Raw genomic sequence first — 72,089 nt, forward strand, 5'->3', positions numbered from 1 at the left:
GCCCTCTGCTGGGCACCGGATAGTACTACTGTCTGATTACACAGCACAGCGGTGCCCTCTGCTGGTCACCGGATAGTACTACTGTCTGATTACAGAGCACAGCGGCGCCCTCTGCAGGTCACCGGATAGTACTACTGTCTGATTACACAGCACAGCGACGCCCTCTGCTGGTCACCGGATAGTACTACTGTCTGATTACACAGCACAGCGGTGCCCTCTGTTGATCACAGGATAGTACTACTGTCTGATTACACAGCACAGCGGTGCCCTCTGCTGGTCACCGGATAGTACTACTGTCTGATTACACAGCACAGCGGCGCCCTCTGCTGATCACCGGATAGTACTACTGTCTGATTACACAGCACAGCGGCGCCCTCTGCTGGTCACCGGATAGTACTACTGTCTGATTACACAGCACAGCGGTGCCCTCTGCTGGTCACCGGATAGTACTACTGTCTGATTACACAGCACAGCGGCACCCTCTGCTGGTCACCGGATAGTACTACTGTCTGATTACACAGCACAGCGGCGCCCTCTGCTGGTCACCAGATAGTACTACTGTCTGATTACACAGCACAGCGGTGCCCTCTGCTGGTCACCGGATAGTACTACTGTCTGATTACAGAGCACAGCGACGCCCTCTGCTGGTCACCGGATAGTACTACTGTCTGATCACAGAGCACAGCGGTGCCCTCTGTTGATCACAGGATAGTACTACTGTCTGATTACACAGCACAGCGACGCCCTCTGCTGGTCACCGGATAGTACTACTGTCTGATTACACAGCACTGCGGCGCCCTCTGCTGGTCACCGGATAGTACTACTGTCTGATTACACAGCACTGCGGCGCCCTCTGCTGGTCACCGGATAGTACTACTGTCTGATTACACAGCACAGCGGCGCCCTCTGCAGGTCACCGGATAGTACTACTGTCTGATTACACAGCACAGCGGTGCCCTCTGCTGGTCACCGGATAGTACTACTGTCTGATTACACAGCACAGCGGTGCCCTCTGTTGATCACAGGATAGTACTACTGTCTGACTACACAGCACTGCTGGTCACCGGATAGTACTACTGTCTGATTACAGAGCACAGCGACGCCCTCTGCTGGTCACCGGATAGTACTACTGTCTTGATTACACAGCACAGCGGTGCCCTCTGCTGGTCACCGGATAGTACTACTGTCTGATTACACAGCACAGCGACGCCCTCTGCTGGTCACCGGATAGTACTACTGTCTGATTACACAGCACAGCGGGCCCTCTGCTGGTCACTGGATAGTACTACTGTCTGATTACACAGCACAGCGACATCCTCTGCTGGTCACCGGATAGTACTACTGTCTGATTACACAGCACAGCGGTGCCCTCTGCTGGTCACCGGATAGTACTACTGTCTGATTACACAGCACAGCGGTGCCCTCTGTTGATCACAGGATAGTACTACTGTCTGATTACACAGCACTGCTGCGCCCTCTGCTGGTCACCGGATAGTACTACTGTCTGACTACACAGCACAGCGGTGCCCTCTGCTGGTCACAGGATAGTACTACTGTGACTACACAGCACTGCTGGTCACCGGATAGTACTACTGTCTGATTACAGAGCACAGCGACGCCCTCTGCTGGTCACCGGATAGTACTACTGTCTTGATTACACAGCACTGCGGCGCCCTCTGCTGGTCACCGGATAGTACTACTGTCTGATTACACAGCACAGCGACGCCCTCTGCTGGTCACCGGATAGTACTACTGTCTGATTACACAGCACAGCGGGCCCTCTGCTGGTCACTGGATAGTACTACTGTCTGATTACACAGCACAGCGACATCCTCTGCTGGTCACCGGATAGTACTACTGTCTGATTACACAGCAGAGCGGTGCCCTCTGCTGGTCACCGGATAGTACTACTGTCTGATTACACAGCACTGCGGCGCCCTCTGCTGGTCACGGATAGTACTACTGTCTGATTACACAGCACAGCGGGCCCTCTGCTGGTCACCGGATAGTACTACTGTCTGATTACACAGCACAGCGGTGCCCTCTGCTGGTCACGGATAGTACTACTGTCTGATTACACAGCACAGCGACGCCCTCTGCTGGTCACCGGATAGTACTACTGTCTGATTACACAGCACAGCGGTGCCCTCTGGTGGCACATGAAGATGTTCGAGTCTGGAGGCAGAAAATAAAAGTTTTTATTCTATAAATCCTTATTACAGACATCCAGGCTCTGAGGGGGAAGGGGTAGGGGGGACGATGGGTATAATCCGCCCCCCAGGATAAGCCACTCAACCTCCCACACTGGGGCCCTGGTATCCCAGCCACTCTCCTTAAAGGGGCGGTCCATTCTAAACCTGAGGCGGTGATGCACAGGTGAGAAGGCAGCGCGGCGTACAGATACCAGTCACATCAGCTGGCCAATACTGCCACAGAGCATGCTCTGTCTGTAAAAACAGATATGTTTAATGAACGCAGCTCTGGGAGTGACTGGAGTATGACATATACTGTAGTAAAACAGGAAAATAAAGAATGCAGCTCTGGGTGAAACTAGAGTGTAAGACATGCTAATACAGAAACGTACTGAATACAGCTCTGTTTGTAACTGGAGAAGAAGACATGATGTAACGGAATACAGAAGCAGCTTTGGGTGTAACTAGAGTATTAGACATGATGTAACTGAATAAGGAAGACAGTTCTGGGTATGACTGGAGAAGAAGACATGATGTAACTGAATACAGAAGCAGCTTTGGGTGTAACTAGAGTATTAGACATGATGAAACTGAATACAGAAGCAGCTTTGGTTGTGACTGGAGTATAAGACAGGAGGTAGTGCAGGAGCAGTGTTTCCGGGCTCCTTGTAAGAATCTATCCTCCATCCGGTCCAGATGGCACATTATAAATGTGGGAGGAGCTGCGCAGGAGATAACCCCCATCCTCCCTGCAGTGTGACAGCACCGCATGCTCCTCTGTCAGCTATTACCCGCTTCCTCCTCGGCGGTCCATCCCTGCTGCGTCACTCCCCCCCAGGCCCCGCCTCCTCTTCTGATCCCGCCCCTTCCCGGGCGGCGGAGGGCTTCACAGGCTGATGACAGAGCGGGCAGGCGTCCTGCACATACAGCCACTTCCTCAGACAGTCCGGGTGGAAGAAATGGCTGCAGGCGGTGACCACGGCCACGGACATCTCCTGTGAGGAGGAGAGAAGGAGACAGGTCAGTGTCGGCCCCCAGGGGCCCGTCAATATCACAGCTGGAAGCTGAACTACCCCCGAGGACAGAGCCTGGGCCGGTGCCAGGCAGGAGGAGGCAGCCTCACACAAATATGTCATGAGGCTCGCTGACTGCAGCTCTGGCAGTGACTAGAGGAGAGTATCAGACGGACCTGGAAGCAGATGGAGCAGAGGTCGTTGTGGGCGTTCAGCTGCTCCTGGGACGCCCTCAGTAAGACGCTGATCTTGTTGGCCGCTTCTCTCCTCAGCAGAAAGCTGCTCCAGCCGGACTGCGCCCTCAGCCAGACGTTAACGTACGAGTGGACGGTGATGACTGAGACGCCGATCCAACTCCACTCGCCGAACATGGACTCCCAGACGCCGTACGCCACCACACACAGCGCCACCAGGAACTCCAGCACCCGGCTCACTGCCTTCACACCGTAAATGATCTCATCCATCCGCTCCACCCCGCCGTCCTGGAGGAGCTCCACCATGAAGAGGGCGTACAGGAAGAGCGTGCCCAGCACCTGGGAGAAAGGGCACTCCTGAAACCCTCTGTGCTGCTGGACACCAGGAGCGCAGTGAGCACTGACCTGCAGGGAGGTCAGGAGGCAGCTGGACACCAGGAGCGCAGTGAGCACTTACCTGCAGGGAGGTCAGGAGGCAGCTGGACACCAGGAGCGCAGTGAGCACTTACCTGCAGGGAGGTCAGGAGGCAGCTGGACACCAGGAGCGCAGTGAGCACTGACCTGCAGGGAGGTCAGGAGGCAGCTGGACACCAGGAGCGCAGTGAGCACTGACCTGCAGGGAGGTCAGGAGGCAGCTGGACACCAGGAGCACAGTGAGCACTGACCTGCAGGGAGGTCAGGAGGCAGCTGGACACCAGGAGTGCAGTGAGCACTTACCTGCAGGGAGGTCAGGAGGCAGCTGGACACCAGGAGCGCAGTGAGCACTTACCTGCAGGGAGGTCAGGAGGCAGCTGGACACCAGGAGTGCAGTGAGCACTGACCTGCAGGGAGGTCAGGAGGCAGTTGGACACCATGATCAGCAGTGAGCACTTACCTGCAGGGAGGTCAGGAGGCAGCTGGACACCAGGAGCGCAGTGAGCACTGACCTGCAGGGAGGTCAGGAGGCAGCTGGACACCAGGAGCGCAGTGAGCACTGACCTGCAGGGAGGTCAGGAGGCAGCTGGACACCAGGACTGCAGTGAGCACTTACCTGCAGGGAGGTCAGGAGGCAGCTGGACACCAGGAGCGCAGTGAGCACTTACCTGCAGGGAGGTCAGGAGGCAGCTGGACACCAGGAGCGCAGTGAGCACTTACCTGCAGGGAGGTCAGGAGGCAGCTGGACACTAGGACTGCAGTGAGCACTTACCTGCAGGGAGGTCAGGAGGCAGCTGGACACCAGGAGCGCAGTGAGCACTTACCTGCAGGGAGGTCAGGAGGCAGCTGGACACCAGGAGCGCAGTGAGCACTTACCTGCAGGGAGGTCAGGAGGCAGCTGGACACTAGGACTGCAGTGAGCACTTACCTGCAGGGAGGTCAGGAGGCAGCTGGACACCAGGAGCGCAGTGAGCACTTACCTGCAGGGAGGTCAGGAGGCAGCTGGACACCAGGAGCACAGTGAGCACTTACCTGCAGGGAGGTCAGGAGTCAGCTGGACACCAGGAGCGCAGTGAGCACTTACCTGCAGGGAGGTCAGGAGGCAGCTGGACACCAGGACAGCAGTGAGCACTTACCTGCAGGGAGGTCAGGAGGCAGCTGGACACCAGGAGCGCAGTGAGCACTTACCTGCAGGGAGGTCAGGAGGCAGCTGGACACCAGGAGCGCAGTGAGCACTTACCTGCAGGGAGGTCAGGAGGCAGCTGGACACCATGATCAGCAGTGAGCACTTACCTGCAGGGAGGTCAGGAGGCAGCTGGACACCAGGAGCGCAGTGAGCACTTACCTGCAGGGAGGTCAGGAGGCAGCTGGATACCATGATCAGCAGTGAGCACTTACCTGCAGGGAGGTCAGGAGGCAGCTGGACACCATGATCAGCAGTGAGCACTTACCTGCAGGGAGGTCAGGAGGCAGCTGGACACCATGATCAGCAGTGAGCACTTACCTGCAGGGAGGTCAGGAGGCAGCTGGACACCATGATCAGCAGTGAGCACTTACCTGCAGGGAGGTCAGGAGGCAGCTGGACACCAGGACAGCAGTGAGCACTTACCTGCAGGGAGGTCAGGAGGCAGCTGGACACCAGGAGCACAGTGAGCACTTACCTGCAGGGAGGTCAGGAGGCAGCTGGACACCAGGAGTGCAGTGAGCACTTACCTGCAGGGAGGTCAGGAGGCAGCTGGACACCAGGACAGCAGTGAGCACTTACCTGCAGGGAGGTCAGGAGGCAGCTGGACACCAGGAGCACAGTGAGCACTTACCTGCAGGGAGGTCAGGAGGCAGCTGGACACCATGATCAGCAGCCAGAAGTCCATATCGAAGAAGTGTGAGAGTTTATAGGCCATGAAGGAGGGGAAGACGAGGAGGAGGAGGCACATGCTGACCCCGCGGAGGTGCTTCCACAGACTCCTGAGAGTGGAGAGGACATCAATGCATCAGCCCCAGCCAGACACTCAGATCCACTAATACTTCATAGTACCCCTCCTCTGGTCTTCTTACTTATTACCAGTGGCGGCCAGCGCCAGGACTATGGGGTCGGAGATCTCCACCATAGACTGGAGAGTGGAGGTGACCACGATGAAGAGGATGATACTCAGGAGGAACGTCCGCTGCAGGACATGGAGGTCCAGGAGGCCGGTCTGTAGAGCCAGGAGCATCAGTGTTACTCCCTCTGTTACTCCCCTGTCCAGACACACAGCAGGTTAATGCCCCATTACTGGCCTATGTATACACACAGTATATTAATATTAATACCCCCTGTTACTGCCCTATGTATACACACAGTATATTAATACCCCCTGTTACTGCCCGATGTATACACACAGTATATTAATACCCCCTGTTACTGCCCGATGTATACACACAGTATATTAATACCCCCTGTTATTGTCCTATGTATACACACAGTATATTAATACCCCCTGTTATTGCCCTATGTAGATATACAGTATATTACTACTCCCTGTTACTGCGCTATGTATACACACAGTATATTAATACTCCCTATTACTGCCCTATGCCGATAAACAGTATATTACTACTCCTTTTTACTGCCATATGTAGACAAAGTATATTTATACTCCCTATTACTGCCCTAGGTAGATATACAGTATATGACTACTTCCTGTTACGGCCATATGTATACACACAGTAAATTAATACTCCCCATTACTGCCCTATGTAGATATACAGCATATTAATACTCCCAGTTACTTCTCTATGAAGACACAATTTAAATTCCCCAAATCTTCATTAAAGGGCTTGTCTGTTTTCCGAGCTGAACCCGGACATCCCTCCATTTTCCCCCCGGCAGCCCCCCTGAGGTTAGCATTGAAGTAGTTCATGCTCTGATGCTCTCCTTCGCCCTGCGCTAAATCGCGCTTGGCAAAGGCATTTTTTGCATGTCCGGTTATGTACTGGGTTCCACTTAGGGCTGCCAGGTGGAGGCTTCCGCCCAGCAGCGACCCCGGTGACATCACCGGCACTGAAGGGTGGACTTTGGTGCTGCCCGAGCCTGTAAAACTGCTAGGGCAGCGATAAAGCCCGCCCATCAGAGCCGGTGATGTCACCGAACACACTGCCGGGTGGCAGCCTCCACCTGGCAGTGTGTTATTGTAAGTAAAAGAGCCCGTGCCCTGCGCGATCTAGCGCAGGGTAAAGGAGAGCATGAACTGCTCCGATGCTCAAGTCAGGGGGGCTGCTGGGGTGATATTATAGGTATCTCTGGGTTCAGCTCTGAACCCCGACAACCCTTTTAAGAGTCAAACAAAGTTTTCCATACAAGTTCACATCCAACTCATTATTACTTTTGTTCCTTTTTAACCCCTCCCACTGCGGTGCATCTCTATGAAAGAGGAGGAGTCAAGGCAAGGAGATGTAACGTTTCCAAGCACCCCCATCCCGATCCATTGTCCCTCTGTATTTCTTTGTTTATAAAGAACCTTTTCGTATCTTTTAATCTCATTAACCAAACTAAGCCGTGGGATCACATCTGGAACATCCCGTGGAATCCAAAGTCTCGCCAAAAACATTACCTTTATCAAAAGAATCTTTTTATATTTTTTGACAGTTTACCCTGTAGAGATCGCCCAATATCCAGCATTCCACCCGAAAAGGAATCACTACCTTAAATTTTTGGGTAATAAAGTAATCAATCGCAACCCAATATTCTTTTAGTTCTGAGCAAAACCAGAACACACGTGTGGAGCCAGCACCCGGCGAGTCACCCCGAGGACGATTCGATGTGTTCCTCACCCCACATTTATTAAACTCTGGGTAAAGCAAGACCTAGAACTACAACGTGATTAAAGTTGTGGGATTAGACAATATGTTCTCCCAGTCATCTACTTGTATGGACGAGCAGTCAAAGGATCGTGCAACCCACAGACGGCTGTATTCCCCGCCAGGACTTACTAACCAGTTTCCCAGCCTCTCGATACTGGTCTGGATCCCAGTCAGGTATCATAGGAAGATCTGCTCACCAGGGTCCTGCACAATGGGCTCTTCTTCCATTCACAAAATAACCATAACTGAGTGGATATAAAGTAACCCCTAGAACATGGAAGGTTCAGCACTCCCTTTTCTATCGGTTTATAAAAAGGTTCCATTTTAAGTCTTACACGCTTTCTTCCCAAATGAGATCATGAATACATTTTCTCAGTTTAAAGAATTTATCCGCGATCATCCATATAGGGGAGTTCCTCAGAATGTACAGGGGCCGGGGTAGAGGCAGCATCTTAATTAGGGATATCCTATCGGCTGTGGATAGCGGAGGTCGGAGCCACGTGACAATTTTGGCTCTCGTTTTAGTTATCAGAGGGATCAGATTAAGGTGCAAATCATCTTAGGAGATATCAACATACCCAAGGACTCAAAGGAGTCCGAAATCTTCAAGATTTTCTGGGGCCCCTCAATAAAAAGCTGAAAACTGTCAAGGGGCATAAGAGTGGTTTGTGACCAATTAATATCAAGACCTGGAACTTCACCAAAGGAATTAACTATTTGAATAATTCGTGGGAGTGTGATCTTAGTATTCTGTGAGGAATCTCCACTCCACCTTATCAAAGGCCTTGGAGGCATCAAGAGACAGGATGGAGAGAGACCCTACCCCCCGAACACTGTATGTTTGCGAATACTCGATGTAAACTATAATGCGTATCCTTACTGGCAATAAAGCCGTTCTGATCCGAATGTGTAATTGATGTAATAACCTTAGGGAGCCTTGTAGCAAGAACCCTTGAAAGAAGCTTCACATCGGTATTCAATAAAAAAAAATCGGCCGATCTGCCTCCATATCCAAGGGGTCCTTGCCTTTTTTAAATATTGATGTTATTACAGCTTCTGTCATTGATTCCAGAAGGGTACCATCCTCCAGTGATTCCGTAAATACCCTAAAAAAAAAACGGGAGAATGACCTCCCTGTATTCACGGTAGAATTTATATGGGAATCCATTGGAACCAGGGGAGTAGTTTCCCGAGCAGGCCTTTATTGTAGCCTCCATGACCGAGACATTGTCTTTCAGTGTCCGTTAGGACTGGTAGGGAGATGGACTCCAGATATACATCCATCATTTCATCTGGGATATTCTAATCCAAATTAAAGAAAGCCACAAAATACTTAACAAATTCCTTTTATAGATTCTTGATCTTCTATAATTAATCCTTTAAGAGAACAGATTTTTTTTTTAATTTTTATCCCGATTTGAAACCACCCTGGCCAACAATTTTCCTGGGCGCCCCGATTCGGCAAAATATTTTTGTCCCTTAAAGAAAAGCTTCAGGTGTGCCTTATCCAGAAGAACATCTGAATACGCCTGGCTGGCGTTCTCCGTAACTTCCCTATTTTTTTCTGTTTTATTCCTGGAAAATTCCTTCCCTCTCTTTCCTACCGTACCCCTTTCTCAAATTGGAGATATTACTAACAAATAAGCCCCTCATGAAGGCCTTAAAGGCGTCCCATACCAATTAGGGTTTGCCGAATTATAATTAATACCCCAAAAACTGACAATCTCCTGTTCCATCGTTTTATGGTCATCCATTATGGAGATCCAATGGGGATTGAGTCTAAATGGGGTCTTACCCAACATTATCCTTCATGGATACTTCCAGAGTAAATGGTACGTGGTCCGATAAAGCCCTGGCCTCAGATTTCATCCGCTTTATACATCTAAGGTAGTTTTTATTTATCAAAGCCAGATCTATCCTGGACATGGAGTTTCCGGATTTACATACACAAGAATAGGCTCTGTTCCCCTTCCCTAAATACCCCCATACATCTATAAAGCCCGATTCCAAACAAAATCCTGCCGGTGGGGACCCTTGTGCCTGGGTATAGGTGTCTCCCCCCCATTGGGTTCCTATCAGTTCCTGGATTAATGATACATTAAAGTCCCCATTAACTATTGAAGGACATTTAGGCCATTGGTCCATGAAGGTTAACAAACAATTAAGTACATGGAAAGAAAAGGGTGGGGGAATATAAATAAAGGCCAAAATACAGAGTGCCGGCGAGTTTTCCATAGAGAAATACAAGTCTACCTTCCTTATCGATAGAGGACGCCCGACAGACCAGATCCAGCCGCTTATGGACACTGTGCTGGCCACGCCCCCTTCACTGCCGTCTACTCTCTCTCTCTCTCTCTCCCCTAAGATTCTTAACCCCTTCAGCCCCCCTAGCTTAAACCCCCTTCATGACCAGAGCACTTTTTACACTTCGGCACTACACTACTTTCACCGTTTATTGCTCGGTCATGCAACTTACCACCCAAATGAATTTTACCTCCTTTTCTTCTCACTAATAGAGCTTTCATTTGGTGGTATTTCATTGCTGCTGACATTTTAACTTTTTTGTTATTAATCGAAATTTTTGCTAAAAAAAAAAAATGAAATTTTTCACTTTGTTGTAAATAAAAAAAAATAAAAAAAATACATTTCTATATACATTTTTCTCTAAATGTATTGTTCTACATGTCTTTGATAAAAAAAATGCAATAAGTGTATATTTATTGATTTGTGCAAAAGTTATAGCGTTTACAAATTATGGTACAAAAATGTGAATTTCCACTTTTTGAAGCAGCTCTGACTTTCTGAGCACCTGTCATGTCTCCTGAGGTTCTACAATGCCCAGACAGTAGAAACACCCCACAAATGACCCCATTTCGGAAAGTAGACACCCTAAGGTATTCGCTGATGGGCATAGTGAGTTCATGGAAGTTTTTATTTTTTGTCACAAGTTAGCGGAAAATGATTTTTTTTTTCTTTTTTCTTACAAAGTCTCATATTCCACTAACTTGTGACAAAAACTAAAATTTTACATGAACTAACCGTACCCCTCACGGAATACCTTGGGGTGTCTTCTTTCCAAAATGGGGTCACATGTGGGGTATTTATACTACCCTGGCATTTTAGGGGCCCTAAAGCGTGAGAAGTAGTTTAGAATCCAAATGCGTAAAAAATGCCCGGTGAAATCCTAAAGGTGCTCTTTGGAATTTGGGCCCCTTTGCCCACCTAGGCTGCAAAAAAGTGTCACACATGTGGTATCGCCGTACTCAGGAGAAGGGCAATGTGTTTTGGGGTGTATTTTTACATATACCCATGCCCAGTTAGCGGAAATAGATTTTTATTTTTTTCTTCTCACAAAGTCTCCCTTTCCGTGGATCCACAAAAAACACATACGGACGTCTAAATGGAGCCTTACAGGGGGTGATCAATGACAGGGGGGTGATCAGGGGGGTTGTAGTGTAGTGTAGTGGTGTTTGGTGCTACTTACTGAGCTGCCTGTGTCCTCTGGTGGTCGATCCAAGCAAAAGGGACACCAGAGGACCAGGTAGCAGGTATATTAGACGCTGTTATCAAAACAGCGTCTAATATACCTTTTTGGCGTAAAAAAAAATATAATAAAAAAAAAAATAAAAAAAATCGCCGCTGGCAGGCTGTAGATGCACTAGTTTACCTCCGGTTCCTGCGAACGCGCGCTCCTGTGTGCGCACGTTCACAGGAAATTTCGCATCTCACGAGAGGACGCACCGGCGCGTCCAGGAGGAATAACAGGGCCGCCGCCAGGACGCAATCCTGCGTTCGGCGGTCCTGGGTTGGTTAACCCCTTCAGCTGCACATACTGGCTAGCCTCAGCAGTGACAATTCTGGGCACAGGATCTGACAGACTAGAGAGAGCATTGCACAAGAAGGTAGGGGGAAGATCCTGTGTGTATTAGCAGTGTCATTATACAGCTGGGACTTGTAGTCCTACACATACAACATGCTGCAGAGTCTCCCAGCAGGCACACATGTCACTCAGGGCAGCTCTTGTATCCACTCCCTTAGCAGTGTCATTATACAGCTGGGACTTGTAGTCCTACACATACAACATGCTGCAGAGTCTCCCAGCAGGCAGACATGTCACTCAGGGCAGCTCTTGTATTCACTCCCTTAGCAGAGCGGGGGGAGGGGCAGAGTGTTTTTATTGCATGTAAACAAAGGGCCAGAAAAGAACCAGGGAAATGAGGAAATAGATATATTTCTTTTGTATAAAACTTGCTTAGCTTAGTTATATATTGCTGCCCATCAGATTTTCAGTGCTATATTTTTTTTCATAACTCGGACAACCCCTTTAATGTCCCCGTCTTGCAGCCGTTTTTTCACCACAGTAAAATTTTGTCTCTTTTCTCGGATCTCTTTAGAAAAGTTGGGAAAAAAAGGACACTTTGCTTCCATTGTATAAAACAGGAGGGCATTCCCTAGCCCTTCTCAAAATCATGTCCCTGTCTCATGATAAGAATTGGACAATCGTTTAGATGGTGACTGTATTCCAGAATTAAACTGTAGAACAGGTAACGTCAAGGAAATAAATGATCAAGGGAGAGTGGCGAGAGAAGGGAGAGTGGCGAGAGAAGGGAGAGTGGCGAGAGAAGGGAGAGTGGCGAGAGAAGGGAGAGTGGCGAGAGAAGGGAGAGTGGCGAGAGAAGGGAGAGTGGCGAGAGAAGGGAGAGTGGCGAGAAGGGAGAGTGGCGAGAGAAGGGAGAGTGGCGAGAGAAGGGAGAGTGGCGAGAAGGGGGGGGGGGGGAGTAAGTGAACCAGTCCGTATGAAGGATTTAGACCTGAGAGCCAAAGGGAGGCAGACCATATATTAGAGTGTAGGGGGTGATAGTCTGGCAGAAAAAAACAAACGTTTGCCTATGAAATCAGCCGTGTTGCAGAAGCTTTGATATAAAAGTGGCTCTCAACACACTGAAAGTGTTGAGGTGTAAAGTAAAGTAGCCTTGCAATCAGGGAGTAGAGGAGTTCAATTCTCTAAGCTGGTGGGGAGTAATGATCTCTTAACTGTCCATGGAAGCCATATTTTAATATATTTATGATGGGAGCGGAGTTCCCAATGTGATAGTTCCTCCAATCTAGCTAGAGCTTCTACTTTACTTCTCCATTGAGAGATTGATGGGGGAAGTAATGATTTCCAATTAGTGGCAATCAGTATTCTCGCTGCCGCCAATAATACTTTCAGGAGAGATGTTTTTGAAGCTGATATAGGGCCAGGTATTAAAGACAACAAAGCTATTTCTGGACAGCAAGGAAGCACATCGTCTTTCAAATCAAGACTGTCCCTCACCAGCTTAAAGATTAGGTCCCAAAAGGATTTTATTTTGGGGCATAACCACCATATATGTAGGAAAGAACCTTTTTCGGACAAACATCTCCAACATCTGTTAGATGTGTCTCCGTACATCAGACTTAACCTTACAGGGGTTAAGTACCATCTTGTGAGGACTTTGTATGCATTCTCTTGTATGATAACACACCTTGAAATGTTTTTCGGAGTGCTTAAAATAATCTGCGTCTCTCTATCTGAGAATTTATGGTCTAAATCATTCTCCCAACCCCTAATGAAGTATAGAGGGAAAGGGGGGGGACATCTAAAGGCAATAAATTCCTCTTAACCAAAGAGATGACCTTTGATGGGTATTGAGTTTGTGAGGCTAGATTCTCAAACCAATTTAATGATGGGTAAACCCGATTCTTTTTAGGAATAGAGCTGGTTATAGTTTTTAGACATAAAATTTGCATCTGGTTGAGGTTAGGTAGTTTAAATTAACTTATTAAGGAGGTGGGGTCAAGGAAGGTGCCTTCATCATCCAGTAGCTCGTGGATGGGCAAGTTAGAATTTTTTTCTTTGGAGGGAAATATATTAGAACTATATCTGTAAAGAATAAATCAAGGCAACTGAACGTACTGTAGATTTCTTGAAAACGTTTCACTCGTTCTTCCAACGAGCTTTCTCAATTCTGAGTGACTGTACAAAAAATTCTGGGAATAAATATGTAACTGAATCCACAACTGGTAATTAGACCCAGCATTGGGTCAAAGGTGTTGATTCCATTATCCTAATTGGAGTCAGTAGGTGATAAAGACTTCCCAGAAAAAGGTGTCAAGACAGCATTGTATGTGGCAGACAACAGATGTCTAACCCCCCCACACCTCTATTCAAGCTTGGCTTCTCCATTTTTACGTAGATGGCCTCCTTCACGCCTCGTTTGTAGCAATCGGCCTCCTTATCCAAAACACGTACTTGACTGTCTTCAAAGGTGTGACCTGTTCCTTTTAGATGTAAGTACACGCCTGAATCTTGACCAGAGGTTTTGGCTCTTCTATGCTGGGCCATACGCTGATGTAGGTGTTGTTTTGTTTCACCGATATACAGTTCTGAGCATTCCTCATTGCACTGGACTGCGTACACAATGTTGTCCATCTTGTGGACTATCCTTATAAAGGCTGATGCAGTCCCCGATATTTATAAGTGCCGATGGGTATGTAAGGCAGGTGCCTCTTACATCCAGGTTCTTCCACAGAGACCGTGTTACAGACGCCAATGGGTCTCCTGTGATAGGGCGAGGGGGCTTTCCAAAATCTGATAGTAATAAGGGTCTGATAGGATAGCCCACCAGTTTTTCTTCCACTGGGATCCATAGTTTGTGATGAGGTCTCCTGATCAGATCAATGATTCTATTGAGATGCACGGCTCCGTGATATCTTTTAATGGACGGCAACCCAATTCCACCTTTTATGAAAGGAAGGAGCAGGATCTTACTGGAAATTCTAGGTTTTATGTTTCCCCAGATATAAGAGGAACTCAATCTCCTGAAAGATTCAAAGAAGTAGGTGGGTAAATTTAGGGACTATTAGAGAATTAAATATATTACGCCTGCCTATCCACGAGATAAAGGAGGGTGACCATGAGTTTAATATTGCCGGAATGGATTTTAATAGGGGAGGGAAGTTAGCTTCGTATAGTCTAAGTCTGGTGTGATATTTATTCCCAGGAATTTTATATATGAGCGAGTCCATTCGAATGGGGAGTTTTCTTTAAGTGTCTGAAGGAGTTTAGGTGGGAGATTTATATTCATCGCTTCTGATTTAGCCAAATTTATTTTAAAATTTGAGATGAAGCCGAAGGTATTAAAAATCTCGATTATAGCAGGGAAAGCTTGGGTTGGGTTGGAAATCATTAAGAGTAGATCATCGGGGTATGCTGCTTGCTTAATCTCCAATGGACCACAAGTCAAGCCTTTTATCTCTTTAGACTGTCTAATGCATTGTAAGAGAGGGTCAACCGTGAGGATGAAGAGTATAGACGACAGGGGGCAGCCTTGTCTGGTCCTATTATTTATCAAAACAGGCTGAGAAAGAATATCGTTGACTTTAATATTGGCGCTGGGAGATCTGTACATAGAGAAAATAGCCTCTATAAAGGGGGTAGGGAATCCTACAGTATATTAATACTCCCTATTACTGCCCTATATATAGACAGTATATTAATACTTCATTACTGCCCTATGTAGACATACCGTATATTAATAACCCCTGTTACTGCCCTATGTAGACATATATTATATTAATACTCCACATTACTGCCCTATGTAGACACACAGTATATTAATACTCCGTTACTGTCCTATTTAGACATATAGTAAAAGGTATACCCCCCTATGTAGATTAACAGTATATTAATACTCCCCATTTCTGCCATATGTAGAAATACAGTATGTTAATACCCACTATTAATGCTCTATGTAGATATACAGTATATTAATACTTCTTGTTACTGCCCTATGTAGACATACCGTATATTAATACCCCCCTATTACTGCCCCGTGTAGGCACACAGTATATACCCTATTACTGGGATGACATAGGGATGTGGTGCGTCGCGCCCTTCCCCCGCCACGCTGCATTTTGTCCTCCCCGCATGACGGAGCTGCTCCTGAGCGCCGGGAGCGCAACATACCGGCTGAACATATTGATGGTCGGTGAAAGTGCTGTGCCTTGAGAGCTGGATGTCTAGTCTGTGTCTCATGGGCATGCGGTGTGCCGGGCTTCCATTGGTTCCCTCTGGCTTCTCCCGATTTTGCCGCCTACCGTTCTCCGCTCCCTGGTGACTCCCGATTTTGCCGCCTACCGTTCTCCGCTCCCTGGTGACTCCCGATTTTGCCGCCTACCGTTCTCCGCTCCCTGGTGACTCCCGATTTTGCCGCCTACCGTTCTCCGCTCCCTGGTGACTCCCGATTTTGCCGCCTACCGTTCTCCGCTCCCTGGTGACTCCTGATTTTGCCGCCTTCCGTTCTCCGCTCCCTGGTGGTTCTTGAATGAAGGTTTGAAGTGGTTTCTACGTGTGTCTCCTCGGCTCCCACCTGCTTTTACAGTTAACCCACCCCATCTTCAACTTTTCCTTTTACTCCATGATCTCCACTCCGAGGTATCGGCATGTTCTTATATTGCTCTCCTTGATCCTGTCACTGGACTTATGTTATGGATGAACTGTGGTGGCCTGTCTGCATAGCATAAGAAGTCCGGGGAGATTTGGCCATATTGGGTTTCTATCTTTGAGGGAAAAAAACGCTGTTGAAATAATACAGACTAATTCTGGAGAAGCTTGGAAGTGAACATTTTTCCTCAGTATTTTTGGTGGAGAGGGCACATCAGATCCGGGGGGGCACACCAATTCCTGGAATACAGCCACGACCACTTCTGGCGAAGATACTTGCCTCACGAGATAGATATAGGATTCTGAGAAGGGCGAGGGATTGTGCCCCTATTTTATACAAGGGGAGCAAATTGTCTTGTCTCCCTCCCCCCCGATTTCTCTAAAGAGATTCATAAAAAAACAACAACGCAGACTTGGCATTCTACCTTCACTAGTTATTCCAGAGGGGTCACAGTTCTAATACATAATGGTCTGTGAGGCATCCTCTATTAGACAAGCAGGGGAGATACGTTTTCCTCTATGGGAAGCTTCTTGGAAGGATAGCCATTTTGGCTTTTATTTATCAACACCCCCCCCCCCCCCATTCCTCTTTATGTTCCTAACTGTTTATTGACCTTTATGGATCAGTGGCCTGAAGGTCCCGTGTTAGCCGTTGGGAACTTCAACTGTGTTACTAACCCAGGGGCGGACAGGATTTCCAGGGGCAGGGACACTTGTACTCTTCCCCAAGAGCCCCCCCTCGGCACGTTTTTTGTCAGGAGGCGGGCTTTGTCCATATCTGGAGATATTTGGGTTAGAGAGCCTACTCCTGTATAAGTAGATCCGGAAGTTCCATGTCTAGGATAGATCTGGCCCTGATAAACATATTTAGGATATATTACACGGATGAGATATGAGCCCAGGTCTTTATCGGACCATGTACCTTACTCTCCGTAGTTAACCATGGGTTTCAATGTATGTAGGTTAATCCTAAGGTTGAGCGAACTCGAACTACAAAGTTTTGGTTTTTACCGAACTCGGACTTTTTCACTGAAGTTTGGGTGATTTTATTATTTTCCATTATATACGGAAAATAATAGCATTCTTAATACAGAATGCAAAATAAAATAGCCATTGAGGGGTTAAAAATAATAAAAATAAAAAAAGAAGGTGGCGTCACCGCAGGTCCTGCTGAATGAAGATAGAAGAAGATATCGGCTGCGCAAACTGGTCTGCAATTGCGGACAAAAATAGGACGTGTTCTATTTCTTTACGGAGCCGCGGACGAAATGCGGAATGCACATTGTGTGCTGTCCACATCCATTCCTGCCCCACAGAGAATGAATGGGTCTGCAAATTGCGGAACCGATGCGGGCCCATTCTACGGACGTGTGAATGGACCCTTATGCCGAATTTCTCCTGGACAAGGCCCAGCAGAGACTTCTTTTTTAAGGGACAAAAATATTTTTCTGAAGCGGGTCGACCGGGGTAATTGCTGGCCAGGACCAAAGGAAGGAGATAATTAGTATTCGTTCACCTGAGGGTACAATTATGGAAAAGATGGTGTAAAGGAAACCTTTCTGAAGTATTTTTTGGAACTATGTAAATGAGATGAAGTGATGGATTCATATTTGGATCTCTCTCACTTCCAGTTCTGACGGACACTCAGGGAATCTCTTGACCTGGATCCTTCTCTTTTGGAGCTAGAGGACGCTCTAAAGGCCTGTTCAAGAACATTTGTCTCCTGGGTCAGATGGATTCCTATATGAATTTTATCGCAAATATAGTGAGGTTATTTTCCCGTGGCTTCTGAGGGCGTTTACTGAATCATTTCAAAATGGGAGCTTTCCAGAATCAATGACATAAGCTGTTATAATACTACTATAGAAATAGGGGAACGACCCTCCCTTAGATATGGGGTCACACAGGCCGATTTCTTTACTGAAAACGGATCTGAAGCTTCTGTCGAGGATTCTGACTACAAGGCCCTCTACGGTTATATCATCAGTTATACACCCTGATCAGGGTGTATATCCCCAATAAGGACACTCATCAAAAGGTACATCATCTGTTTGTGAACATACAGTCTCTCGGAGGAGATCCCCGCTCCATCCCGTCTTTAGATGCCTCTAAGGCGTTTGACAGGGTCGAGTGGGGATTCCTCTGCAAAGTCTTGAAGAAAATGGGATTTGGTTCCAGGTTTAGAAATATGACTCTGTACAAGTCCCCTAAGGCAAGACTGAATATTAATGGGGGCCTGACAAGGAGCTCCTAGAGGAACCCGTCAGGGCTGTCCACTCTCCCCATTACTATCTATACGGAGCCACTTGCTGCTAGGGTCAGACAAGACGCTGGGATTGAGGGACCTAGGACACTAGGAGGAGAGGACCGTATTGATTTATATGCGGATGATGCACTATTTTTGTAAACCACACCAATACCTCACTTCCAGGAATTATTTGTATAGTTAATCCCTTTGGTGCGGTCTCGGGCTTTGATATTACCGTATTTTTTGCCCCATAAGATGCACCTTTTTCTCCCCCAAAGTGGGGGGAAATGCCCCTGCGTCTTATGGGGCGAATACTAATGAAGCACTTCCATTATGGAAGCGCTTCATTAGTACTGGAGGACTGGGAAGCGGTGAAGGCTCTGTACTCACCGCTTCCTGGTCGGCTCAGCTATCGGCTGTGCAGGGCTGTGCACAGCGCGAGGGCGCTCTGTGACCTCACACTGTGCGCCGCGATAAACAGCCGACAGCAGGATGAAGAGGATCGCGATGGTGAGGAGCGGAGGTCTTTGAATATCTTCAAGATTGCGGATACATTTGAATATTTGGGTATGATGATATCTCCCAAGAGTGAAGATTATGTACAGCTTCGTTTGATTCCACTGTTGAGCAAATTGAGGTAAAAGATCCCGGTGTGGCTCCGACTTCCTTATATCCCGAGTGAGGATGGTGATGTTACCCCAAGTCCTCTATAGCATTAGAAACGCCCCAGTATGGATTGAGGAGAAGAAGTTTTTTAAATTAATTGAGAGAATTAATTACTTATTTTGGGGAAGAAAGCAGGTAAGATTTAAAATGGAATATCTCTGCAAGCCGATGGAAGGCGGAGGGTTAAACCTTCCCTACTTCACAATTCGCTATCAGCGGATGGGTGGCAATAAGGGGGTCACTGTGCTGCACAATTATTATCTAGCAAGTAAAATTAGAGGTACTTGGGATGTCCCGAACCACCATTTCGGGCAGCCAGTACCTCACTTACTTCTATCAGGGAAGTTGGTCGATCCCAGATGAAAGCACTCTATGGTCACTTCCAGGTAGGACGGCACCCTGAGACGAGGGTGTCCATCTAAAGGTAGGAACACCTACAGATATCTAGTGTTCTACTCCATGTGGCATCTTTAGCAGCGGTGCACCACGACGCAAGTTATTTTTGAATGCGTGGAAAAGTCCCCCCCCCCTCGGGCGTGTACCGACATCATCGCGCACCGACGTAGCATCGTGACGTCAGCGCGTCCTTATGCTAGGAATATCACGAGAGCAAAGAGAAGAAGGGGCGAGGATAAGACTGGCTTATTATCATCTACAGGAACTAGATGAATTAGTGAGGGATCAATACTGGCAAACATACAATATCCTTTATCCTGCACAGGTGTAAGAAGGGAGAATATACACAGTTTATCTTGGTTTGGATACTTTCAGATATGTTCGGCACTTTCTAGTGTAAAGGCAGAGTGGTTGTTTGATCTAGACACATCTACACCTCTGACGGGGGCAGAAGGTTAGGACTGCTCAGCTTTATAAATGATTAGTTAAAGCACTATTTAATAACACATGCTCCCCGGGCGAAGGGCTTGGGGTGCGGAGTGTTTAATGACTCAAATGGAGGATTGGGAAAATATATTTGCACATTTAAGATTAGTGTCACATAACCTAATCACGTTGTGGTGCAATTTAGTATCTTACACAGAATATATGTGACGCCAGTATGGCTTAAGAAGTACTTCTAATTACCCACGGCGTGATTCTCCGGGCGCTGATTCTCCAGGTCCTGTACAGAATTAAAAAGATATTGGGGGGCAATCGATGACTTTATTACTCAAGAACTGAGAGTAGTGATCCCATGTACGGTAGAATGCCACATACTGGGCGATCTCTCCAAGGTAAAGTGCGACGAGTATGAAAGGATTCTCTTTAATAATGTTTGTGGCGAGACTCCTGACTGCACGAGCTTGGTTACTACCCGATACTCCAAGTGTGGATTCATGGTTAAACTTGGTTAGAAAGATCAAAGGAAATCGTCTATAGGCAGAGAAAGGCAGAGGATGAGGGGGATCGGGAAGACATACGTTTCCTGGCTCTTAACCCTTTATTTATCCCCTTGCTCCTGATTCTGGGACGGAAGGGATTGGAGACGCATCGCTAGGGGAGGGGGAAATGGAAAAATATTAATGTTTATGATGAATTTTTTTAGTATGTCTAAAATAATGCTTTAACCCCTTAAGGACATAGGACGTACCGGTACGCCCTATTTCCCGAGTCCGTACGGAACAAGTATGTACCGGTACGTCCTAACTTTAAAATCCGCATTCCGGCGCCCCAGGGGTTAATTTGAACAGGATGCCGGCTGAAATAATTCAGCCGGCATCCTGTCAAAACGCCGGGGGGGGGTCATGTGAACCCCCCCGTGTCGGCGATAGCAGCAAACCACAGGTCAATTCAGACCTGCGGTTTGCTGCGCTTTTTGCAGTTTCTGATCCCCGCGGTCCCTGACCGCGGGGATCAGAAACTTCAGAGTGCCTAAAATCAATATTGTGCACCCCCCTGCACCCCTGCACGATTTGATGGCGGCGGGTGTCGCAGGCGGTGGGGGCGTTGCGGGAGGCGGCCCGCCTCCCCTTGAATAATCGTTGGTTTTTAGTGGGTATACCAGGGTGCCAGCACATTGCTGGCACCCTGGTATAAATGGCTGACATCGTTGATGCAATGTCAGCCGTTTAACCCTTTCCATACAGCGGTCCGTAGGGACCGCTGTATGGAAAAGGTTAACAGTAAGAGGGAGCTCCCTCTCCGATCGGGGGGCTGCTGTGCCTTTGCAGCCCCCCGATGGGAGAGGGAGAGAGCCCCCAGACAGCCCCCCGAAGCCCCGTCCTCACCCTTCCCCGTCTGCGAAGTTGTGGCAGACGGGGAAGGTTCCCATGGCAACAGGACGCCTGCTCAGGCGTCCTGCTGTCCATGGTGCTGAACAGATCTGTGCTGAAAGCATAGATCTGTTCAGTGTAAGTAAAATACAGTACAGAAACCTATATAGAGTACAGTACAGTATTATACAGACATCAGACCTACTGGATCTTCAAGAACCAAGTGGGTCTGGGTCAAATATTTTTATAAAAAAAAGTGAAAAAAGTTAAGATAAAAAAAAAAACATTTATCACTGAATAAAAATTAAAAAAATAAAATACACTACACATATTAGATATCGCCGCGTCCGTAACGACCAGATCTATAAAACGGTCTTGTTACTTTCCCCGCATAGTGAACGCCATAAAAATAAAAAAATAAAAACTATGAGAAAATTGAAATTTTGCCCACCTTACTTCACAAAAAAGGTAATAAAAGTGATCAAAAAAGTCGCATGTACGCCAAAATAGTACCAATCAAACCGTCATCTCATCTCGCAAAAAATAAGACCCTACTCAAGATAATCGCCCAAAAACTGAAAAAACTCTGGCTCTTAGACTATGGAAACACTAAAACATGATTTTTTTTGTTTCAAAAATAAAATCATTGTGTAAAACATACATAAATAAAAATACAGTATACATATTAGGTATCGCCGCGTCCGTATGGACCGGCTCTATAAAAATATCACATGACCTAGCCCCTCAGGTGACCACGGTAAAAAAAAAAAAAAAAAAGTAAAAAAAGGAATTTTTTGCTTACGTCACAAAAAGTGTAATAGCAAGCGATCAAAAAGTCATGTGCACCCCAAAATAGTGCCAATCAAACTGTCATCTCATCCCGCAAAAAATTAGACCCTACTCAAGATAATCGCCCAAAAACGTAAAAAACTATGGCTCTTAGACTATGGAGACACTGAACAATTTTTTGGTTTTAAAAATGAAGTTATTGTATAAAACTTACATAAATAAAAACAATTGTATACATATTAGGTATCGCCGCGTCCGTGACAACCTGCTCTATAAAATTACCACGTGATCTAACCTGTCAGATGAATGTTGTAAATAACAAAAAAAAAAACGTGCCAAAAAAGCTATTTCTTGTTACCTTGCCGCACAAAAAGTGTAATATAGAGCAACCAAAAATCATATGTACCCTAAACTAGTACCAACAATACTGCCACCCTATTCCGTACTTTCTAAAATGGGGTCACTTTTTTGGAGTTTCTACTCTAGGGGTGCATCAGGGGGGCTTCAAATGGGACATGGTGTCAAAAAACCAGTCCAGCAAAATCTGCCTTCCAAAAACCATGTGGCATTCCTTTCCTTCTGCGCCCTGCCGTGTGCCCGTACAGCAGTTTACGACCACATATGGGGTGTTTCTGTAAACTACAGAATCAGGGCCATAAATAATGAGTTTTGTTTGGCTGTTAACCCTTGCTTTGTAACTGGAAAAAAAATATTAAAATGGAAAATCTGCCAAAAAAGTGAAATTTTGAAATTGTATCTCTATTTTCCATTAAATCTTGTGCAACACCTGAAGGGTTAACAAAGTTAGTAAAATCAGTTTTGAATAACTTGAGGGGTGTAGTTTCCTAGATGGGGTCACTTTTATGGAGTTTCTACTCTAGGGGTGCATCAGGGGGGCTTCAAATGGGACATGGTGTAAATAAACCAGTCCAGCAAAATCTGGCTTCCAAAAACCATACGGCGCACCTTTCACTCTACGCCCCGCTGTGTGGCCGTACAGTAGTTTACGGACACATATTGGGTGTTTCTGTAAACAGCAGAGTCAGGGCAATAAAGATACAGTCTTGTTTGGCTGTTAACCCTTGCTTTGTTGGTGGAAAAAATGGGTTAAAATTGAAAATTAGGCAAAAAAATGAAATTCGCAAATGTCATCCCCATTTGCCAATAACTCTTGTGCAACACCTAAAGGGTTAATGAAGTTTGTAAAATCAGTTTTGAATACCTTGAGGGGTGTAGTTTATAGAATGGGGTCATTTTTGGGCGGTTTCTATTATGTAAGCCTCGCAAAGTGACTTCAGAGCTGTAGTGGTCCCTAAAAATTGGGTTTTTGTAAATTTCTGAAAAATTTCAAGATTTGCTTCTAAACTTCTAAGCCTTGTAACATCCCCAAAAAATAAAATATCATTCCCAAAATAATTCAAACATGAAGTAGACATATGGGGAATGTAAAGTCATCACAATTTTTTGGGGGGTATTACTATGTATTACAGAAGTAGAGAAACTGAAACTTTGAAATTTGCTAATTTTTCCAAATTTTTGGTAAATTAGGTATTTTATTATGCAAATTTTTTTTTTACTTAATTTTACCAGTGTCATGAAGTACAATATGTGACGAAAAAACAATCTCAGAACGGCCTGGATAAGTCAAAGTGTTTTAAAGTTATCAGCACTTAAAGTGACACTGGTCAGATTTGCAAAAAATGGCCTGGTCCTAAGGTGTAAAAAGGCTGTGTCCTTAAGGTGAAAATGAGCCCGGTCCTTAAGGTGAAATAGGGCTGTGTCCTTAAGGGGTTAATAAAAAAATAAAAATAAATTTTATATATATATATATATTAATAATAATAATAATAATAATAATAATAATAATAATAATAATAATAATCATATACCCTATTACTGCCCTATGTAGACATACAGTATAATACCCACTACTACCCTATGTAGTCACAGTACATTAATACCCACTACTACTGCCCTATGTAGACAGTATTATTAATACCCATATCACTGCCCTATGTAGACATACAGTATATTAATACCCACTATTACTGTCCTATGTAGACATACAGTATATTAATACCCACTGTTACTGCCCTATGTAGACATACAGTATAATACTCACTATTACTGCCCTATGTAGTCATACAGTATAATACTCACTATTACTGCCCTATGTAGTCACAGTATAATACCCACTATTACTGCCCTATGTAGACATACAGTATATTAATACCCACTATTACTGTCCTATGTAGACATACAGTATATTAATACCCACTATTACTGTCCTATGTAGACATACAGTATTTTAATACCCACTATTACTGCCCTATGACGACATACAGTATATTAATACCCACTATTACTGCCCTATGTAGACATACAGTATATTAATACCCACTATTACTGTCCTATGTAGACATACAGTATATTAATACCCACTATTACTGTCCTATGTAGACACAGTATATTAATACCCACTATTACTGCCCTATGACGACATACAGTATATTAATACCCACTATTACTGTCCTATGTAGACATACAGTATATTAATACCCACTATTACTGTCCTATGTAGACACAGTATATTAATACCCACTATTACTGCCCTATGACGACATACAGTATATTAATACCCACTATTACTGTCCTATGTAGACATACAGTATTTTAATACCCACTATTACTGCCCTATGACGACATACAGTATATTAATACCCACTATTACTGCCCTATGTAGACATACAGTATATTAATACCCACTATTACTGTCCTATGTAGACATACAGTATATTAATACCCACTATTACTGTCCTATGTAGACACAGTATATTAATACCCACTATTACTGCCCTATGACGACATACAGTATATTAATACCCACTATTACTGTCCTATGTAGACATACAGTATATTAATACCCACTATTACTGTCCTATGTAGACACAGTATATTAATACCCACTATTACTGCCCTATGACGACATACAGTATATTAATACCCACTATTACTGTCCTATGTAGACATACAGTATATTAATACCCACTATTACTGCCCTATGTAGATATAGCAGATTTATACCCTTTGTTACTCCCCCACATAATACTTCCAGCATATAAATACCTGTGCATGACGTTCCCGTTCTGGAAGGCGCTATACCCCAGCAGGTAGAACTTGCAGAGGTTCAGCGCTCCCAGCGCCAGGTAGGAGACGGTGAAGGTAAGTCCGAGCAGACAGTACGGGGTCCCGCAGCATTCTGCCACACTGGAGGGGACACACAGAGGGGTACAAATACAGGGAACCCCAACATATAATCTACACACATAGAAGAGATTTACCTATTGAGGAAGATGAATAGGGGCCCCTGCTGCTCCAGGGCCCCAGGCTTAGAGGACAACGTGCTGAATACATGAAGAACAAACATGACCAGCCAGAAGACCAGGAAGATGAGCGGGACGGCGAGCTGGGACCAGAGCGACACCCCGACTGCCAGCAGCCTGGAGAGTTCAGTCACCTGCCATAACCAGGAGGGAGGCGTTACCCCGGCACAGAACACCCATGTACGGAGGACACACCCAGATATCGCCCTACCTGATACAGCTCCTCGTAGGCCGCCCTGATGAGGCTCTGGAGTCCTCCCAGGCTGGTCAGTGCAGTGTACGTCATCACCAGCAGGGACGGGGCTATAGACAGCGCGCTGAGGACAGGGAGAACCTGCAGGGGGAGCCCCGCCAGCCGAGCCAGCAGGGGCAGGATAGGACCCGAGAAGAGCCACACTTGGCGTGTCCTCATCAGCATGGAGCAGAGCACCGCCACCATCACCAGCCCTGCAGAGAAACCACAGCACAAACACAGTCACCTCCGAGAGCCAGCCGCCCCGCACAGGACACCCCCCATCAGTGGCAGAGCCGTACACACCGGTCACCTCCGGGAGCACGCCGCCCCGCACAGGACACCCCCCCATCAGTGGCAGAGCCGTACATACCGGTCACCTCCGGGAGCACGCCGCCCCGCACAGGACACCCCCTATCAGTGGCAGAGCCGTACATACCGGTCACCTCTGGGAGCACGCCGCCCCGCACAGGACACCCCCCATCAGTGGCAGAGCCGTACACACCGGTCACCTCCGAGCCAGCTGCTCTGCACAGGACACCCCCATCAGTGGCAGAGCCGTACATACCGGTCACCTCTGGGAGCACGCCGCCCCGCACAGGACACCACCTATCAGTGGCAGAGCCATACATACCGGTCACCCCCGGGAGCACGCTGCCCCGCACAGGACACCCCCCCCATGAGTGGCAAAGCCGGACATACCAGTCACCTCCGAGCCAGCTGCTCTGCACAAGACACCCCCCCATCAGTGGCAGAGACGTACATACCGGTCACCTCTGGGAGCACGCCGCCCCGCACAGGACACCCCCCATCAGTGGCAGAGACGTACATACCGGTCACCTCTGGGAGCACGCCGCCCCGCACAGGACACCCCCCATCAGTGGCAAAGCCGTACATACCGGTCACCTCTGGGAGCACGCCGCCCCGCACAGGACACCCCCCATCAGTGACAGAGCCGTACATACCGGTCACCTCTGGGAGCACGCCGCCCCGCACAGGACACCCCCCATCAGTGGCAGAGCCGTACATACCGGTCACCTCTGGGAGCACGCCGCTCCGCACAGGACACCCCCCCATCAGTGGCAGAGCCGTACATACCGGTCACCTCTGGGAACACGCTGCCCCGCACAGGACACCCCCTATCAGTGGCAGAGCCGTACATACCGGTCACCTCCGAGAGCCAGCCGCCCCGCACAGGACACCCCCTATCAGTGGCAGAGCCGTACATACCGGTCACCTCCGGGAGCACGCTGCCCCGCACAGGACACCCCCCATCAGTGGCAAAGCCGTACATACCGGTCACCTCTGGGAGCACGCCGCTTCACACAGGACACCCCCCATCAGTGGCAAAGCCGTACATACCGGTCACCTCTGGGAGCACGCCGCTCCGCACAGGACACCCCCCATCAGTGGCAAAGCCGTACATACCGGTCACCTCTGGGAGCACGCCGCTCCGCACAGGACACCCCTCATCAGTGGCAGAGCCGTACATACCGGTCACCTCTGAGAGCCAGCTGCCCCGCACAGGACACCCCCCATCAGTGGCAGAGACGTACATACCGGTCACCTCTGGGAGCACGCCGCTCCGCACAGGACACCCCCCATCAGTGGCAAAGCCGTACATACCGGTCACCTCTGGGAGCACGCCGCTCCGCACAGGACACCCCTCATCAGTGGCAGAGCCGTACACACCGGTCACCTCTGGGAGCATGCTGCTCCGCACAGGACACCCCCCATCAGTGGCAGAGACGTACATACCGGTCACCTCTGGGAGCACGCTGCCCCGCACAGGACACCCCCCATCAGTGGCAGAGACGTACATACCGGTCACCTCTGGGAGCATGCCGCTCCACACAGGACAACCCCCCCATCAGTGGCAGAGCCGTACATACCGGTCACCTCTGGGAACACGCTGCTCCGCACAGGACACCCCTCATCAGTGGCAGAGCCGTACACACCGGTCACCTTCGAGCCAGCTGCTCTGCACAGGACACCCCCCATCAGTGGCAGAGCCGTACATACCATTCACCTCTTGGAGCACGCCGCTCCACACAGGACACCCCCCCCATCAGTGGCAGAGCCGGACATACCGGTCACCTCTGGGAGCATGCCGCTCCACACAGGACACCCCCCCCCCATCAGTGGCAGAGCCGGACATACCGGTCACCTCTGGGAGCATGCCGCTCCACAAAAGACACTCCCCCCATCAGTGGCAGAGTCGGATGTACCGGTCACCTCTGGGAGCAAGCTGTCCCGCACAGGCCACCCCCCCCCCCAATCAGTGGCAGAGCTGGACATACCGGTCACATCCAGGAGCACGCTGCCCTGCACAAGAGCCCCCTCCCCATCAGTGGCAGAGCTGTACATACCGGTCACCTCTTGTAGCACACCGCTCCACACAGGACACCCCCCCCATCAGTGGCAGAGTCGGATGTACCGGTCACCTCCAGGAGCATGCTGCTCCGCACAGGCCACCCCCCCCCAATTAGTGGCAGAGACGTACATACCGGTCACCTCTAGGAGCACGCTGCTCCGCACAAGAGCCCCCTCCCCATCAGTGGCAGAGCTGTACATACCGGTCACCTCCAGGAGCATGCTGCTCCGCACAAGAGCCCCCTCCCCATCAGTGGCAGAGACGTACATACCGGTCACCTCTGGGAGCATGCTGCTCCACACAGGACAACCCCCCCATCAGTGGCAGAGCCGTACACACCGGTCACCTCTTGTAGCACACCGCTCCGCACAGGACACTCCCCCCATCAGTGGCAGAGTCGGACATATTGATCACCTCCGGGAGCACGCCACCCCGCACAGGAAACCGCTCCCATACCGGTCACCTCCGGGAGCTGCTCCACACAGGACACCCCCCACCCCATCAGTGGCAGAGCCGGACATACCAGTCACCTCTGTGAACCGGCACGGCCCGTACATAACATCACAACATGCAATGTGCTGCGGCGATGTCCTCACCTGACAGCGTGCTGATGTTGCGTGTCAATGAGGCGTGATCCCCGTAGACAGTCCCTGACCGCCCCGCCGCCATCTCCTGATGGACGTAGTCCCTGAGGATACAGAGAGGAACAGCAATCAACCCCACAGATGGAGGATGTGGATTTCTAACAGGATGGGGGTCACCTACCTGCTGGTCTGGTGGGCCACATAGAGCAGCAGTGCGGTCAGGAGGTAGAGGTAGAGGTGGAGCAGACAGCGCAGGGGCAGGAGCAGCAGCACCGCGCACATCACCTGACCTGCCGGGAGGAATAAGAGAGGGTCACTAAATGTTAGCATTACCAGAAAGTAACAGACAACATGGCGGAGCCGTCCTCACCCAGGTAGTAGATGTCCTGCATGGACAGGGCCCCGAGGACGGAGGGGTCATAGGTCAGGAGGGTGAAGTCCTGGGGGTCCCAGCGGTACAGCAGGTCCAGAGCCACAATGCAGGGAATGCGGAGGACAACATTGGCAGCTCCCTCCAGCTGGGACATGTTCAGCACCGCGCACACTACACACCACTATCCTGCGTCCTGCGGCACCGCGCACACTACACCCTGCTGCGCTACTCCATGCTGCTCCGCTCATCACCACCGCACCAGAAGAACCGCCAACCAGAGAGTATGGAAGCCGGTGAGATGTGAGAAGAAGGAACCAGAGGACCTGAAAGAGACCAGAGAATGAGACGGTACCTGATCATACAACGGTCCGATAATCCAGAAACCACAGGTCCGGAATATACCGCCACATACATACCTCACACTATAGACCCCCCCTTATACCTCATATCACACTATAGACCCCCCCCATCATACCTCATATCACACTATAGACCCCCCCTTATACCTCATATCACACTATAGACCCCCCCCATCATACCTCATATCACACTATAGACCCCCCCCCCTCATACCTCACATCACACTATAGACCCCCCCCCTCATACCTCACATCACACTATAGACCCCCCCCCTCATACCTCACATCACACTATAGACCCCCCCCCTTATACCTCACATCACACTATAGACCCCCCCCCTCATACCTCACATCACACTATAGACCCCCCCCCTCATACCTCACATCACACTATAGACCCCCCCCCCTCATACCTCACATCACACTATAGACCCCCCCCCTCATACCTCACATCACACTATAGACCCCCCCCCTCATACCTCACATCACACTATAGACCCCCCCCCTCATACCTCACATCACACTATAGACCCCCCCCCTCATACCTCACATCACACTATAGACCCCCCCCCCTCATACCTCACATCACACTATAGACCCCCCCCCCTCATACCTCACATCACACTATAGACCCCCCCCCCTCATACCTCACATCACACTATAGACCCCCCCCCTCATACCTCACATCACACTATAGACCCCCCCCCCTCATACCTCACATCACACTATAGACCCCCCCCCCTCATACCTCACATCACACTATAGACCCCCCCCCCCTCATACCTCACATCACACTATAGACCCCCCCCCCTCATACCTCACATCACACTATAGACCCCCCCCCCTCATACCTCACATCACACTATAGACCCCCCCCCCTCATACCTCACATCACACTATAGACCCCCCCCCTCATACCTCACATCACACTATAGAACCCCCCTCATACCTCACATCACACTATAGACCCCCCCCCTCATACCTCACATCACACTATAGACCCCCCCCCTCATACCTCACATCACACTATAGACCCCCCCCCTCATACCTCACATCACACTATAGACCCCCCCCCCTCATACCTCACATCACACTATAGACCCCCCCCCCCTCATACCTCACATCACACTATAGACCCCCCCCCCCTCATACCTCACATCACACTATAGACCCCCCCTCATACCTCACATCACACTATAGACCCCCCCCCCTCATACCTCACATCACACTATAGACCCCCCCCTCATACCTCACATCACACTATAGACCCCCCCTCATACCTCACATCACACTATAGACCCCCCCCTCATACCTCACACTATAGACCCCCCCCTCATACCTCACACTATAGACCCCCCTCCTACCTCACACTATAGACCCCCCCCCCTCATACCTCACATCACACTATAGACCCCCCCCTCATACCTCACACTATAGACCCCCCCCTCATACCTCACACTATAGACCCCCCTCCTACCTCACACTATAGACCCCCCCCCTCATACCTCACATCACACTATAGACCCCCCCTCATACCTCACATCACACTATAGACCCCCCCTCATACCTCACATCACACTATAGACCCCCCCCTCATACCTCACATCACACTATAGACCCCCCCTCATACCTCACATCACACTATAGACCCCCCCTCATACCTCACATCACACTATAGACCCCCCCTCATACCTCACATCACACTATAGACCCCCCTCATACCTCACATCACACTATAGACCCCCCCTCATACCTCACATCACACTATAGACCCCCCCTCATACCTCACATCACACTATAGACCCCCCCCTCATACCTCACATCACACTATAGACCCCCCCCTCATACCTCACATCACACTATAGACCCCCCCTCATACCTCACATCACACTATAGACCCCCCCTCATACCTCACATCACACTATAGACCCCCCCCCTCATACCTCACATCACACTATAGACCCCCCCCCTCATACCTCACATCACACTATAGACCCCCCTCATACCTCACATCACACTATAGACCCCCCTCATACCTCACATCACACTATAGACCCCCCCTCATACCTCACATCACACTATAGACCCCCCCTCATACCTCACATCACACTATAGACCCCCCCTCATACCTCACATCACACTATAGACCCCCCTCATACCTCACTGCTATGTCTCCGGCGCTGAGCTCTCCTCTCACTTCAGGTCCCAGACAGATGACGCTGCCGTCATGACGCTGAATCCGCCATGTTGTGTGAGGGCACATGTTCGGCAGCTGCGCACTCACCACGAGTCTTTCATATCCGCCATGTTTTCTGCTGGCAGCGGATCGTACCTGCGCATGCGTGTATTCCGATATGCTGCGCCCCTGGCGGTACACTGGGGTAATGTCCTGCTCCCGCGTTATCATCTCCTCACAGTGGGCTTCAGATACGGCAGCCATGATGATCTCAGTCCCTCAGGCAGCCGAGGGTCTGTGCTCAGCTCTCTCTGTCATATAGCGGCCATGATTCTGATTATTATCTCCTATTAATTCAGTAAAATTCTGATGTCCTCTTCTACGGTGGCGGCCATGTTTGCTGAGCCTTGGGGTTCTGTATCGCCTGTGCTGGGGATGGAAGGAGCAGTCGCAGGGTCTTCCGTATTATAATGGGATTTGTTTGGATCCCGTGAACACGGACGTAAACCGCAACGTTCGCCCTGATGTGTGGGCTGTTTTATTTCGGGGTGAGGTGGACACCCAGGTCCTTTCCAGTTTTCTGTCATCGGAGCGGTGTGCGTTCGCCGTATTTGTGTATTACGGTGTACGGTGCCTCTGACGTGGGCGTACTGTACTAAGATGGCAGACTTGGGGGCCCTGCACCAGAAACCGCCTCTCATGTTGTCAGCGGGGGCCGCACCGCCGTTCAAGCTGCCACAGAGCTATTTTGTCGCTTTTCCAGACCACATCAAGAAGGGACATATCTTGGAACGGTTTCTGTGCAGACACCAGTGGACATTAGAGGGATGTTCATTCAGAGTAGCCGCATTGGGCCTAAAGCCATCGGTGGACCTGCTTCTTTACAAGTGCAAAACCACTGCCTTCCAAGGAGTGGAGAGGAAGGCCGAAGTTAGATACTGCGGTCATTGAAAGTGGAGTCTGGAGGGGACAGAGGTGTCTAGAGATGGACAGAGGAGTGTGAGGGAGGAAAAAGGCGTGTGGAGGAGGGCAGAGGAGTCTGGAGGAGAATAGAGGTGTCTGATGGAGGACAGTAGAGTAAGACAGAGGAGTGTGGAGGAGACTAGATGTGTCTGACGGAGGACAGTAGAGTAAGACAGAGGAGTGTGGAGGAGACTAGATGTGTCTGACGGAGGACAGTAGAGTAAGACAGAGGAGTCTGGAGGAGAATAGAGGTGTCTGACGGAGGACAGTAGAGTAAGACAGAGGAGTCTGGAGGAGAATATAGGTGTCTGACGGAGGACAGTAGAGTAAGACAGAGGAGTCTGGAGGAGAATAGAGGTGTCTGACGGAGGACAGTAGAGTAAGACAGAGGAGTCTGGAGGAGAATAGAGGTGTCTGACGGAGGACAGTAGAGTAAGACAGAGGAGTCTGGGGAGAATAGAGGTGTTTGACGGAGGACAGTAGAGTAAGACAGAGGAGTCTGGAGGAGAATATAGGTGTCTGACGGAGGACAGTAGAGTAAGACAGAGGAGTCTGGAGGAGAATAGAGGTGTCTGACGGAGGACAGTAGAGTAAGACAGAGGAGTCTGGAGGAGAATAGAGGTGTCTGACGGAGGACAGTAGAGTAAGACAGAGGAGTCTGGACAAGGACAGAGCAGTCTGACAGAGAACAGTGGAGGACAGAGGAGTGTGGAGGAGGATAGAGGAGTCTGACGGAGGACAGTAGAGTAAGACAGAGGAGTCTGGAGGAGAATAGAGGTGTCTGATGGAGGACATTAGAGTAAGACAGAGGAGTGTGGAGGAGAATAGAGGTGTATGACGGAGGACAGTAGAGTAAGACAGAGGAGTCTGGAGGAGAATAGAGGTGTCTGACGGAGGACAGTAGAGTAAGACAGAGGAGTCTGGACAAGGACAGAGCAGTCTGACAGAGAACAGTGGAGGACAGAGGAGTGTGGAGGAGGATAGAGGAGTCTGACGGAGGACAGTAGAGTAAGACAGAGGAGTCTGGAGGAGAATAGAGGAGTCTGATGGAGGACATTAGAGTAAGACAGAGGAGTGTGGAGGAGAATAGAGGTGTATGACGGAGGACAGTAGAGTAAGACAGAGGAGTCTGGACAAGGACAGAGCAGTCTGACAGAACAGTGGAGGAGTGTGGTAAGACAGAGGAGTCTAGTCGATGATTGAGGTGTCTGGAGGGGACAGGGGAGTGTGGAGGAGGAAAGAGGAGTCTGACAGAGAATAGTGGAGGAGGACAGAGGAGTGTGGTAAGACAGAGGAGTCTGGTTGAGGATTGAGGTGTCTGGAGAAGACAGGCGTCCGACATAGGACAGTGGAGTAGGACAGAGGAGTCTGGTGGAGGAAAGAAGTGGCTGGAGGATGACAGATGAGTCTGTAGGGGTCAGAGGAGTCAGGAGGAGACATAGATGTCTGGGCGTGGACAGAGGAGTCTGGAGGAGGATAGTGAATAGTGGTAAGACAAAGGAGTCTGGAGAAAGACATAGGAGTCAGGCTCAGGACAAAGATGTCTGATGGAGGACAGAGGAGGGGGACAGAGGAGTCTGGTGGAGGACAGAGGAGTCTGGTGGGGGACATAGAAGTGTTGAGGAGGACAGAGAAGTCTGGAGGAGACAGTGAAGTGTTGGGAAGGGTGAAGGTGTCTGGAGGAGACAAAAGAATTTGGTGGAGGATAGAGGTGTCTGGAGGAGGACAGAGGTGCCTGGGGGAGCAGAAGAGTGTGGAAGAGGACAGAGGAGTTTGGTGGAATAGAAGTGTCTAGAGAAGGGCAGAGGTTTCTGGAGGAGACAGAGAAGTGTGGTGGGGACCGAGGAGTCTGGAGTGGTCAGGGGAGTCTGGTGGAAGAGGACAGAGGAGTTCGGAGGAGACAGAGAAGTGTGGTGGGGACAGAGGAGTCTGGAGTGGTCAGGGGAGTCTGGTAGAGGAGTCAGGAGGAGGATAGAGGAGTCTGGAGTGGACAGGGGAGTCTGGTGGAGGAGGACAGAGGAGTCAGGAGGAGGACAGAGGAGTCTGCATCCACTGCCGGCCTAAATCTATGCCAGATCCCTTGCTGGTGTAGATTTAGATAATTTTCTACGCCTAAAACAGGAGTACAAAATGATAACTGAGACAGACCGTATGGGCTATCCTCGCCCGTGCCACGCCCCCCTTTTTTTAGACCTGGCATCATCAGGGAAAAGTTGCAGATTCAGCTGCGAATCCCCTTTGATGCCACAGATATACGCCAAAAATTGGCGTATATCTAATAATAAATAACCCCGACAGTGAATATCAGAATATTTTCTCTTCTGCTTTCTGTGGTTGGGGAGTATGGCTGCCACAGAAGCCGGCTGTGTTTGTTGCTGCCGTCACGTGCGGCTGATCCTGCCTCCTTGCTTGCAGATTTTGGTTCTTCCTTGCCCGCCTTACATTCCTGTAAGTTACTTCTATTCTGGCCTTGACCTTGGCTCCGTTCCTAGTTCCGTCTCACTTCTTGTATTGTTGTCTACTCCTTGTTCTACTCCTGGTGTTGACTCGTGGCCCCATCATTTAAGTTCGGTCCTGTCTCGCACCCTTGTGGCTCTCCTGGTGAAATCCCCTGGCTGTGTTCCAGCAATATTTGACTTCTCTCAGGACCACAACCTGGGAATCCAAATTAACATCTTCTTGCCAGGGTTAAAGGTGAAGAATCGGAAGGCTCTTTAAGAGTCTTTAGACTCTACACCCCAGGCAAGCCAGAGCCAAACCAATTGCAGCTTAGAAAGTCCACTTCTGTGGTGGTGAGGAATGGAACGAGATCCCAGAGATAACTTCTTGTAGATGACTCATGCTTAAAGGTTTATTTTGTGGGCTCATTGGCAGTCCCAGTGACACACACCAGAGCTGATGATGTAGGCCGTCTACTACTACTACACCACTCCAGTGTTTTATTTACTGGTTGCCTGTGCTGGGCCTTCTCGACAGAAAAATTTGAGCATCAGTACTTGTCTGTCTCTAACTCCCAGTAAAACGTATTACTCAGGTGTATGGTTGTGATGTGGCCAGAAGGTGGCAGCAGTGGTACCCTGAGCCGTGTACAGCAGACCCTGGACTGGTATAATGAGCGCATAGCTATAGATTATAAATTAACCCCTTCTTGGTATGTGATGTACATGTAGCAGAGGAGTGTAGGGAGCGCCTTACACTGTGTTATACAGCGGACACTCGGTGCCTTAGATGTCGCGGTCAGTAGTGAAACTGCATATAGAGGAGGCTTCGCATCGTGACTTGCAAACATTAACCCATTCAGGACACAGCCTATTTTCATTGACTGTTCAATTCGAATCTGGTCTGGATAATTTCGACCTGACTAACAAGTAGCCTCTCTACTTTTCCCTCGCTCACTCTCTCTCATCACAGCCTTAGGGCTTGTTCACACGACCGTGCTGTGTTTTGCAGTCCGCAAATTGTGGATCCACAAAACAGGGAAGCCGCCCGTGTTCCTTCCGCAGTATGTGGAACAAAACGGACGGCCCTTTATAGAAATGCCTATTCTTGTCCGCAAAACAGACAAGAATAGGACATGACTTATACTTTTTGCGGGGCCACGGAACGGAACAACGGATGCGGACAGCAGAAGGAGTGCTGTCCTCATCTTTTGCGGCCCCATCAAAGTGAATGGGTCAGCACCAGAGCCGCAAAAAATGCGTCTGGGATGCGGAACCAAACCACGGTTGTGTGAATGGGCCCTAATTCAGAGGGTCGGTGCAATTACAGCGATACCAAACTTATATCGTTTCTTTTATGTTTCACTACTATAAAATAAAAACCTAAGGATTAAGAGAAAAACATTTTTTTTCTTTCCATCGCCGTAGTCTGACATCCATACGTTTTTATATTTCCACCTACAGATCTGTGAGAGTTTATTTTTTTTTTAGATAAGCTTTCGCCATGTATGATAAATATTGTAATTTTTCACTCTGTAACATGCACCTGATCATAGGACGTGGTTTATTTTTCATCCTCAGATCAGACCCCTGACCTGAATCCCCTGTGAATATAAGATTGACAGTCTGTACTTGAGAAAGCTTAATGACCACCAATATTGCCTTTACCAGCTGTACCCAACTTTCCGAGACTTTCATCAGACCTTAGATCAGACCCCACAACCTTCATCAGACCTCAGATCAGATCCCCCCAACCTTTATTATACCTCAGATCAGACCCCTCAACCTTCATCAGACCTCAGATCACACCTCACAACCTTTATCAGACCTCAGATCGAACCCACAACCTTTATCAGACCTCAGATCAGATCCCCCTAACCTTTATCAGACCTCAGATCAGACCCCTCAACCTTTATCAGACCTCAGATCAGATCCCCCTAACCTTTATCAGACCTCAGATCAGACCCCTCAACCTTTATCAGACCTCAGATCAGATCCCCCTAACCTTTATCAGACCTCAGATCAGACCACACAACCTTCATCAAACCTCAGATCAGACCCCACAATCTTCAGCACACCTCAGATCGAACCCACAACCTTCATCAGACCTCAGATCACACCTCACAACCTTTATCAGACCTCAGATCGAACCCACAACCTTCATCAGACCTCAGATCACAACTCGCAACCTTCATCAGACATCAGATCCCCCCCAACCTTTATCAGACCTCAGATCAGACCCCCCCACCTTCATCAGATCACAACTCACAACCTTCATCAGACCTCAGATCACAACTTACAACCTTAATCAGACTGCCCTTCCTGCAGCTTTGCACTATGACCTGACATGCACTACGTTCTGGCACTGTACACAGTCAGGGATGGCCAGAAGACCAGAGAGTGTGAGTAAGGCCAGCACTAGCAACCCTACACTCACCTCTCCCCCACCTCCTGCATATTGACTGCTTCCATAGTGAAAATGTTTATAGTATTCGCTTTGTAAGACTCACTTTGGAAAAAATAATGCGTCTTATAAAGTAAAAAATACAATATATTCACATTCAATAGTTTGGACTTTTTTGGACACTACAATACTAATTATGTTTATTTTTTATATTTCAGTTTTATATGTAATATTAGGAAAGGGTGTGATTAAATTTTTTTATATTTTTGGGAGTTTTTACAAACATTTTTAAAATTTCATTTTTAGTCCCCTTTGGGGACTTGATCCTCTAATAGCTTGTACTATAGGCTGCAATACAATACTATGACGGGCTTTATGCTAAGCCCTGCCACAGGTACGGCTTAACAGGTAGTTTGTTATGGCAGACCTGGGAGCCTTTACTGGAGAACAGTGCAAGCCCCCTCCCTCTGTCCAACCTCTGGCTATGAGTCCTCTCTGATCCCGGTCATTAAAGCTAGGTGCTCTATTGCACAACCAGCAGCGGCTGCATGTGGAGCAAGCTCAGCTTGTCAGCCTGCTCCATTCATTACTCACCTGTGATGTACATTTACGTCATGATGCCTTTAAAGTTGAAAGCTACGTAAAACAAACTAGAAGTGCTCTCCGCATCCTCATTTCCGGAGCGTGGCCCCGAACTTCCGGGCCGTGGCTCCGCAATAAAATAGAACATGTCCTATTCTTGAAGTGGACCATGCAGGCGGCTCATATGTGATCTCCCCGTCCTGCTCATTACAATAACAAACATCTGCACTTTAAATGAGAGAAACGTGGGAGTCTGAGCGAGATGAGGAAAGCAGCTGCAGTGACGATGTTTTCTGCTTAGCGCAGCAGCAGCTTTAACCCCTCTCCGCCTGTCGTAAATTTACATCAGCGGTTGGGCATTTGAACATGGCGCTCAATCGTGAGCGGGCATCATAGCTGCCGGGTTTTAAACAGCAGACACCCGAGGTTAATGTAGGCGATCGATGATATTGTCAGTCGCACACATGGTCAAATACGACAACGGCATCTGTGAGGTTAAAAACTAGTGCGCGTGCTCCCGGCTGTGCAATGCCCCCCCCCAGCCAGGAACCGGGCAGCCAGATGGTCTGTGCAGCAGCTTCAGTTTGCCATTTTTTTGGGTTGCTTCACCTCCCACAAAAAATTGAATACAAAGTGATTCAAAAAGTCCTACACACCCCAAAATGGTATCAATATAAACAACATCTCTCCTGGCAAAAACAAGGCCTCACACAGCTGCACAGATGGAAATATTAAAAAGTTATTAAAACTTTGTAATCGCACAGTGTCAAACAGGGAGCTCTGTAAAAACAAAACTCTTGAAGCTCATCTTCAGGGCAATTCTTTTTTATGATTCTATTTTACTCATTTTGGGCTTAAAATCTTTTATTAATTGCTCTTTATTAAAAAATATTCAGCCATTCTGTCACAAAGGGTTAACTGTTTTCTAGCTGTGTGATTAGTACTTTAAACTTCCACTTTTTTGCCAGTCATCTAATAACCCTTATCTGTAAATTACTAAAAGGTCATAAACACTCATTTAAGCCACATTCTCATCAGTCCTGCCACTAGAGAAACTCAGCCCTGTGCAGAGAAAAGGGCTCTGAATTTTTCATAAAGAGCAATTGAAAAAAGGATTTTAAGTTCAAAATGAATGCAATAAAAAATGGCCCCCAAAGGTGTCCATAGCCTTTAAAGCAATAGCTGTTTTTTTTTTCCTCACTCCACCCATTGCTAATTTTATTCCAGCTAAAATAGTTATGGCTCTTGGAAGGCATGGAGGAAAAAAATAAAACCTGTTTATGAAGTGAAGTGTTTACCCGGCAGTTTTTGCAGAGAGCCGGTGCCCACCTGATAACTGAATACATTTGACTCTTAGGCCTCTTTCACTCGAACGTGTACGCTCTGTGGCCGTATTGCGGACCGTCCTGTACTTCTGTTCCGCAAAAAGATAGAACATGTCCTATCTTTTTGCGGAACGGGCGGATCGCGGACCCATTAAAGTTAATGGGTCCGCGATCTGCTGCGGCTGCCCCACAGTTGGTGTTCGTGCGCGAGGCGCACACGTTCATGTGCAAGATGCCTTAGATTGGGGATGCACAATGACTTCTGCCGCGACGCCTGCAGTGTAACTAATGAGACTGAATGGGTCCCGTTGCCGGTTCAGATTTCTTGGCCTCTGGTTCCTCCGTTCCATATTCAGGACTAACCCGCCTTCCGAGAGACACGTGTGACGCCGTATTACAGTTACAACCCTTATGGCTCCATGTACTTGTCTCTACATCCGCATGCGCGGGTTCATTGCCCAGGACGAGCATGTGCAGTCACAGGTACAGCACCGAGCAGCGCTGCACTGCGCATGCGCCACCTGCTAAGAACTACTGAGGACGTAACAGAGCAACACGGCAGTAACAAACCTTACATGGGGACCTGGGCGTGATTATTGCATTTAGGTGATTTGCTCTAAGAATCGATATGTAATCTGACAATATGTGTATAATGAGGCGAGATTACAAGGTGTCGCGCAGTAGAACACAGCTCCGCAAGGCACCCTATAAAACGTATATCACCCAGCTTTCCTGGGCCACTACACACACTGGTTTATTCAATAATCCCACCTGATGGGGGTTGTAGTAACGGCCATATTGTTTGTCGATGAATATATTGGCACTCTAGGGGTTAAATGCTATATAAATATCCCCCCCCTCTCCCGTTATCCAGGACGAGTTGCTATAATCTCATTAACAAGTTGTCTCTGGATCATTGGCGGCCACAATATAATAAGTATGAGACGATTAATAATTCCAGCTCTCCCGCCTCAGATCTTAATTATGTTAACCCTTGCCGTGTATTATAGTATTAGTCCTCACACAGAGCATGATCCATGTCCGTCACTGGAGGGCGGATGATGGGTGTAATCTCACTCTACCTTTCTTGGATGATTTCTCATTCCCTGTTTGTATTCCCTTTAGTCGAGGGATACACAGCGACAAAGCTCAGAAATGGACAGAAAATCTCCCTGCCTGTGACTTGCTGCTGCAGCGGGCACAGTCTGCAGCCTCTCATGGGCCTTTCTCAACCTTGGTCCTACATCTCCAGCATCCTGCTGTGTGTCTATTCTATTCATTCTTATACCGAAATCTGTGTGGCCCTCAGTATGGCCACCATTGCTAGACTCTCTGACCAGTCATAGGACAGGAACTTGCCACATCAGCAGTTAGACATTAGTGATGGACGAACATCGGCCGGGACGGTTCGCGAACATGAACTCATGGTTCGCGGCGGGCCCTATTGACTTTAATGGCAGGTGAACTTAAAAAACCTTCAGCTCATATTTGCAGCCACCAAATACTTACTAGAAGTGCACAAATAGTCCCACAACATGGACAGTGACATATCAGAACATATGAACAAGACAGCACTACTCACTGAATCCTTCCAGCTTTTCTGTTTTGTGGCGGTGCCCAGAGTATTGAGTCCTGGCCTCCGGAACTCCTTAATGGCTAATTATTATTAATATTATTGCATATCAGAGGGGGGTCATTGGCAAAAATTCTTAACCACTTCAGCCCCCCTAGCTTAAACCCCCTTAATGACCAGAGCACTTTTTACACTTCTGCACTACACTACTTTCACCGTTTATCGCTCGGTCATGCAACTTACCACCCAAATTAATTTTACCTCCTTTTGTTCTCACTAATAGAGCTTTCATTTGGTGGTATTTCATTCTGCTGACATTTTTTCTTTTTTTGTTATTAATCGAAATTTAACAAAATGTTTGCAAAAAAATGACATTTTTCACTTTCAGTTGTAAATTTTTTTTAAAAAAACGACATCTATATATAAGTTTTTCTCAAAATGTATTGTTCTACATGTCTTTGATAAAAAAAAATGTTTGCGTAAAAAAAAATGGTTTGGGTAAAAGTTATAGCGTTTACAAACTATGGTACAAAAAAGTGAATTTCCGCTTTTTGAAGCAGCTCTGACTTTCTGAGCACCTGTCATGTTTCCTGAGGTTCTACAATGCCCAGACAGTAGAAAAACCCCACAAATAACCCCATTTCGGAAAGTAGACACCCTAAGGTATTCGCTGATGGGCATAGTGAGTTCATAGAACTTTTAATTTTTTTTCACAAGTTAGCGGAAAATGATGAATTATTTTTATTTATTTTTTTTCCTTACAAAGTCTCATATTCCACAAACTTGTGACAAAAAATAAAAACTTCCATGAACTACCTTGGGGTGTCTTCTTTCCAAAATGGGGTCACTTGTGGGGTAGTTATACTGCCCTGGCATTTTAGGGGCCCCAATGTGTGGGAAGTAGTTTGAAATCAAAATGTGTAAACAATGACCGGTGAAATCCTAAAGGTGCTCTTTGGAATGTGTGCCCCTTTACCCACCTAGGCTGCAAAATAGTGTGACACATCTGGTATCGCCGTACTCAGGAGAAGTTGGGCAATGTGTTTTGGGGTGTCATTTTACGTATACCCATGCTGGTTGAGAGAAATATCTCAGCAAATGACAACTTTTCCCATTTTTTTATACAAAGTTGGCATTTGACCAAGATATTTATCTCACCCAGCATGGGTATATGTAAAATGACACCCCAAAACACATTGCCCAACTTCTCCTGAGTACGGCGATACCAGATGTGTGACACTTTTTTGCAGCCTAGATGCGCAAAGGTGCCCAAATTCCTTTTAGGAGGGCATTTTTAGACATTTGGATCCCAGACTTCTTCTCACGCTTTAGGGCCCCTAAAGTGCCAGGGCAGTATAAATACCCACATGTGACCCCATTTTGGAAAGAAGACACCCCAAGGTATTCAATGAGGGGCATGGCGAGTTCATAGATTTTTTTTTTTTGGCACAAGTTAGCGGAAATTGATTTTTTTTGTTTTTTCTCACAAAGTCTCCCTTTCCGCTAACTTGGGACAAACATTTCAATCTTTCATGGACTCAATATGCCCCTCAGCGAATACCTTGGGGTGTCTTCTTTCCAAAATGGGGTCGTTTGTGGGGTGTTTGTACTGCCCTTTGAGGGTCTCCGCAATCATTACATGTATGGCCAGCATTAGGAGTTTCTGCTATTCTCCTTATATTAAGCATACGGGTAATGAGATTTTTTTTTTCCGTTCGGCTGAAAGAAAAAATGAACGGCACAGATTTCTCCATTTGCATCGATCAATGTGGATGAAAAAATCTCTGCCAAAAAAAAATAAAGGAGGGGAAAGGCGTCTGCCAGGACATAGGAGCTCCGCCCAACATCCATACCCACTTAGCTCGTATGCCCTGGCAAACCCGATTTCTCCATTCACATCAATCGATGTGTATGAATAAATCATTGCCAGGATTTTATTTTTTAGATACAAATTGTTTGCCAAAACATAGGAACGCCGCCTCCTCCTCAGCTCATATGCCTCGGCAAACTTATCTTTTACTGCAGAGGAGAAATCTTGTCTTGCAGCGCCGCATACACCGACTTTTGTGTAATCTGACAGCAGCGCAATGCTTCTGTCAGAATGCACATCAGTGCTGCAGCTAGTCGATCGGTTGGTCCACCTGGAAGGTAAAAAAGACAAAACAAAAAAGAAAAAAACAGGCTGCAACGCAATAAATTTATTAACTTTATAATAACATTTGAACGGAACATATAAACTTTATTTAAATTTTTGAACAGAACGTTAACTTTTTTGCTTACCGGTGATTTTTATTTTTATTTTTTTACCTTTATAGGACAAACCTCTCCTTCCCCATGGGACAATGTGCAAAGCACAAATCGCCCAGAGATGTGGCGAAGTGCGTTATGCACTTTGTCCCAGGTGAAAGGAGACGTTTGCAGCAGCTGTGTGAGTGAATGGGCCCTAATAGCCCTGTGTGCCTGTCCTGGTGAGATGTGATCCCTATGCTAGGTGTACCTGTGTGTGGTACTTCTGGAAACACTCCCCTAAGCATAGGGCAGGGTGGTCAGGACAGTCAGGACAGAAATAGCGGGTGTCATGCCTTATTCCACTCCTGCTACAGACACAACATCTTTTTCGGGGTGACGGTTGGGTTGAGGTACCAGCAACGACATTGGGGAAATGTCGCTCGTGTAGACGGCTCACTACACTGGTGGATGGGGCCACGGAACCTCCTAGATACAGGAGGTTCTCGATGATCTCTTCCTGAAATTTGAGGAAGGATCCTGTTCTCCCAGCCTTACTGTAGAGAACAAAACTATTATATGCAGCCAATTGAATCAAATATACAGACACCTTCTTATACCAGCGTCTGGTGTGTCGGGAAACTAAATAAGGAGCCAACATCTGGTCATTGAAGTCCACCCCTCCCATGAGCCAATTATAGTCGTGGACACAGAGGGGCTTTTCAATGACACGGGTTGCTCGTTCAATTTGTATTGTCGTGTCTGCGTGAATGGAGGAGAGCATGTAAACGTCACGCTTGTCTCTCCATTTCACCGCGAGCAGTTTTTCATTACACAAGGCAGCCCTCTCCCCCCTTGCAAGACGGGTGGTAACGAGCCGTTGGGGGAAGCCCCGGTGACTAGGTCGCGCGGTGCCACAGCAGACAATCTGTTCTAGGAACAAATGCCTGAAGAGGGGCACACTTGTGTAGAAATTGTCCACATAAAGATGGTACCCCTTGCCAAATAAGGGTGACACCAAGTCCCAGACTGTCTTCCCACTGCTCCCCAGGTAGTCAGGGCAACCGACCGGCTCCAGGGTCTGATCTTTACCCTCATAGATCCGAAATTTGTGGGTATAGCCTGTGGCCCTGTTTTGCTCAGGGGTATACAAATCTGCAAATTTGTTGTTGAAGTGGTCTATGAGTGGCCGAATTTTGTGGAGCCGGTCAAAAGCTGGGTGGCCTCTGGGACGGGAGGTGGTGTTGTCGCTAAAGTGCAGGAAACGCAGGATGGCCTCAAATCGTGCCCTGGACATGGCAGCAGAGAACACGGGCATGTGATGAATTGGGTTCGTGGACCAATATGACCGCAATTCATGCTTTTTGGTTAGACCCATGTTGAGGAGAAGGCCCAGAAAAAAATTTTATTCGGAAACTTGGACGGGTTTCCACCGGAAAGGCTGGGCATAATAGCTTCCCGGGTTGGCGGCTATAAATTGAGTGGCATACCGATTTGTTTCTGCCACGACTATGTCCAAGAGCTCCGCAGTCAAGAACAGCTCAAAAAATCCCAGTGCCAAACCGATCTGAGCTGTCTCAACCTGAACTCCAGACTGGGCGGTGAAAGGGGGAACTAATGGGGTAACTATTGCACGTGCCACCGTACCAGCTTCAACTGCCCTTCTGGTGCTCGCCACTTCACCATGTTGTACGGCAGTGCTGGTACTAGGTCCAGGGTGGGCTGCGCTGCTGGTGTATGCCTCACCACGTAATCCGACAGCGCCAGCCCCACTCTGCTGCCTTTGAATAAGGAAGCATGGATAGCATGTAATCCAGTAACAACATCTGACATCTTAAAATCCTGAGAAGAAAGGCCTGCAAGAGAGATAATACATTCAAGGGCAACTAGCTTTGCAACCAACACAGCCGCTGAAGGTCCAGATACCTACGAGAGCAAGTTCAAAGTCACTACTGGGATCAGTAGAGAGACAGAACCAACAAATCTTGAGACTACCTTCAAGTGTATGTTCTGTGGAGAGAAACTCTCCATACACAAGTGCCAACAATTGAAGGAGAAGTCCCCAGATGAAAAGAAAAGGTTTGTACTGGATAGTCAACTGTGTTTTGGATGCCTAAAAAAAAGCTATGTTACTAAGGAGTGTAAGAAAAAGTCCACATGCAGCTTTTGCAAAGGACGCAATCCTACACCACTACATGAAAAACGTCCAAAGAAAGATAAATCATCAATACCTAAAGATACTGAGGAAGGAAAGAAAGCATTGGTATTCTCTAGCAGAGTGAGGGAAGGAGAAGACAATGGCACATCAATGGTTGTACCAGTGTGCATATTAAATCCTAAAAGGAGGAACAAGAAGGTATACGCCTGTGCGTTACTGGATGCCCAGAATGACGTCGCCTTCATTGGTCAAGAAATTACAAGTGGCTACAGAACCAGTGAAGCTCAAACTCACCACAATGACGGGGAGAGACACATTAGTGAACAGTCAAAGGGTCAAAGGACAGAGAGTAAGAGGACTTCATTCAAACTGCACATTAGATCTACCTCCAGCTTATACAAAAGACGATATACCTCTAGATCGAGATCTCATACCTACCCGTAAAAAAGCCAATGAATGGGAGCAACTATCTGTCATATCTCATTAAATATCCCCTTTAAAGGAGTTTGGTGTTGGAATGTTGATAGGCTACAATTGTCCCGAAGCCTTGGACCACAAAAGGTAATCACAGGAGGAAAGGGTGAACCCTACGTTGTTCAAACTGATCTAGGACGGGGTGTTGTTGGAGGAAAACAGCAGATTGCAAACTCAAGACAGGAGACAGGTTTGTGTCATCAAATATCTGTCCAAGAGTTACCAACTGTAAGTCCAGCAAAAGTAATCAAGATCCTTTAATCTGACTTTGCAGACATAAGTTCTAAAGAAAACAGTGTATCCCAAGAAGACATAAAGTTCATACACACTCTAGAAGAAAGTATTCAGCAGAATCAACAAGGTCCTCTTGAAATGCCCTTACCTTTTAGAGAACGACCTCGTCTGCCAAATAACAGAAATCTTGCCCTAGCAAGATTGAAATGTTTGAAGAACAAGATGGGAAGAGATCCCAAATTCAAGCAGGATTAATTGAAATTCATGGAAGGCATCATAGAGGAAGGACATGCAGATAAAGTTAATAATCAGCCTAAAGAAGAAGTGTGGTACATCCCACATCAAGGTGTTTACCACTCAAAGAAACCAGATAAGATTAGAGTAGTATTTGATTGCTCAGCAAAGTACAATGGTGTTGCATTGAATGTTCATCTACTAAAAGGACCAGATCTTACAAACACACTGCCTGGAGTACTCTGTAGATTCAGAAAGTATCTCGTAGCGGTCATGTGTGACGTTGAAAAGATGTTCCACCAGTTTCATGTGAAGAATTAAGATAGAGACTTCCTGAGGTTTCTATGGTGGGAGGATGGCGATACAGATACAGAGCCAGCAGAATACAGAATGAAAGTACACTTGTTTGGAACAGCATCATCTCCAGGTTGCGCCAATTATGGTATGACGTACCTGGCTAATCAGAATGAAAAGGATTGCGCCTTTAGCAGCACATTTTCTGAAGATAAACTTTTATGTAGATGATGGTCTCATAAGTCTAGAGTCTACAGAATCTGCAATCAAACTAGTGAAATAAAGCCAAGAGTTATGAGCAAGAGGAAACTTGTGCCTTCACAAATTAACCTCAAACAACAGAGAGGTACTGGAATCCATCAGTGACTCTGAACATGCAGCAACAATGAAGAATGTAGATCTCAATTATGATCATCTTCCAGTTCAGAACTTACTTGGATTGGGATGGAATGTAGAGAAAGACAAGTTCTTCTTTGAAGTATCTATTGAAGAGAAAGTTGCAACTAGACAAACCATTCTTTCCGCAGTGGCTTCTATATTTGATTCATTGGGATTCTTGGCCCCAGTAATCCTCAGAGCAAAAGATATACTGCAAGAATTATGCAGACAGAAGTTGGGATGGGATGAGCCCATAACTGAAAATTTGAGGCCAAGGTGGAAGAGTTGGATAAGAGACTTGCAAAACTTGAGGTTTGGATACCCAGATGTTTTGTACCTCATGATTTCAGAAAGTACAAGAAAATAGAACTTTATCACTTTTCAGATGCCAGTAGTTATGGTTATGGTCAGTGCTCCTACATCAGAGTAATAGGAGAAGAAAAGATACACTGTGCCCTGGTTATGGGGAAGGCCAGAGTTGCACCTACCAGTATTCAGACAATACCAAGACTTGAACTGACAGCAGCCGCAGTTTCAGCATCAGTAAGCAAGTTTCTGAGAGAAGAATTGGAATTGAAAATAGATAAAGAATATTTGTCCTAGGATACATAAACAACGAAGTTCGAATATTTCATATCTTTGTTGCCAACAGAGTTGAGAAAATTCGGGAAATAACAAATCCAGAACATTGGCATCACATTGACACAAAGCATAACCCAGCAGATCATGGTTCAAGAAGCCTGAATGTAACAGAACTGAAAAATTCTAACTGGTTCACCGGTCCAGAGTTCCTTTGGGAAAAGGAAATCACGCCCAGTAAAGATTACACAGAATTGTCTATGGGTGATCCAGAAGTAATAGTTGTACAAACATTGAGCACTGCTGCCAAGTGTCCAGATGACATACTTGAAAGACTAGCCAGCTGTTCAAAATGGAATACAGTCATAAATGTAGTAGCTTAAAGCGAACCTTTCACCAGGATTTCACTTAATAAACTATTACCAGTACCTTATAGATTATCCTCATTGTGTTTCAATGCATTCTTGTGCCGCTTTCCTGGGATGGATATTCATGAAAAAAAACAACTTATAAAGTCCTCGTCTCCAGCTCTTGAAGTCACGCTAGAAGTCAAGGGGGTAGCCCTTCCCTCACTCCGGGCTGTAACTCCCCTGCCCTAACCCCGCCTCTAAGTAGTGTAACTGACACCTGGCTCAGTCGCCGGGACCGCGCATGTACAGGCTGTCGGACTCGAGCGCGATCCTGTAACTGAATCGCGCATGCGCCGTCCCCGATGCCTGCCTGTCTTCTCTTCCTCACGCGCGATTCAGTTACAGGATCGCGCTCGAGTCCAACGGCGCATGCGCCGCCTGTACAAGCGCGGTCCCGGCGACTGAGCCGGGTGTCAGTTACACTACTTAGAGGCGGAGTTAGGGCAGGGGAGTTACAGCCTGGAGTGAGGGGAGGGCTACCCCCTTGACTTCTAGCGTGACTTCAAGAGCTGGAGACGAGGACTTTTTAAGTTGTTTTTTCATGAATATCTATCCCAGGAAAGCGGCACAAGAATGCATTGAAACACAATGAGGATAATCTATAAGGTACTGGTAATAGTTTATTAAGTGAAATCCTGGTGAAAGGTTCGCTTTAAATTCAACGTTTGGCAAAGGGATTTAGAAAGAAGGAATCATTGAATGTAGAAGAAAGAATAAAAGCTGAAGAAACAGTCATAAGACAGTGAAATGTTGAAGAGACTTAGTCAAGAACCTAAAAGTAGAGTTGAGCGGACACCTGGATGTTCGGGTTCGACGGGATCGGCCGAACTTCACAAAAAAGTTTGAATTCAGGACCCGAACTTGACCCCGAACCCCATGGAAGTCAATAGGGACCCAAACTTTTGAGCACTAAAATGGCTGTAAAAAAGTAATGGAAAGGGCTAGAGGGCTGCAAATGGCAGCCAAATCTGTTTAAGAGCATGGCAAGTGCTCTGCAAACAAATGTGGATAGGGAAATGACTTAAAATAACATAAAATACATAAAAATAAAAAATAATAATCTTGATCTTGGAGGACAAGGTTCATATGGAGTAGGACGTGGAGGAGGCCATGGATGTGGTGGTGTAGGCGGAAGCAGCGGTGGAAGATGAGGAGGTAGCCTACACTGCTTTTTGGTTTTATTTTTATTTATTTTTGTTTAAATTTGGGTACACCCCAAAACATTGGGAAATATAACCTGTGATAACCCCCTCCAGCCGTTCTAAACAAACGTTCAGACAATACACTGGCTGCAGGGCAGGCCAGCACCTCCAAGGCGTAAAGGGCAAGCTCAGGCCATGTGCCCAATTTGGAGACCCAGAAGTTGAAGGGGGCAGACCCATCATTCAGTTCGTGTAGGCGTGTGCACACATACTGCTCCACCATGTTGCACGTCCCTGTGATGTCCACGATACAATTCGATATCTTCTCTATCAACTTTCGATTTTCTTTTCTGCGCCTACCATGTTGATCACGGTTAGCGGCGAATCAGGGTTCAATGCCGGAGAGGGAGCGTGAGAAAGGGAGACCTCATCCAAGGGAGAGGTCAATGGCTGCAATGTTATCAAGCTGAAATGTGGGACAAGTTATTAAAGCAGAAGGATCGAAAGAAAGGGCCAATTAAAGACGAATTTTAGAAATTTAAGTCCCTGTCTCCTATGCAGAGGAGGGGTTTTTCATCGCCAGAAATGGGTTAATGTCACCCACCAATGGAACTGATGATTTTTTTTAAATTTCGGTCCCTGTCACATATGCAGAGCAGGGGTTTATTCATGGCAAAATTTTTAAAATGTCACCCAAGAATGTAACAGAAAATTCTGTGAAATTTATTAACCTGTCTACTAGGTAGAGCAGGGGTATATCACAGCCAAAAATCTGTGAATTTCACCCAAAAATGTAACATACAAATTAGTGAAATTTGTTTACCTGTCTACTAGGTAGAGCAGTGGTATATCACAGACAAAAATTGGTGAATTTTACCCGAAAATTAGTTAAATGACATAAAATAAAATACATACAAAAAAAAAAAAAAAATCTCAATGTATGAGGTGGAGGTCCATATGGAGTAGGAGGTTGAGGAGGCGGTGGACGTAGCGGTGTAGGTGGAAGCAGCGGTGGAGGAGGACTAGGTAGCCAACACTGGTTTTTGGTTTTAATTATTATTATTATTATTTTAAATTAGGGTACACCCCAAAAGAGTGGGAAATATCAAAAATAAAACAATGAGCAATTGCGCTGCAGTATAACAATGGCTGCTTAGTGCCGGTATACATGTCTATTCTGCACAAGGTACGGACAAGTCCTGTGGGATCCATGCCTGGTTCATTTTAATGAACATGAGCTTGTCCACATTGGCTGTGGACAGGCGGCTGCGCTTGTCTGTGATGACGCTTCCTGCCGTGCTGAACACACGTTCAGATAATACACTGGCTGCACAGGCCAGCACCTCCAAGGCGTAAAGGGCAAGCTCAGGCCATGTGCCCAATTTGAAGGAGGCAGACCCGTCATTCAGTACGTGTAGGCGTGTGCACACATACTGCTCCACCATATTGCTGAAATGCTGCTTCCTGCTAAGACGTTCCATATCAGCTGGTGGTGCTGGTTGTTGTGGCGTGTGTGAAGCTTTTCCACATTTCGGCCATGCTAACCCTGCCTTCTGAGGTGCTGGCGGTGCCCCAGCTGCGTTGTCGACCTCTTCCTCATCCTCTGCCTTCGCCTTGTGCTATCAGGTGGGAATCCCACCAGCAGTGCTTCTACCAGCGTGCGCTTGTACTCGCGCATCTTACGATCACGGTACAGTGACGGAATTAAGGACGGTACGTTGTCCTTGTAATGGGGATCCAGCAGCGTGGCCACCCAGTAATCATCATAAGTTAGAATGTGGGCAACTCGGCAGTAGTTGTGGAGACACTCGCTCATGTGTGCCAGGCTGCCCAGAGGCAACGACAAGCTGTCCTCTGTGGGAGGTGTATCGTCTGTGTCCTCTGTATCCTCCCAGCCACGCACCAGTGATGGCCATGAGCTGGTTTGGGTGCCACCCTGCTGTGAACACGGTTCCTACTCCTCCACCTCATCATCCTCCAGAACTGTGTCCTAGCTGGACAACTGTGTACGTGGAGTTTGTAGGTGCAGGAACCCACCCTCGGAGCCACTTGTGAATAACCCTATAAAATGATCTATCTTCCTTCTCCTCCTCCTGTGCCACATACTCTTCCATCATCGCCAGAAGCGTTTTTTCAAGGAGGCATAGAAGTGGGATAGTAACACTGAGAACGGCATTATCGGCACTGGCCATGTTGGTGGAGTACTCGAAACAGCATGGTCTCACAGGTCTCACATGGAGGCCCAGTCATTGGTGGTGAAGTGGTGCTGTTCCGCAGTGCGACTGACCCGTGCGTGCTGCAGCTGAAACTCCACTATGGCCTGCTGCTGCTCGCACAGTCTGTCCAGCATGTGCAAGGTGGAGTTCCACCTTGTGGGCACGTCGCATATGAGGCAGTGAGCGGGAAGGCCGAAGTTACGCTGCAGCGCTGACAGGCGAGCAGCAGCAGGGTGAGAACGCCGAAAGCGCGCACAGACGGTTCGCACTTTATGCAGCAGCTCTGACATGTCGGGGTAATTTTTAAGGAATCTCTGCACCACCAAATTCAGCACATGCGCCAGGCAAGGGATGTGCGTCATACCGGCTAGTCCCAGAGCTGCTACGAGATTTCACCCATTATCGCACACCACCAGGCCGGGCTTGAGGCTCACCGGCAGCAACCACTCATCGGTCTGTTGTTCAAGACCCGTCCACAGCTCCTGCGTGGTGTGGGGTTTGTCCCCCAAACAGATAAGTTTTAAAACTGCCTGCTGTCGTTTACCCCTGGCTGTGTTGAACTTGGTGGTGAAGGTGTTACGCTGACCGGAGGAGGAGCCGGTAGAGGATGAGGAAGCGGAATAGGAGGAGGAAGCAACAGGAGGCAAACTGAAGCGCCCTGCAATCCTCGGTGGTGGAAGGACATGCGCCAAACTGCTATCCGCCTCAGCCCCAGCCGCCACTGCATTTACCCAGTGTGCTGTTAGGGAGATATAACAGCCCTGACCGTGCTTACTGGTCCACGTATCCGTAGTCAGGTGCACCGTGCCACAGATGGCGTTGCGCAGTGCACACCTGATTTTGTCCCCTGCTTGGTTGTACAGGAAAGGGATGGCTCTGCTGGAAAAGTAGTGGCGGCTGGGCACGACGTACTGTGGGACAGCCACCGCCATAAGGCTTTTAAAACTCTCCATCTCCACCAGACGGAATGCCAGCATTTCAAAGGCCAGTAATTTTGAAATGCTGGCATTCAGGGCCAGGGATCGCAGGTGGGTAGGGGGGAGATGGAGAGCTGAACGCTTCTGTGGGACATTGTGGAGATGCTTGGTGACCCAGGTGGTGGTGTTGCTGGCAGATCCTCTGTTTGCGGGTTGGCAGGTGCCAATGTCACTCCAGAGGGGGGTGAAGAGGCAGAGACTGCAGCAGAAGAGGAAGCAGGAGGAGCCAGAGACCTTTCTTGGTTTTTGAGGTGTCTACTCCACTGCAGCTTGTGCTTTGCACTCAGATGCCTGGTCATGCAGGTTGTGCTGAGGTTGAGAACGTTTATGCCTCGCTTCAGGCTCTGATTGCACAGCGTGCAAACCACTCGTGTCTCGTCATCAGCACATTGTCTGAAGAACTGCCACGCCAGGGAACTCCTTGGAGCTGGCTTTGGTGTGCTCGGTCCCTAGCTGCGTTGGGCAGTAGCAGAAGTACTGTCTAGGGGACGGCCGCTCCGCTTTTGCACCCTGCTTTCTCTTCTGCTGTGTTGGTGGCTCTGTGCGATCACCGCCTCTTCCTCCGAACTACACAGGTCACTAGCATGACCTTGATTCCATGTGGGGTCGAGGACCTCATAAACCTCCACATCATCTTCCACCCAGTCTTCACCTCTGCCCTCCTTGTCAGTCTGCACACTGCAGAAAGCCGCAGCAGTTCCACCTGTGTTTCGCCATCATCCGAGACGTGCTGCGGTGGTCCTCCCATGTACTCATCTTGAAACATAAGTGGTGGTCTCTTCCACTTCAGGGGGGTGAGGTGAAAGACTGATGGACATCGGCTGCAGGTGCCAACTCTGATCTTTCAGCAGGAGACTGGGTGGGAGACAATGTGAAGGAACTGGAGGCACTGTCAGCAACCTAATCTCCTATCGCCTGTACTTGTTCTGGCCTCACCATTCGTAGAGCCGCATTAGGCCCGACTAAATACAGCTGAAGGTTCTGTCACCTTCTCGCACCTGAGGAAGGTGTTTTTACTTGTGCATATAGCTGGCACAGATCGACCACGTCCTCTCCCTGCGACAGGAGCCCCTCCAGCAGCACCACAACCAGGGCCACGTCCCTTATTCGACGCTCTCCTCATTCTCCGCAAATTTAGTATTTTGCCCAAAATTGGTGTGTTTTTTTTATAACAGAAGATAACTGCAGTATCTAACACGTGTATTTCACACTGACAGATGCAACAAAGGATGCAAATTTAGTATTTTTCCCAAAATGGGTGGTTTCTTTTAATAACAGAAGATAACAGCAGTATCTAACGCATGTATTTCACACTGACAGATGCAGCAAAGGATGCTAATTTTTAATTTTTCCCAAAATGGGTGTTTTTTTTATAACAGAAGATAACAGCAGTATCTAACGCATGTATTTCACACTGACAGGTGCAGCAAAGGGTGCAAATTTTGTATTTTGCCCAAAATGTTTGTTTTTTTTAAACCCAGAAAATTATTGCAGTATTTCAAGCTTGTATTTAACAATGACAGATTCAGCAAACGCCGCAAACTTAGGATTTTGCCCTAAATAGGTGGGGTTTTTTTTATAACAGAATATGACAGTATCTAACGCTTGTATCTTACACTGACAGATGCAGCAAGGGCTGTAAAATTTTGTATTTCGCCACAAAAGGGTGTTTTTTTCAAAACCCAGAAAATTATTACAGTATTTCAAGCTTAAATTTCACACTGACAAATGCTGCAGAGGCCCCAGATGTAGGGTATTGCCAAAAATGGGTGATTTTTTTAAACCCAGAATATAATTGCAGTGTTTCAAGCTTCTATTTGACTGTGCTGGTGCACTGAGCTTGCATAAAATGTCCGCCCCGCACACCTAACTAACAGACGGATGAAAGTTCTTTTTCTGGGTCACTGGCCTCAGGGCAGGGTAAAAAGATTGTGCCCTGCACCCACACAACTAAATCTAGGTAGATAGCTGAGTTAAGCACTTCTGATATCAGATTCTTTCCTATTCTCTCCCTCACAGGAGCAGCATCCTCTCCCTACACTAATCACAGCAGAGTGACGTGCGGCGCTACCTGACTCCAGCTAATATAGATTCTGGGTCACATGCTGCACTGGCCAATCACAGCCATGCCATTAGTAGGCGTGGTTGTGATGGCTTCTAAGGGCACACAGTTAAACGCTTGTTGATTGGCTGCTCTGCAGCCTTTCAAAAAGCACCATTAAATCGCCAAACAACGAACCCGAACCCAGAATATTACTGGAAAGTTCGGGTCCGGGGTCCAAAAATCCTAAAGTTCGGTACGAACCCGAACTTTACAGTTCAGGTTCGCTCAACCCTACCTAAAAGGCTTCCAAACAACCACCCATTGTACAAGCTTAATCTTTTTCTGCAGGATGGTTACTGAAGGTGGGAGGGAGACTGGAACGTTACCTAGCAGAGTGAAGCATCCGGCAATTCTGCCCAAACTCTACCTTCAGAAGATTGATCACTACCACAACAAATACTTGCATCAAGGAAGAAGCTTTACCCAAACCTGTTTGAGAGAAGGTGGTTACTGGATTGTAAAAGTAAGCAAAGTTTTAGCAAAGTATATAAGTAAATGTGTAGTCTGCAGAAAGGCACGTAGACCTACCGAAGAGCAAAGAATGGCAGATTTACCGGCAGATCGTGTAAACCCATCACCACCATTTCTTTATATGAGTAAATACAAAAACAAGGCCAAGAGTAGCCCACATGCCAAAACTAAAGTTAGTGCATACAATACATATTGAGGCAAGAATTAGGAGGCCAACTATGAAAAGGTAAGAGTACCAGCTCCGAAACCCAAACACAAAACCTACAAAAAATTGGAGCTCACAAAGTACCAGTACAAAAATCTTTTATTGAAATCATAATACATATATAAACGACGTTGTCATTTAAAAATAAGGTAGCAGAAAAGAACACCATCCTAGTGGGACACAGGCTACATATTCATATTATAGTGTAAAAACTTGTTAAACATATATTCAGTGAGGATAAGTCGCATATATTACATCATTATGCACATAAAAAAACTGGAACCTGCAAAATATTCACAGCACGGCTGAGGAATCACAAAATCAGGCAATATACTGCCCACAACCTGGGACAAGAATATAAAAACTGCCCTGGAGACAGAGATGCCAGAGAACCTGATAAGAGGAGACTTACCCAAAGAGCTCAGTGTACCCAAGCCAGGATGGCGCTACCCCAACGCGAGTTTCGGCGTGCCTTCGTCAGATAACCCCCTGACTAATATTTACATGTCTGAGCTCCAGAGCAATTCAACTGAAAATGTTAGAAGATATGTCAACTGACGCCTTCATCAACACCTTGAGATGTTTCATAGCCATTAGAGGTACTGTCAGAGAGCTTAGATCTGACCAACTATGTAATTCTGTCGGAGCAAAGAATGAATTGAAGAAAGCTCTAAAATAGAACGATAAAGAAAAAGTAACTGAGTATTTGTTAGAGAAACAGTGTGATTTTCACATGAATGCTCCACATGCAAGCCATACAGGAGGCGTTTGGGAAAGACAAATCAGAACTGTGAGAAATGTGTTAAGTTCAGTGTTGAAAAAGAACGCCAGAAGAATAGATGATGCTTCACTTAGGACCCTATTCTATGAAGTAATGTCTATTGTTAACAGTCGTCCACTTACAGTTAATAACATCAACGATCCAACAAGTTTGGACCCTTTAACTCCCAACCATCTACTTTACCTTAAGTCGGATTACATAGAGCCACCACCTGGCAAGTTCACCAAAGAGGATTTATATGCCAGAAGGAGATGGCGAAGAGTTCCATATCTATCAGAACAGTTTTGGAATAAATGGAGGAAAGAGTGCTTAGCCAATCTGATGCTGAGAAGTAAATGGCAAACACCCAGAAGAAATGTCCAAATTAGTGACATAGTGTTAGTAAAAGAAGAAAATTTACCTAGAAGTCAATGGAAATTGGCCAAAGTTTTAGAAGTTCAAGAGGATAAAGACAAACTAGTAAGAAGAGTGTTGTTACAAATAGGAGACGCAAAACTTGACATAAAAGGAAAACGTCTCACTACTGCACTCAAGCTGGAACGTCCTATACAGAAGTTAGGTGTTCTACTTGAGAGTGATAAAAGACACTTGGAAGTTGAGAACCTGATGTAAAATTCCTCAAATTCATTTTCAAGTCCTACCACTAAGAACATAGAATTATAAGTAATTTTGGTGGGAGTGTAGCTGGCCAGCTAAAACACCTGTGTGAAGTTGGCACCCCATGTTCTTAAATTTCAAAAAGAAATACACCATTCGTTTGTGCTGCGTTTGTGCCGCAAAAATGAACATTTGCGCCAATTTAGTTTCTGAGATATTGCGCGCTTGATTTGCTGAAACCCCGCCCATTTTCCACCCCATGTTTTTAAATTTCAAAAATATATACACTATTCGTTTGTGCTGCGTTTGTGCTGGTTTGTGCCGCAAAAATGAACGTTTGCGCCACTTTGGTTTCCGAGATATTGCGTGCTTGATTTGCTGAAACCTGCCCATTTTCCATCCCATGTTTTTAAATTTCAAAAAGGAATACACCATTTATTTGTGCCGCGTTTGTGCTGGTTTGTAATTCTTCTAATACCACAGCGCAAAAGCCACTTCTTAGTGCTGCACCTGCCACATAGGTTCTGGGGAGCTTGGGGGGCGCAGCGGAAGAGGTGGTAGCAGTGGAGAAATTTGAGTCAGCCGAGGAGGAGACGGAGGATGGAGTAGAAGGAGGAGAAGAAGAGGCAGGCCTGCATGCAATCCTTGGCAGTAACACCAAATCTACACGGGAGCTATGGGTTACATGCTTGACGGCCGTCAGAAGGTTCACCCAGTGGGCAGTAAAAGTTATGTACCTTCCCTGCCCGTGTTTGCTAGACCACATGTCTGTGGTCAGATATATCTTGACACCGACACTGTGGGCCTGAGATATATTCACTTGCCGCTGAACGTGGCCATATGGCTCTGGGATGCCCTTGTGGGAGAAATATTCCTTTCGGGGACCTTCCATTGCGGTGTGCCAATGACCACAAATTTTCTAAAGGCCTCCGAGTCCACCAGTTTATATGGCAGTAATTGGCGGGCTAGCAGTTCCGACAAGCCAGCAGTCAGTCGTTGGGCAAGAGGGTTATCCGGCGTCATCAACTTTTTATGCTTGAACATTTGGGCCATGGAAGCCTGCCTTCTGCCAGATTTACGCAACGAATGCACGGTGGAAGGTGGAGTGGAAGACAAATGGAAGGAGAGAGGAGAAGGAGAATAGGCAGGACGTGGAGCACTGGGAGTGTGGGTTCTAACGGCGTTGCTCCCTCTGGGCTCGGTGATGGAAGGCCAGGTGCCTTCTTAAGGCGGTTGTCCCTAGGTTAGTGTTGGGCTTACCGCGACTTATGCGTTGACAGCACAGACTGCAGTTGGCAACACTAGATGGGCCAAATGGTTCTTATTTGCCGACACATTCTATGTTTCTATGTTGTCAGCAACTGACACGTTAAAAAAAAAAACACACTGCAGAGATATGTGCCGGCATCCTGGGAGAGCCAGAAGTTAACATGCATGGTGGATGGCTCGCTCCAGATACATTTGCAGTCTGCTTTTTGCCTCCTGTGCCCTGCGAGCTCTGCCTGCTTCTCCTCCCTCTCTGCTGCTCCGTCTCTCCCTCTGAGCTCCCCTCCTTCTCTTGTGGGCACCCTCGTGACATCCATTGACACTTCATCATCGTCACCTTTACCACCACTGACATTTGAGATCTCGGAGTAGGCAACAACAGTGGGGACCTCCTTACATGGGCTGATCTGGGTACTGTCGTCAGACCGCTGGGTAGCAGCCATTGCTACCTCCTCTTCCTTATCAGATGTCAAGAATGGCTGCGCATTGGTAAGGTCTGGGAATGGATGGGAAAATAATTCCTCTGACTTGAGTGGAGGGGCTATGGTGGTGGTGGTAGTGTATTTGGGGTGCACACAGCAGAGAGTGAGGAGGGTGCAGATACAGAGGATGAGGAGGGTGCAAAAGCAGAAGGGTGAGTGAGCCACTCAACCAACTCTGGTGCGCCATTTGAAGTAACCGCACACTCCTTCTCCAACTTCCCACTTAGACTCCAGTCTGGTGCACTCCTGCGGAACGGCCTGCCTCTTCCTCTGCCTGTCATTTTAAAAATGACCCTGTGCCCAGAGAAGAGCAGTATTTCTGGAAGCAGGTATATCGCACGCCTCAATCAATATTTGGTGGAAACAGGTATATCGAACGCCTTAATAGTTTTTTACTGGAAGCAGGTATATTGCAGCCCTCAATCAGTATTTTGTGGAAGCAGGTATACCGCAGGCTTCAATCAATATATGGTGGAAACAGGTATGTCGAACCCCTGAATCAGTATTTTGTGGAAGCAGGCATATCGCACGCCTCAATCAATATTTGATGGAAACAGGTATATCAAACCCCTTAATCAGTATTTTTTGGAAGCAGGTATATCGCAGCCCTCAATCAGTATTTTGTGGAATTAGGTATATCGCAGCCATCAATCAGTATTTTGTGGAAACAGGTATATCGCAGGCCTCAATCAATATTTGGTGGAAACAGGTATATCGAACCCCTTATTCAGTATTTTGTGGAAGCAGGTATATCGCAGGCCTCAATCAATATTTAGTGGAAACATGTATATCAAACCCCTTTATCAGTATTTTGTGGAAGCAGGTATATTGCAGGCCTCAATAAATATTTGGTGGAAACAGGTATATCAAACCCCATAATCAGTATTTTGTGGAAGCAGGTATCTCGCACGCCTCAATCAATATTTGGTGGAAACAGATATATCGAACCCCTTAATCAGTATTTTGTGGAAGCAGGCATATCGCACCCCTCAATCAATATTTGGCGGAAACAGGTATATCGAATCCCTTAATCGGTATTTTGTGGAAGCAGGTATATCGCAGTCCTCAATCAGTATTTTGTGGAATTAGCTATATCACAGCCATCAATCAGTATATTGTGGAAACAGGTATATCGCAGGCCTCAATTAATATTTTGTGGAAACAGGTATATCGAACCCCTTAATCAGTATTTTGTGGAAGCAGGTATATCACAGCCCTCAATCATTATTTTGTGGAAGCAGGTATATCAAACCCCTTAATCGGTATTTTGTGGAAGCAGGTATATCGCAGACCTCAATCAATATTTAGTGGAAACATGTATATCAAACCCCTTAATCAGTATTTTGTGGAAGCAGGTATATCGCAGGCCTCAATAAATATTTAGTGGAAACAAGTATATCAAACCCCATAATCAGTATTTTGTGGAAGCAGGTATATTGCAGCCCTCAATCAGTATTTTGTGGAAGTAGGTATATCGCAGCCCTCAATCAGTATTTTGTGGAAGCAGGTATATCGCAGGCCTCAATCAATATTTGGTGGAAACAGGTATATTGAACACCTTAATCAGTATTTTGTGGAAGCAGGTATATCGTACCCCTCAATTAATATTTGGTGGAAACAGGTGTATCGAACCCCTTAATCAGTATTTTGTGAAAGCAGGCATATCGCACGCCTCAACCAATATTTGGTGGAAACAGGTATATCGAATCCCTTAATCGGTATTTTGTGGAAGCAGGTATATCACAGCCATCAATCAGCATTTTGTGGAAACAGGTATATCGCAGGCCTCAATGAATATTTGGTGGAAACAGGTATATCACAGCCCTCAATCAGTATTTTGTGAAAGCAGGTATATCAAACCCCTTAATCAGAATTTTGTGGAAGCAGGTATATCGCAGGCCTCAATCAATATTTAGTGGAAACAGGTATATCAAACCCCTTAATCAGTATTTTGTGGAAGCAGGTATATCGCAGGCCTTAATAAATATTTGGTGGAAACAGGTATATCGAACCTCTTAATCAGTATTTTGTGGAAGCAGGTATATCACAGCCCTCAATCAGTATTTTGTGGAAGCAGGTATATCGCAAGCCTCAATCAATATTTGGTGGAAACAGGTAAAGCAAACCCCTTAATCAGTATTTTGTGGAAGCAGGTATCTCGCATGCCTCAATCAATATTTGGTGGAAACAGGTATATCGAACCCCTTAATCAGTATTTTGTGGAAGCAAGTATATCGCAGCCCTCAATCAGTATTTTGTGGAAGCAGGTATATCAAACCCCTTAATCAGTATTTTGTGGAAGCAGGTATATCGTACCCCTCAATTAATATTTGGTGGAAACAGGTATATCGAACCCCTTAATCAGTATTTTGTGGAAGCAGGTATATCACACCCCTTAACAATTTTTTTGGCCACAACAGCTATATCATACCACCCTGTTTATTCGGGGCAACACGTACATCGCAGCCCTCAATTAGTATTTTGTGGAAGAAGGTATATCACACCCCTCAATCAGTTTTTTGAGGGCAACAGGTATATCACACCTGCTGCAAATAGTTGTTCCAATAGCGTTTGTACCTCTATATAGCTGCGGTATTGCAGCAGAACCACACACAACTGCTGCACAATACAAATGCACTACATACTTTCTATGTTAGAAAGTATATTTTAGGTATATCACACCCCTAAATCAGTTTTTTTTAGGGCAACAGGTATATCACACCCATTGCAATTAGTTGTTCTAAAAAGCGTTTGTCCCTCTATATAGCTACGGTATCGCAGCAGAACAGCACAAATGCTGCACAATACAAATGCACTATAATATACTTTCTATGTTAGAAAGTATATTAAAAGTATTTCACACCCCTCAGTATATCACACCTATCAATAGCACACCTATACCAGTCCTTAAAAGGACTTTTGTGGCCCTATTAGCTAGCGTTTGGTGTCCCTAACAGCCTGTCCCTGCTCCACAAAGCAACCTCTCCCTACACTTGCAAAACACAGAATGTAAAATGGCTGCCAGATCGGGTTCTTTAATAGGGTAGGGGTATGTCAATGTGCTGAAACATCTCAACTGGCTGTCCTGTCCCACCTGATGGATGTGTCATGGGTCACAATGTTTCAGCAATGTGTGATATTACCTACACCTGAGTGTAATGTCCTCACCAACACCTGGGTGTGATGTCCTCACCTACATCTGGATGTGATGTCCTCACCTACACCTGGGTGTGATGTCCTCACCTACATCTGGATGTTATGTTCTCACCTACACCAGGATGTGATGTCCTCACCTTCACCTGGATGTTATGTCCTCCCCTACATCTGGATGTGATGTCCTCACCTACACCTGGATGTGCTGTCCTCACCTACACCTGGATGTGATGTCCTCATCTACACCTGGGTGTGATGTCCTCATCTACACCTGGGTGTGATGTCCTCACCTACATCTGAATGTGATGTCCTCCCCTACACCTGGATGTGATGTCCTCACCTACACCTGGATGTGATGTCCTCACCTACACCTGGATGTGATGTCCTCACCTACACCTGGATGTGATGTCCTCACCTACACCTGGATGTGATGTCCTCACCTACATCTGGATGTGATGTACTCACCTACACCTGGGTGTGATGTCATTGCCTGCTCCTGAGCGTGATGTCCTCACCTACACCTGGGTTTGATGTCCTCATCTACACCTGGGTGTGATGTCCTCACCTACACCTGGATGTGATGTCCTCACTTACACCTGGATGTGATGTCCTCACCTACATCTGGATGTGATGTCCTCACCTACACCTGGGTGTGATGTCATTGCCTGCTCCTGAGCGTGATGTCCTCACCTACACCTAGGTTTGATCTTCTCACCTACATCTGGATGTGATGTCCTCACCTACACCTGGATGTGATGTCCTCACCGACACCTGGATGTGATGACAGTCGATGCTCCATTGTTTAACATCATCAGTCTCAAGACAGTGAAGTCTTTTGTTAGTCATTTTTATGCTATTTTTCACAGATCTCCTGACACTCTCACCCCCCGCGGCACAGATCGCTTCCGGCACCTGGGTTGTCAGGTTCTGCTTTCATGTTGAGGGATGAAAGACGGCAGCGTTCACAGGAACATTTCCAGAGAGAGGCTATTATGTGCAGGAAAGAGTCTCCTCTATATTTATCAGTACGTCCTCAGACGTCAGACATATCCGGAGCATATAGCGTTAACCCTTACACTGCTGGAAGACTCAGCCGACAACCTCATCAGCTTATCATCTTCAGATGAGGAGGCCATACAGCCAAGTGCGAATACAAAACCCGACAACACGCTGCATTCCCTGCTGTACTGCTGATACTGTGCTGTATCTAATCCTGTGCGTGTTATACTGTGCTGTATCTAATCCTGTGCGTGTGATACTGTGCTTTGTATCTAAAACTGTGATGTTCGATACTGTGCTGTATATCTAATCCTGTCATGTGTCATACTGTGCTATGAAGGTAATCCTATCCTGTGTGATACTGTTTCCTGAGCTGTGTATTTAATACTATCCTGTATGATACTGTCTGCTGAACTGTGTATCTATTCCTATCCTGTGATACTGTCTGCTGAGTTGTGTATCTAATCCTATCCTGTGTGATACTGTCTGCTGAGCTGTGTATCTAATCCTATCCTGTGTGATACTGCCTGCTGAGCTGTGTATCTAATCCTATCCTGTGTGATACTGTCCGCTGAGCTGTGTATCTAATCCTATCCTGTGTGATACTGTCTGCTGAGCTGTGTATCTAATATTATGTTGTGTGATACTGTCCGCTGAGCTGTGTATCTAATCCTCTCCTGTGTGATACTGTCTGCTGAGCTGTGTATCTAATCCTATCCTGTGTGATACTGCCTGCTGAGCTGTGTATCTAATCCTATCATGTGTGATACTGCCTGCTGAGCTGTGTATCTAATCCTATCCTGTGTGATACTGTCTGCTGAGCTGTGTATCTAATCCTATCCTGTGTGATACCGCCTGCTGAGCTGTGTATCTAATCCTATCCTGTGTGATACTGCCTGCTGAGCTGTGTATCTAATCCTATCCTGTGTGATACTGTCTGCTGAGCTGTGTATCTAATCCTATCCTGTGTGATACTGTCTGCTGAGCTGTGTATCTAATCCTATCCTGTGTGATACTGTCTGCTGAGCTGTGAATCTAGACAAATTGGCACCATAAAAGTCTCTTCATGAGAATTATCCTTTTTGAAGGTCGACAAGTTGTCTTTGGAGGGCACTTTATTACTGTCGGTAGACCCCAAGATAGAGGAGGTTCCAGAGACAAGTTGATCTACAATGGTATAGTGTTAAATAGTATAGCTAGTGAAGCTCGCCTGGTGGATATCCACACCCGGCATACCCCAGGACACTCGGGTTTCACCTATCACCGAGGTAACTGTAGGTCTAGAATTGACTAGGTTTTATTTGAAGGAGGAAGCTGTCTCTTCGTCCATGTCCTTCGTTGAGGTAGAGTTCTCCGATCCCTGTATGATTATATTTTCTCTGAATGTTGCAGTATCTCTTCAGATGGTAAGAGGTATGTGGAGGCTGAATTCATCTCTCCTGGAAGAAGCAAAAATAATACAGGCCTTTGATGATTTCCTTCAAAGTGAGGTACCTTTATTGGATCTTGGGGGCACTAAGTCAGAGTGGTGGAAGCTTTTCAAAGTGCGGGTGGCAAAGTATTTCCACTAGCTCTCATGCCTCGGGTCTCTGAATAGGTACCACCTATACCAGGGCCTGAGGAGGAAACTCAAGCATTTAGTCCTGACCGGAGGTAGCTGAGAGGAAATCTCTGGAGTTAAATCTTTGCTAAAAAGGTTCCAGTATGATAGGCACACATCTTTAGTTCTTGAGAGGGATTTCAGGAAATCCCACTCCCCTGACCCTTACAGGAACTATAAGATGTCAGTGAATAGTAAAGTGGTCATAGGACTGGTTGATTGTACAGGCTCCTTGGAGAGATCAAAATCAGGGATCCTGGAGCTTATCAGATCCTTCTACTCGCACCTTTTGGGAGAGAGCTCTAGATTGAAATAAAGTGTCGACTTTCCTGGCTGAATCTATCCCTGAACCAGGAGTAGACCCCTCACTTGATGTTTTGACAGAAGTTGATCAACTAAGAGGAAGTCAGACTGGCGATTGAAGAGCTTGCCCTCAAGAAATCACCAGGTCCAGATGGCTTAACATCTGAATTCTATAAGACCTTTAAAGAAACCTTAGCTCCCCTCTTGACTGCGGTCTTTAATGAGTGTCTTTCCTTGGGCACTCTGCCACAGTCAATGAGGAGTTCAGTCTTGATCATTCTGTCAAAGGGTAAAGATTCAACCCGTATTGAGAACTGGCGTCCCATAGCGCTCCTCAACACGGACAGAAAGATTCTGGCAAAAGTACTGTTTAATTGGCTAGTGAAGCTTGCACCCAAGCTCCTTTCTTCGGCCCAGCTTTGCCCTGTGCCAGACCACAGTACTTTTAGTGCTGTGCTTGGTGTCCGAGAGGCAGTGGCGCAGGGTAATGCAGGCTGCTGGAAGGGGTACATGCTGTTATTATGCCAGGCTAAAGCTTTCGACAGGGTGAACCATTATTACCTCTGGTCTGTCCTTCTTAGGTAAGGCCCACCTGGGGAGTTTGCAAATTGGCTTCAGACTTAGTATGTTGGGGAAGAGACTTTCTCGCTAGTGAACGGTTGGGTTAAAACCCCCTTTGATGTTAGGTCTGGTATCCGACAGGGTTCTCCTTTGAGTCATTTGCTATATGCGTTTATGATCGATCTTTTTCTTAGGAGGATTGATCGTAGACCATTGGCGGGAGTCGGGATGGGTCTGGACTACCCAGAAACCACTCAGAGGGTGGTTGTGTACGCAGACGACGTCACTATATTTGTGTCCTCAAAAGGAGAGGTAGAGTGGGTAATGTCTGAGGTGGAACGTTATTCAGAAGCATCAGGGTCCAAGATTAATCGGGATAAGTGTGAAAGTCTCTGGCTGGGAGGAGGAGATCCTGACTTCAGTCTCCTAGACACCCTTTCAGAGCCTAAGGAGTCTCCTAAAATCTTAGGCATTGAATTTGGTCCAATGAAAAACTGGGAGCGTAGGCTGAAAATAGCTGCTCAGGAGGTAGGTCAGTGGAAAGGTTGGTCTTTGACCCTTCAGAAAAGGATTCACTTGGCCAAGGTTTATCTGTTACCATGGTTAATATACTTGGGCAGTGTATTTATTTTGCCAGAACCTCTCTGGACTCGGGTATTTTGTTTTTTCCCCCCAGCTGTTATGAGGGAATAGGCTTAATCTAATCAAGAGGAAGGTTACTTACCTACTGAGAAGACTAGGAGGGTTAGGTATGGTTTACCCTGTGGTGTTCCTTGTGAACACCTTTGTCAAGATGAACCTGGCAAACCTCTGGCAAGAGAGGGCTCCTCTGTGGATATCCTCTTATAGGGGATGGTTTCGGCCTTTCTTCCAGGAATGGGACAATGAAGGGCAAGTGGAGGACTTGCGGGCGGCCCATGGACATCACCCGGCATATGTCGCCCCGGTTTTGAAGATGATTCTTTGGTGGGGTCTGGAATTGTGGGAGATCAAGACCTTGTCAAGAAAGTTACTTAAACGTATGGTTTTGTTGACCCATTTCCAGAAGCCACTGGCGCTCAAAGACTGCCCAAGTGAGATCCTCGAGGTGGGAAACTTTTAAATTCAGTGAGGATCCCCCAGAAGTTTTGGGATCTGGCTTGGTGTGGCTTCCATGGGATGCTGTATGTAAGGGGTAATTTGAAGTACAGGAACTCTGATGCAAGAGGTTGTCCTCGGGAAGAGTGTGGCAAAGTGCTGGAAAGCATTAAGCACTTTCTGCTTCATTGCCCTTTTAATACAGAGGTGTACAAATGGTTGGGTTCCTCCATTGGCTGGCTTGGTCTACCCGGGCCTCTCTTATGCGGAGTGGACCTATGGTTCATTCAGATGTCTGGGTGGTAGTGATCGATACACTTTTTTTTCTAGTTAGCATAGTGGTTAGGCATTTCCCATGGAATGCATGGTGCTTAGTTTCTACTCAGAAAAAAAATCCTACTGGTGGAAGAGGTTTGTAGCAACAGAATAAAGGTTTATAAGGACCGGACTTTGGCTTGGGGGAGTTGTCGATGGTCAAGTGTTTACTGTGGTTTTGTGATAAATTAGATTTTGTTGTTGATGATGTTTTTGTAATTTTAGGTTGTTTGGGTCTGATAGGGGGTTTAGATTAGGTTAGGTGGAAGAAGGGTGGATTTTTGCTGGGACGTGTGTGTGTCCAGCCCAACTTTGGATTATGTGGACATGCTGCGGACATGAGGCGAGGGTTTGGGCTTGGATTTTGGGTTGCGGTAGTGGTGTCGGTGGTGGTGGTGGGGTAGCAGTATCTGGACTATGAGGACATGAGGCGAGATACTGGCCGGGGTATGGTGGTGATTTAGATTAGGATGCATTTAGTATTTATATTTTATCGTTATTATCATTATTCTTAGTATTGTTTATAGGCGTGTGGCTATGTTTAGTTTGTAGTGTAGTTCTTGGCATGAATGTCGCTGGGCTCGGTCAGGCTTTGGTTTGATTATGTATTTGGACTTTTCAGTTGTGACATTATAATTATTTGTTATGTTTTTAATTTTTATAATAAGAAGAGTTCCTATGATGTGTGATACTATGTTGTGTATCTCAGCCTATCATATGTAATACAGACCTCTTCTATGTGTATCAGTGTGGAATACTAACTGCTGCAGTGTGTATCTAAGCCTGTGATACTGTCACAGAGGTCGGTGCGGCTCTGCTCACAGCTGGAGTCACACAGGACATTGCAGTGGAGATATATCTGTCTTGGGGTGATAATAATGTGTTATATGGTGCCAGTCAGCGCAGGATCGGCGCTCATTACATTGTATCTCCACATTTCTGTATAAAAAACTTGTTACATTCGTGATAATGGAAGTGATGACTTAAAATAACTCATAATTACAAGGTCTTCATTTCTGTAAAAACTGCATTACTTCTTCACTTTACCAGATAAAGTGACCAGAACCCAGCAGCAAGAACCGTCCGCGGCAGCATCGGTAGAAGACCCTAGTGGCCACAAGGAGACAATGACCAAATATTCCAAAAGGGGACTTTCTACTCTCTCCATAGGTCTGTAAGAAAAAATAACGGGACCGCTCACAACGTCATAATACTGGAGCATATTAAAGGGATTTCCCGAGACTTTTATACTGATAACCTATGCTAAGAATAGGTCTTCAGTATCTGATCGGTGGGGGTCCGAGCTGCTCACGAAAGCACAGGCGCTCATAGTAGTGCAGCAAACTTCTTACAGGACTTTTTTTCTTTGTCTAAAATAACAGATCTCAGATTGAAATGGTTAAAACAGATGCAAAATGTGCATAACTAAGCATTAAGGAATCTTAAAATACAGTTTTTTTTTCCTTTATTTTTCTGATGGATCAGAATGGCAAACTAAACGTTGATGTGAACCTGGCATCAGTATGTTGTGTTGTTCCACCACTATTCCTCTTGGGACTAAATAACACTGATTATTTTGAATAGCTTTATCAATCAGAACTAACAGAGACAAGAAGTGTAGAGAAAAGGGGAATGCCAACTCTTGTTTGTCATAAGGTTTTACAGAGACCTAAAATTTTTTTTTATAAAACATAAAAAACATTTTCATGAAAAGGTGTATACATTATTACATGCACCTAATACTGCCTCCTATGTACAAGAATATAACTACTATAATACTGCTCCTATGTGCAAGATATAACTACTATAATACTGCCTCCTATGTACAAGAATATAACTACTATAATACTGCTCCTATGTACAAGAATATAACTACTATAATACTGCCTCCTATGTACAAGAATATAACGACTATAATACTGCTCCTATGTACAAGAATATAACTACTATAATACTGTTCCTATGTACAAGAATATAACTGCTATAATACTGCTCCTATGTACAAGAATATAACTACTATAATACTGCTCCTATGTACAAGAATATAACTACTATAATACTGCTCCTATGTACAAGAATATAACTACTATAATACTGCTGCTATGTACAAGAATATAACTACTATAATACTGCTGCTATGTACAAGAATATAACTACTATAATACTCTTTCTATGTACAAGAATATAACTACTATAATACTGCTCCTATGTACAAGAATATAACTACTATAATACTGCTCCTATGTACAAGAATATAAGTACTATAATACTGCTCCTATGTACAAGAATATAACTACTATAATACTGCTCCTATGTACAAGAATATAACTACTATAATACTGCTCCTATGTACAGAATATAACTACTATAATACTGCTCCTATGTACAAGAATATAACTACTATAATACTGCTCCTATGTACAAGAATATAACTACTATAATACTGCTCCTATGTACAAGAATATAACTACTATAACTGTTCCTATGTACAAGAATATAACTACTATAATACTGCTCCTATGTACAAGAATATAACTACTATAATACTGCTCCTATGTACAAGAATATAACTACTATAATACTGCTCCTATGTACAAGAATATCTACTATAATACTGCTCCTATGTACAGAATATAACTACTATAATACTGCTCCTATGTACAAGAATATAACTACTATAATACTGCTCCTATGTCAAGAATATAACTACTATAATACTGCTCCTATGTACAAGAATATAACTACTATAATACTGCCTCCTATGTACAAGAATTAACTACTATAATACTGCTCCTATGTACAGAATATAACTACTATAATACTGCCCTATGTACAAGAATATAACTACTATAATACTGCTCTATGTACAAGAATATAACTACTATAATACTGCTCCTATGTACAAGATATAACTACTATAATACTGCTCCTATGTACAAGAATATAACTACTATAATACTGCCTCCTATGTACAAGAATATAACTACTATAATACTGCTCCTATGTACAAGATAACTATATAATACTGCTCCTATGTACATACTACTAATACTGCTCCTATGTACAAGAATATAACTACTATAATACAGCTCCTATGTACAAGAATATAACTACTATAATACTGCTCCTATGTACAAGAATATAACTAATATAATACCGCTCCTATGTACAAGGACTATAACTACTATAATACTGCTCCTATGTACAAGAATATAACTACTATAATACTGTCTCCTATGTACAAGAATATAACTACTATAATACTGCTCCTATGTACAAGAATATAACTACTATAATACTGCCTCCTATGTACAAGAATATAACTACTATAATACTGCTCCTATGTACAAGAATATAACTACTATAATACTTCTCCTATGTACAAGAATATAACTACTATAATACTGCTCCTATGTACAAGAATATAACTACTATAATACTGCCTCCTATGTTCAAGACTATAACTACTATAATACTGCTCCTATGTACAAGAATATAACTACTATAATACTGCCTCCTATGTACAAGAATATAACTACTATAATACTGCTCCTATGTACAAGAATATAACTACTATAAAACTGCTCCTATGTTCAAGACTATAACTACTATAATACTGCTCCTATGTACAAGAATATAACTACTATAATACTGCCTCCTATGTACAAGAATATAACTACTATAATACTGCTCCTATGTGCAAGAATATAACTACTATAATACTGCCCCTATGTACAAGAATATAACTACTATAATACTGCTCCTATGTACAAGAATATAACTACTATAATACTGCCTCCTATGTGCAAGAATATGACTACTATAATACTGCCTCCTATGTACATGAATATAACTACTATAATACTGCTCCTATGTACAAGAATATAACTACTATAATACTGCCTCCTATGTTCAAGACTATGACTACTATAATACTGCTCCTATGTACAAGAATATAACTACTATAATACTGCCTCCTATGTACAAGAATATAACTACTATAATACTGCCTCCTATGTACAAGAATATAACTACTATAATACTGCTCTTATGTACAAGAATATAACTACTATAATACTGCTCCTATGTACAAGAATATAACTACTATGGAATTCCTAGATGGGGCATCAAAGGCTCTTCATGACCAACACCCCATGAATAGCGTCTTATCAGCCTGCCATTTTCTGGACTCCATTGAGTTTAATTCGGTCAGCAAACCATTATTAAAAGATAGGAAGAGTAAAGCAGAAACCACTTGGTTTGAAAAGTTAATACATTTAGAGTCCCCCCCCAATAAACTAATATCTAAACTATACCTGGCACTTAACGTCCAAAACCCTGTAGGGATCCCAAATTATATAAAAACCTGGGCCACAGAACTAGACTTAAAATTCTCGGAAACTGACATACTACGTATTCATGCACACTCACATGGGTTTTCCAGATGTGTGAGGGTGCAAGAGCACTCATACAAGCTACTGACTCAATGGTACCAGACTCCGAAGCAATTATTCATTAAAGGTCTCTGCACATCTGATCTGTGCTGGAGGTGTAAGGAGGCGAGTGGATCGCAAACCCATATATTTTGGTCGTGCCCAAAAATACGGGGATATTGGGAGGGAGTATCGGAGGTAATCAATGAAGTCATGAATAAAAACATTCGACTGTCACCAGAATTGGTGCTCCTCTGGCTTCCCACACCAGCCTTGTTTCCGTCCAAAGCGAGCTTACCTACACATCTAATACAAGCTGCGAGACTCCTAATACCACAAAAATGGCTCAGCGAGGAACCTCCTACACTCTCACATTGGGAGACAAAGGTGGATCAGATATGTAGAATGGAGGAGCTAGCTGGCTGGGAAATCAGGAGGCACGAAAAATTCTTGAAAACATGGTCCCCATGGTTGACTTATAGGAACCAGAGGATGGGTTCTCAGGCCCAATAAGACGAAAGGCGATTAGTATAGTCTTCATATCATAGTTTCATACCGTGACATTTAAAAATTGGAGCTGTCTACATAGCGTTCATAGGTAGAGTGCATATAAAAAGCATTTGAAATATGTGTGTACAGGAGGGTCTCCCCAAAGAGATCTCAACACCCAAGTTCCCTTCCCTCCACGTTGAGGGGTCACAGTTCACCCCCCCTCCCCTTTTTACCCCCCTTTCTCCTGTTTAGAACGTTACCTCCTCCTCGCCGTCGAAACTGTAAAGGTACACATAGGATCAATTTAAGAGCTCTAAGGGTCCCTCAGTGTTGTCTAACCTACGCAGGGGTACATGAGGCTAATTTATGTTGGATACATATATGTGATCGCTCTGTGAGTTTAACAGGGTCTTAGATACTTATGAACATGCATAACGGGTGCTATTTATGTTACAATTTTCGGCAACTTGACTGGATGTATTTTGTATTTGATCGCATGTATCACCTGTAACGAAGTGTACTGTCTATGTAATACTTGAGTTTGTCTGGCGACTTATGGAAATGGAATGCTCAGACAATGTTTTGATGGTTTTTAATGCATCAATAAAAAGAAATTTGACAAAGAATATAACTACTATAATACTGCCTCCTATGTACAAGAATATAACTACTATAATACTCCTCCTATGTACAAGAATATAACTACTATAATACTGCTCCTATGTACAAGAATATAACTACTATAATACTGTTCCTATGTACAAGAATATAACTACTATAATACTGCTCCTATGTACAAGAATATAACTACTATAATACTGCTCCTATGTGCAAGAATATAACTACTATAATACTGCCTCCTATGTACAAGAATATATCTACTATAATACTGCTCCTATGTACAGGAATATAACTACTATAATACTGCTCCTATGTACAAGAATATAACTACTATAATACTGCTCCTATGTACAAGAATATAACTACTATAATACTGCTCCTATGTACAAGAATATAACTACTATAATACTGCTCCTATGTACAAGAATATAACTACTATAATACTGCCTCCTATGTGCAAGAATATAACTACTATAATACTGCTCCTATGTACAAGAATATAACTACT

General features: G+C 46.2%; 1 protein-coding gene across 1 annotated transcript; it reads right to left on the reverse strand.

The window, feature by feature from the left end:
* Positions 1-2,186: 2,186 nt before the first annotated feature.
* LOC122938880 (RING finger protein 145-like) lies at positions 2,187-31,653 on the reverse strand. Its single transcript, XM_044294738.1, has 11 exons — positions 31,498-31,653; positions 28,977-29,302; positions 28,788-28,896; positions 28,619-28,710; positions 25,628-25,863; positions 25,375-25,550; positions 25,160-25,300; positions 5,869-6,051; positions 5,631-5,778; positions 3,382-3,738; positions 2,187-3,187 (listed from the first exon to the last, which is right to left on the reverse strand). The coding sequence occupies exons 2-11, from the start codon at positions 29,131-29,133 to the stop codon at positions 3,017-3,019; spliced, it is 1,770 nt and encodes a 589-aa protein (XP_044150673.1). The 5' UTR covers positions 29,134-29,302; positions 31,498-31,653; the 3' UTR covers positions 2,187-3,016.
* Between the last annotated feature and the right edge of the window lie 40,436 nt (positions 31,654-72,089).

This window comes from Bufo gargarizans, chromosome 1, assembly GCF_014858855.1.
Source record: "Bufo gargarizans isolate SCDJY-AF-19 chromosome 1, ASM1485885v1, whole genome shotgun sequence".
In the NCBI taxonomy this organism is placed as follows: domain Eukaryota; kingdom Metazoa; phylum Chordata; class Amphibia; order Anura; family Bufonidae; genus Bufo; species Bufo gargarizans.

Bases quoted from the DNA above. Each gene is read 5' to 3' on its own strand.
- LOC122938880 (XM_044294738.1), bottom strand. From the start codon at position 29,133: ATGTCCCAGCTGGAGGGAGCTGCCAATGTTGTCCTCCGCATTCCCTGC. The intron at 28,711-28,787 runs GTAGGTGACCCC...CTGTATCCTCAG, and splicing joins GTGGCCCACCAGACCAGCAG to GGACTACGTCCATCAGGAGA. The intron at 3,188-3,381 runs GTCCGTCTGATA...TCCTCCTCACAG, and splicing joins TCTGCTCCATCTGCTTCCAG to GAGATGTCCGTGGCCGTGGT.